Below are 72089 nucleotides of genomic sequence, written 5' to 3' on the forward strand. Positions count from 1 at the left end.
ATGATGCTGCATAGCACTCACAGGAATAATATCAAAAGGAGAAGAGGAGGGGGAGGGCAGGAGGGATGATGGGGAGGGCAGGAGGAAAGAAGAAGAAGAAGAATGAGAAAAACAGCAACAGGCATGGCACCACTCACTTGCAGGAGGCAGAAACCTCTGGATATCTTTGACTTGGTCCCTATTCCTCACTGTCCACAGCCAGCCAGTCACCAAATCCAATGCATTCCATTTCCTAAATGGCTCGGGAACCCATCACTTCTCTCTACTGCTTTTGCCATCACCTGTGTACCAGGTGGGCAATCAGAGGGGAGCCCATCTGAAGATGGTATTAAATGGACTCCATCCACGCAGATATAGAGAACACACTTATGGACAAGGGCAGGAGAGAGGAGAGAAAGGGTGAGGTAAATGGAGAGAGCAGCATGGATGCATCTGCACCACCGTATGTAAACAGTCAGCCAGTGGGAATTTGCTGCATGACTCAGGGAACTCACACTGGAGCCTGTAACAACCTAGAGGGGTGGGAATGAATGGGAGGTGGGAGGGAGACTCAAGAGGGAGAGGACATATGTACACCCATGGCTAATTCATGTTGATGTATGACAGAAATCAAACTGATATTATAAAACCATCATCAATCAATTAAAAATAAATAAATATCTTTTAAAAGTAAAGTTAAAAAATAGCATTAAAAAAAAAATAAATAAAAGGACTCCATCTGAAAAAGGGCTTTTGGCCAGAGACAGACTGTGGTCAGAAGACAAGGGGATGTACTTATTAGTTGTAGAAACTGAGGGGGAGAATTATAAATATTTAGCCAGAGGAGGGGGAACAACGGAGGCAGTGAAGGGGGGATAATGCACATTTTTTTTTCTTTTTGCATTTATTAGGTTTCTGTTCTTTCAATGCAACTGTGACACCTGTCTTAGAATGTAAGCTCTATGGGGACAACATCATACCTCCTATGCCCACCACAGTGCCAGACTCATCGCTGGTGTTCAGTAAGCGCTTGTTGCAAGAATAATTATCAGCATGAACAAAAAAATGCAGGGGTTTGAAATACATAGCACAGTGTATAGGGAAATTATAACTTATCCTTTATGTTCTAAAACTAGAACTTTAGGTACAAGGCAGAGAGTGATGGGTGATGAGGCTAAAGGTACAAGTGGGAAAAAGATGAAGAAGGCGTTTGTAAAGAGCTCGGATTTTATCTGAAGTGATCATAGGCCACTGACCAGTTTCAGATGGGAGAATGATACAGGCAGCTGCACATGGTAATTAGATTCTTCTGGAAACAGGCTTAAGGAGCAGCAGGCTGGTGGCAAAGGGACAGCAGGGAAGCCAGTTTAGTACGAGAGGCAAGAAATGACGAAAGGCTGATTCAGAGACAAATAGCAGGGAGCAATAATTTGGGGAAGATGGCAGCATCAGCAAATACCTTTGTCACCCTCTGACTCTCAAGAAAACAGATAATATGCAGGAGGTTTACTTGAAATTTCACATCCTGAGGACTCAGTAGAGAAGTAGAAAAGCATGGGCTAATTTCTGGACGAAATTACTTATGGCAATGTGTAGATCTAAGAATTAATAGATTAGATTCTATAAAATCTTAAAAAAGATTAGCTTACTGAGAGACTCTGGCCAGGTGATACCCGTGCATCCTGAAACACTAGGAATTACTTGAATCTCATCAGCCTTTCCTAAGTCAGCCTCCTGGTGAGAAAACACCTTTAAAAAAAAAAATTGTGCTATAATTGCTTGCCAATGTTGTGTTGGTTTCTGCTGTACAACAAAGGGAATCAGCCGTGTGTATACAGATATCCCCTCTCGCTTGAACCTCCCTTCCGACCTGGCCCGTTTCAGCCCTTCAGGTCAGCACAGAGCACCGAGCTGAGCTCCCTGAGCCATACAGCTGCCCTTTCATGCCCGCTTCCTGTGTGTCCACCATTGCCTAAGACGCCTCCAATAACCGATACACATGGGCCTCAGAAACTGAGAGAGGAGCCAGCCCAAGTAAACAAAAAAACTGCCTTGCAGAGTAGAGATGAATGCAAAAATGGTTGTAAGGAGAATTCTTAAAGAGACACAAGAAAGTGTTGCAAAAGATCAATCAGAGAGGGAGAAGAGACTTCTTAAAATAAAATTTGATTCTGAATTTAAAAATCCAACAAATGACCTGAAGAATAGAATTGAAACAGCTGAAAAATGAAAACAAAGACCTAGACGATCAAATGAAAGTACACATTCATGATGAGAAGTAAAAATAATACAAAAGAATATTACAAGTTAAATGATCATGAGATCATTACAAGCAATCATGAGAGATTCACCTGAGAGACCCAATATAGTGAAAATAGGATTTCCAAAGGGGAGGAAAGGAGAAATAATAATTACTTTCTGAGCAAAACTGAAGAGGGGAAAGATTCAGAAAACATTTAGGAGATAAATACAGTAAGGTTCTTCACTATCATTAATCCCATTTGATGATGTTTTCAGAAACAGCTACAATCCCTTTGATTAATTCTTGTATTTCCCAAAATTTTAGTTAAGAAGTCTAATACTTCAGATGATTTCATTTTAAGAATAAGTCTGAGATGATGTTAATTAGTTAAAAACCTATCAAACACAAACAACAAGTTCCCATTGCACAGCACAGGGAAATGTATTCAATATCCTGTGAGAAATCTTAATGGAAAAGAATATGAAAAAGAACAGATAGATAGATAGATAGATAGACAGATAGATAGATCTCAGTCACTTTGTTATAGAGAAGAAAGTAACACATTATAAATCAACTATACTTCAAAAAAAACTTGTTTTAAAAAGCCCTATCAAACACTTGCTTCCTAAAAAGCTGGAGGTAAAATTTCTATAGATAGTTCCAGCATTGTGCATCAAGTTGACACACCGCTGCAGGCAGGTATACTTCCTTCGTACACGATCAAGATTTCTTTTCACCTCCACTTTACCATTCAAAATTCCCTAGAGTCTCATAATTTACCATTAGAAATGTACTCGTGGACTTTCCTGGTGGCGCAGCCGATGGGAATTCATCTGCTGATGCAGGGGACACGGGTTTGATCCCTGGTCGGGGAAGATTCCACCCGCGGAGAGAAAACTAAGCCAAGTCAGCCACAGCTACTGAATGCTGCACACTCGAGAGCCCGTGCTCAGCAAACAGAGAAGCCACTGCAATGAGAAGCCTGTGCACCGCAAGCAGAGAGTAGGGCCGCTCCTCGCAGTTAGAGAAAGCCCTCGCACAGCAGCGATAGACCCAGTGCAGACAAAAAAAAAAGAAAAGAAATGCACTCCTTTAGGGATATAGCAGTAAATTTCATGACTGAATGCAAACATTAGAGCTTAATTCAACCGCCTTTCGACACAAATCAATGTTAACTTGTTACAGTTTATTAGTTCATTTGTTATCACAAGGGAACATGATGCGAACAGATTGCTTATAAAGGGTAATGGAAATGATAGGTTAGATTTTTAGGGAGGTCAGACCCAGACAGGGGATTTCAATGGGTCCTCAGAGAACCATTGAAACAGCTTGGACTTGAGATCAGAAGAGGCAGGGATGCTCAGGAGAGAAGAAGAGCTCGTCCAAAATAAAACTCACCATTTCTTTTTGCCCCAATCTACCTAACACCTAATTTTTCTCTTGTGTTCTCTTTCTTTAAGATTCACAATGACTTAGGAGTTCCCTGGTGGCCCAGCAGTTAAGATTCTGGACTTTTACTGCCTTGGCCCAGGTTCAATCCCTGGTCCGCACATTACAACAAAAAAAAGAGAAAAGATTCACAATGTTTGACTTCATCACTAAAACTTTTTATATTCTTTATATTCTGGGTTTAGGGCACATCCACCCTGCTACCCCAGCCAGTACTCCTGCAAGCCACCTTCCATGTTCAGTCATCAAGTTCTATTTTCTGTCTTACATATTTAAAAAATGTCTCCAAGACCTTTGATCAAGTGTTTGCCATATCTAACAGAACTAGGCTGTACTGTGTACAAAGTGCCAAGGTGTGCCTCCATCCAACAGATTAGTGGTTCTCTAAGTGTGGTCCTCAGATCTCTGAGGTCTCCGAGACCTTTTGAAGGGCTCCTCAAGATCTAAGCTATCTTTATAGTATTACTAAGATCATAATTTGCTTTTCTACTCTGTAGGCATTTGCATTGATGGGTAAGATGATGGCACCATAGCATAAATCAGTACAGTTGATGTGAAAGTGGGTTAGCAATCATGTGTTCTTCACTGCCACACACTTCAGAGTTGGTTTTTTTTTTTTTTTACTTAAGTTTCCCTTAAGAATATCCTTGATGGAGTAAAAACTATTATTTTTACTGTCTTAATACTTGAATACATACCCTTTTTATATTACATGGAACAAAATGAGATGTATGCCGTTAAGCACTTCTGCTACATAACTAAGTATGACTGTCATGAGAAAAAGCACTCAAGTGATTGGTTCGAGTTGCCAGATGAATTAGTGGCAAACATTACGCTTTTTGGACTTGAGTATCTGGCAGATATTGTCTGAAAAATGAACAAAGTGAGCCTGTCAATCTAAGAAAAGCAATTGGCAGTATTTTTTGCCAAGATAATGCAAGCTTTCAAGGACAAGTTAGAATTTCAAAAAACTCCTATTTGCCTCTCTGAACTTAACAGCTTCCCAATACTAAAGACTCTTCTGATAAAATCAGTGGTGATATTAGTGAATGCAGGTTTTTTTATATTGTATAATGAAATAGGTCAATAATTAGAAAATCTGTGGAACTCAGTGAATGAATATTTTCCAAATGACCAATGCCTGATGCTACAAAATCATTCCTGGGTAAAAGATTTATTCAAATAAAAATAGAAATAAAGATAGCCTTGAAACAGAGGAGGAAAATTTCACTGGTTTTAGTTTCCATAGTACAGATAATGGCCAAGAAGTGACCAGTTGTTGAATTTGGTGGTAGTAGAAAAGGAAAACACTTTGTATAATTGTATCAGGAAAAGCAACTAAAATCTTCCTCTTTTTTTGAACTATATGTTTGTGTGAGGCTGTATTTTCTTCATACACGTTGAGGAAAAAAACATGCCACATCAGAGTATAGAAGCACTTAAGAAAATACAGTTGTCTTCTATTAAAGAGATTTGCAAGCTAAACAATCCTATTCACCTTTATTTTTATTTTGAAAGTAATACATATTTCATAAATAATGCTATATATTGTTACCACAAATGAGTAGACACTTCTCTGAATTTTTAATATGGTAAATATTGATAGCTACAGCCCACAATAAAAAAAAAATGCTTTTAGAAGTTTCCATTGTAAGAAAGTAAACAAATTCTGAGACCAAAATGTTTGAAAGCTGCTACAGTATAGATAATTACATAAAACTGAAAGTCAACCAAGTTCAAATTTTCTTAAGCTCTACAAGCCTGATATTAAAATTTTACAAAATCAGCATTACAATTTCTATATGTATGCCTTATTGTCCAGGTATGATAGGCCCTTACATTTGCTGTGTGTTTCCCCAGTTAAATTAGGTTTTCCGTATAGAGAGTGACGTTATTTGGGCAGTTTCCTGTTTAACACTTAGTGTTCTCCCTAGTTCAGCCCTCCGTTATAGGAATGTCAGAAACATATTATGTTCTTTTATTTATTCATTCATTCCGCAAACCTTCATGAAGCACTGTGGGAAGGCAGAAGGAATACAAAGGTTGTGACTTCCCTCAGGCAGCCTGCAGTCTAGTGGGTGAGACAGAGACAGAGAAGAAAACGAAAGATCATAAAAAGAAGTTTCACAACTATGATAAACATTTTCACATTGTGTCATAAAGAATCAGAAGTAGCGCTCAGCCTGGGGGTGGGGGGCTAGCAGGAAAAGCTTCATAAGGACAAGGGGCCTTAACTGAACGCTTGAAAATAAGGCAATAATCAGGTGAAAAAGTCAGGCAGATCAATCCTGGCAGATGACTTTGAAAGAGCGAAAGGTATAAAGGTATGAGGGGCTTTCCACGTGGCTCAGTGGTACAGAATTCGCCTGCCAGTGCAGGAGATGCAGGTTGGATCCCTGGGTCGGGAAGATCCCCTGGAGGAGGAAATGGCAACCCATTCCAGTATTCTTGCCTGGAGAATCCCAAGGTCAGAGGAGCCTGGCGGGCTGCAGTCCATGGGGGTCGCAAAGAGTCAGGCTTGACTGAGTAACTGAGCACGCATAAAGGCAAGAACATGCGCGGGTGCAAGCAGTCCTGTGTTGCCGGGGCATAAAATGTGAGGCCGGAGGGGAAAACATGCAGCAGGAAGGAAGCAGGAACCAGAAGATGATCCGAGACACGGTAAGCAGGCTGAGAGTTCACTGATGGGCCAGTGGGGTTTAAGGGCGCTCCAAGAGGCCCTGGCAAGAACAGGAAACTGCAGGTCTGTGGCTATAACTTGGACAGGAGCATGATGCTTTAAGAAGGATTTGTACTGTACAGCGCAAAGAACTCTGCTTGATTCCCTGCAATAACCTAAGTGGGAAAGGAATTTGAAAAACAACTGAGACATGTGGATGTATAACTGAATCATTTTGCTGTACACCTAAAACTAACACAGCATTGTCAATCAACTATACTCCAATATAGAATTAATAAAAATAAATGGATCTGGATGCTTTTCTCCAGTTTGACACAATCTTTAGTATCCTCCGTGGTCTTGTTCAGGTCCCTCCTGTTCCTTTAGTCCCTTTCAGTTCCCCCCGCTACTGACTATTTTACTGACACTCAGGCCATTTTTGTTTCATGTCCTATAGATGCTTCTCATCTGTTTTTTTTTTTTTTTTAACCCGACTTTGTTTCTTAAACCCTTGGTATGTGAAGCCTCCCTCCCCCTGGAAAAAAGATGAGAACTCTTTGGAAAACAGAGAATTCCAAATCCCTTTATTGGAGATTTACAAAATGCATGTGTACATTAATGTCACCAATAAGATCTGTGTTAAACAAAAAGCAACTACTGTAATTTTGTTTAATGCAGAATTTTCCAAACGAAGCCAACCACGGGACTACCCCATTTATTAGGAGAATGTCAAATAATTAGGGAGTGGAATGTTGCCAAATGAACAAATAAATTAATAGGTCAGAAAGTTTCATTACCATTGAAGAAGCAACACGTGGACTGACAGTGGGGTTTCCAATCCAGCCTGTGGATGTGGGAACACCATGGGATGGCATCTTTGGGATAAGAAAGGAAAATAACTGCCATGTAGGTAAGAGTGTCACGTGAAGAATTCCGTAGGAATGTAATTTACGGGCCTGTGCATGAAGCTACTGGGTCAAGCATTTGTTGTTGCTCTTTAGTCGCTTGATCATGTCCAACTCTTTTGTGACCCCATGGACTGTAGCCCGCCAGACTCCTCTCTCCATGGGATTTCCCATGCAAGATTACCGGAGTGGGTTGCCATTTCCTCCTCCAGGGGATCTTGCCAACCCAGGGACTGAACCCGAGTCTCCTGCATTGGTAGGCAAATTCCTTACCGCTGAGCCACCAGGGAAGTTTGGGCCAAACGCGATTCAGAGAGCTGAGGGAACTCCTTGTAATCTGAAGAGTAAGATGCCAAGGAATAAAAGACTTGCATAAAGCATTGAAAAATGGGACTTCCCTGGTGCTCCAGTGGTTAAGAATCTGCCTTCCACTGCAGTGGACACAGGTTCCGTCCCCGGCCCGGAACCTAGGATCCCACACGCCCCAGGGCATCTAAGCCTGCACACCGTAACTACTGAGGCAGCACAGCAATGAAAAATCTCACATGCCCCAACTGACAGACCTGAGGCAGCCAAAAAGGAAGAAAGAAATATTTTAAAAAGCACTGAAAAAGAATGGATAGGGCTATATATGAAAACCACTGTGGGTTTAGTAGTTATCATACATTTAAAAAATCTTTGAACTCAATAAAGATTTGTAAAAAGGATGAAATATAGAATTGTCTCCCCAAAGAAGAAAAATAATGAAGAGGAAGAGAGGGAAAACAACCCTGATTTCCCAAAGTGAACAAACAAAAAGTAGGAAGAAACCCAGGACCTCGCGAAGGAGACCCATGTTTGCTGTTTCTCTACTGAAGTTGGAAAGCTCTTCTCCCGTTTCCCCCATCAAACTTGAGATGCATACACGTATGCATGCTAAACGCAATTTTTAAAATTTACTTATTTTTAATTGGAGGACAATTACTTTACAATATTGTGTTGGTCTCTGCCATACGTCAACATGAATAAGACATGGGTATATATACGTCCCCTCCCTCTTGAACCTCCCTCCCACCTCCCACCCCATCCCACCCCTCTAGGTTGTCACAGAGCCCTGGGTTTGATCTGAATCGGAACAGATCATTTCATTTGTTTGGGTCCTTTTTAACCCATCCTGGTTGCTCTTCTTCAAAGCATGATGAGCTCTAAGTGTTCAACCGAGAACACAAACTTCGGCGACTCAGAGATGTGCCATTGTGAAAACTCTCCCCTCTGGGAAGCATCCTTTCGAGAACTATGCAGAAGTGACACACACTGAAAACATACGGACACAAAGCGAAAACATCCGAACTTCTTAGCTGTGTTTTCATTGGCCGGCGCCTCCATTCTCTCCTACTGAAAAAGTATCAAATTCTGTGAGCAATGTTCCTATTTTCATTTTCTCGCCAAGGGTACAATTCTGAAGAGAGACTTTTGAAAAGCCCTAGAAAGTTTTCCTTAGCAAGGAAACCCAACATTTAAGGCCACCTCAGCTTTGTGTAGCATTCTCCTTTCCTGATTGGCAGCAGGATGGGCCCTCCTGGGTGGCCCACCTCCGAGTGTATACTCTTATTTTTAGGACAGAAAATAACTGCCAAGCGGTAGGAATGCCATATGACCCAACTCTTTTAACATCTATGGTCCTATATGTGACCTAACTGGATCCTCTCTCTGTACCATTTCTTTCTTCTTTCTTTCTTTCTTTTTTGTAAGTCTGACTTGGTTTCTATAAGCTTCCTGCTGCCACATTCAAAATCTGCCTCATTTAAAGCCACTTTGAGGGTGCAGAAACCAGGGTTTGGGGAAGAGGGTTCTGGTTTTCTAAGCTTGCCAAAATACATAATCAGAATCTATATTTGGAACCTGTATGCTAGAGGCTGCACCCTCAGTATTCCTGAGGATGCTTCCTGCAGAAAAAAATGGGGGGGGGGGGTCGTGGGAGGGAAGAGGAGGTGAGACAGACAAGAAGGGACTTCAGACATCACCAAGTCCGACTTTTTAAATCCTGTAGGGGAAACTGAGGCTCAGGGATGCCGACTGACTCAGGAACGCGTGTAACGTCACCTTCATCCTTGACCAAGGCATTGCCTCACCTCTCCCCCTACCCAGCTCTTGGACTTTCAGAAAGCCCATCTCCTCGAGCTTCAGATGGCGGGCAAGTGGTATCTGGGAACCGCTGGGCCAACCCACAGCCTCCACCCCCGAGGGCCCCGACGGGGAGGGAGGAGGCCTTTGAGTGAGAGAGGCAGGGAGGGAGGGCGAAAGGAAGGAAGGGGAGCCCGGGGTGGGAGTGGAAGAGGCAGTTTCGCCCGGGGCGGGTTGGCTCGCGGGGCCAGCCCTCCCGAGGCGGTTTATAAGAGTTGGGGCGGCCGGGAGCCCTCCCCGCTGGTCCGCGCGCCCTCGGAGCAGCGCCGGGTTCTGAGCGCCCCGCGTCGAGGCCCGCCTGGCCGCGCGCCGGCTCCGCGCCGCCTTCGGACTTGAGGGCGCGGCAGCCCAGCCCGGGAGGGAGGCGAGCGCCCGAGCCAGGGGGCCGAGCGCCATGCGCCGCGCCAGCCGAGACTACACCAAGTACCTGCGCGGCTCCGAGGAGATGGGCGGCGCGGGCGCCCCGCACGAGGGCCCGCTGCACGCCCCGCCGCCGCCCGCAGCCCCCGCGGCCGCCGCCGCCTCCCGCTCCACGTTCGTGGCCCTTCTGGGGCTGGGGCTGGGCCAGGTCGTGTGCAGCGTCGCCCTGTTCCTCTACTTCCGAGCGCAGGTGAGTGCTCGCCCCACAGGGGCGTGCGGGTGGGGCGCGCCCACCTCGACCCGCCGGCACTTGGCAGGCGGTGGCAGCACTTGGCAGCGGTAGGAATGTTTGGTCCCCGCAAGCCGGGCTTCCCCGGATCTTGCATATTCCGGAGGGGAAAGCGACTCAAAAGAGAGCGTGTGACTGCGGGGCAGCCGGGCGCGGGGCCCGGAGCGCTGGCCTCGGTCCCCGCGCGCACAGCCCGGCCCGGCTGATGCGCTGAGGCTGGGCTCGCCCGGCGTGGTGCGTTTGAATTTCCCCCGGCGAGACCGCATTGGTTGCTCACCTCTTTTGGAAACGATTACGCACTTTTCTCCCCTTCTGTATCCTCCTTGGAGCAAAGAATGAACTTATTGATGTTCACTTAGGAACAAAATGGAGCGTCTCCAGTTAGGCGTCACCGACCGTTTCCCTTCCCACCCACCCCCCGGAGATTGTGAGGTCCTGGGGCTGGTTGCTTTGCACCGTGCCGAGGTGCGCGCGGAGCCGAAGGTCGCAGTGCGTGCGCTGCCCGCAGCCTCTGGAGCATCGGGTGGCGATGCCCAAGGCACCAGATGGACCAAAAGACACAGCGCGGCCAGGGACGCCTAGTCTTAGAAGCCGGGCTCCTCTCGCTCGGGGTGAAAGAAGAGAGAAAGGCCCACGTGCCTACCCATGAAGGTGGGCGGAGGAAGGAAGCGAGACGTGTGTGGAGGTGGTGAAGTTCTCTGCCCTGGCACAGCCTGGCGACGATCTAGCAAATAACCAAGCTTTTCAAAGATAGGGAAACCGGCTAGGGACTGGGGAGAGATAGTAGAAAGGAAGGGGTAAATTTGTAACATTATGCTTTCTGGTGGTTTGTGTTTTCTTGGAAATTGCTGTGCAGTTGCTTGGGTTCATTCAAATATTCTTGTCTGGTGCTGTAAACTCTTTCTCAAAGGAAGTGGGGGGCTGACTGTGCATTTTTTTTTTAATGGGAAAAAAGAGTTGGGTTTGGACTTCATTGGTTTTCAGATTCAAAGGTGATTACTAAACTAAATTGGATTCGTGAGACATGGCAATGCCTGGGTTGTACAGGTTTTTGACATGTGCCTGAACTTGTCATCATAGACTTTTTGCTAAGTATTCAGTATCCACTAATTTGCATTTTGTAGAACTAGTTTGTGAACTGAGACAGAAGTAGACATACTATGCACAGTATTTTATATTTGTATTTGTGTATTAATAAAAATATTTTCCTATTGAGAAAGTTTTTCAGAAACTACAACTTTCAAGTAGTTTGGTGTTCAGTCTCTCAGTCCTGTCCCACTCTTTGCGACCCCATGGACTGCAGCAGGCCAGGCTCCCTGTCCTTCACTGTCTCCCTCCCGGAGTTAGCTCACACTCATGTCCATCGAGTCGGTGATGCCATCCAACCATCTCATTCTCTGTCACACCCCGCCCCCCTTCTCCTCATGCCCTCAATCTTTCCCAGCATCAGGGTCTCTTAGATTACATAAATCTATATGAAAGTGATGAAACATGTTTCTTTCATTGGACTGTGCTGCAGCCAAGAATGACTGATTTATCCATTTTCTCATCCAGTATATGGTCCTGCCCCCTCCCCCATTTAATACGTATATACTGAGTGCCTGCACTGCACATGGCACCATTCAATGGTGCGGAATACGAGTTAAGAATCATTTGGTCAACATACAGTGCCCACCTACCGTACTGCACGCATGATGCCAGGTAATGATGGGGACTATAACAAAAGACTCTAAATTCCTAGTCAAATAAGAGAGAAGCATTGAGAAAAGAGGCAGGAGATGCAGTCGTTCCCTCTTTTTAAATTTAACTAATTAATTGATTAATTTTTACTTCTTGGTCCTGGGGCCTGTGAGTTCTTAGTTCCCTCACCAGGAATCAAACCCACCTCCCCTGCATTGGAAGGGCGGTGCCTTAACCACTAGGCCACCAGGGAAGCCCCAGTACTTCTCCCTCTTTCATCTCTTCTAACACCTTAGCATTATGGCATTTTCTTAGCAGGAATTGTGAAGTGAGTATTCAGCACTGAAAGAGCTAGGGGATGAATGGATTGTAGGGACCAGGAACAGCTTACATTGACAGGAACCACGGAAATGTGACCATTTCAAAAAGAATGACTTGCTGGGCTGTTGAAGAAATTGTTTGACTTCTTTGTAGGGAGTCCCAGTATTAATGGTCTGGTGGGCTGAGAAGTCTAGCCTTCTCATGATCCTTTAGCAGTCTTGACGTCACATGGATAACAGTGAAAACTTTCAACTATGTTTTCCAAAGTCCACATGTAAGTTAGTAAGCCTGGCTAGAAAAATTTCATCTGGAGAATTTAATGTCATCGAATTTCTGCGTACAGTTTTCCTAGATGTCATGAAGATTGGGATTCTCCAAAATTATGCAAAATGTATTAGCCATTATGCTGAACCCAGCTTTGGGCTGCATTTTTTTTTTTTTTAAGTGGCCTTCTTCAGTAAAGAAGTAATATTTGGAGCAGTGTTTTCATAGGAATACCCCACTAGATGTGGTTAGGTTTTGCTGAGGATGATATCTAAAGGAGATACATTCAGAAGAAGTTCCAGATGAAATAGAATGTTTGGAATTTGTTTCAAAATAATAACATGGATGCTTGTAGATGAAACCAGATGCACCAGTAACTGTTGAAACCCCATGGTCAGTACCTGTAGGTTCAGTCTACAGTTCTTTACACTTTTGCATTTGCTGGAAGCCTTCTTTGAAAGTTCTAGCTGAGAGAATAGACCCAGTTTGACCTGACACCAGTTGAACATTTTCACTTACATCAGTTCCTTTGGATGAGAACTTGGTACCAAATAAGAGATAGATTTTTGATTTCCACTCAGTTTGTGGGTCACTTACTTGGAATTCCTGAATGCATTTGAGTTAGAATGAAATCATCTAATACCAGGTAACATATTTGCAGTTTATAGTAAAAAAGAAAAGAAAACAGAGCCAGTTTTATTGTTTTTGTTTAAAAGTGAGAGAGGGAAGTCCTGAAAATCCTCAAGAATCACAACATTGTTAATTGGCTATACCCCGTTAAAAAAGTTAAAAAAAAAAAAAAGTTCAATTTAGTTTTAAATGCATTTAGAAAAATATCCCCAAATAATGTAAAAAAAAAAATTATAGTGACTTAAAACAAGTTTCCCTTTCTTAACGCATGTTTGAATAGTTAAAAATGAATCTGCCTCCCGAATGTTTGCAGATTGCTTGTGCCTAAATTAAGAAAAAAAAAAAAAGAAAGTACTAGATCCAGCGTAGATTGGCTTTCCCCCCACCAACCTTGCCAAAGGAAAAACAGCATGTGGTTTATGCTATATATTTACTACATAGCATTCATACTTTGGTTTACAAAGAAAAAAATCCCTTCCAAAAAGTTGCTTTTAAATATTGGTGTGTATTTAAACACACATACACACAACATCCATATAACCATATTCAAGTTTAGAACTTAGCTGTAAGATAAGTGTTTCAGAAAACTCAGTCTCTCTTCCCTTTTAACTCTTTCCCCAAACCCCCAGCATGCACACCAACGTCCCTGGGCTGTTCTTTACCCAAGAAGGAGAGCTGTCACTACCAAAAGTCTGATGTGGAGGTGTGTGGGCTGTCGGCTTGAAAAAACAGAAAACGAAGTAGCACAGATGGCAAGCATCCTGCCTCGTTTAACCCTACAAGCGATGAAGTTTCAAGGAAGCTTTCAGACTGAGTTACTTTCATGTGAACCATACCATCTGATAAATGTGTTTATGGAGTCCAGTTTAAATCAGATATTCAAGATTCACTTAATATTTTCAGTCATTTCTAGGTACAGTGAATTCATTTGTAAGTCAGTTTACTGTGATTTGGGGATTCCCTGGTGGCTCAGACAGTGAAGCATCTGCAGGCTGTGCAGGAGACCTCGGTTCGATCCCTGGGTGGGCAAGACCCCCTGGAGGAGGGCATGACAACTCACTTCAGTATACTTGCGTGGAGAATGCTGTGGACAGGGGAGCCTGGTGGACCACTATCCATGGTGTGCAGAGTCAGACATGACTGAAGCAACTTAGCATGCACGCTCGTGGCTGGCCCTGCACCCCTGCACCTCTGCTCTGCCCTTTCTCCTGGTCTGCATTTGCAGGCACGGAGAGTCGCAAGGGCAGCGGACTAACAAAGACATTTGGTTGTAGATGAAAAATAAGTTCCTAAGACACTTGCACCACTGTGTTCACAGCGGCATGTTCACATCAGCCGAGACAGGGAAACACATGTCCACTGACAGATGACTAGATTAAGAAGATAGGGCACACATAGATAATGGAATAGTACTCAGCCATAAAAAGAACGAAACGATGGCGTTTACAGCAACATGGATGGATCATTCAAACTTAAATAAGATAAAGACAAACACCATATGGTATCACCTATATGTGGCATCTAAAATAGGACACAAAGGAACTTATCTATGGAACAGAAATAGACTCAGACATAGAGAACAGACTTCTGGTTGTCAAGACAGAAGGTGTAGGAGGGACAGATTGGGAGTTTGGGATTAGCAGATGCAAACTGCTATACACACACACACACATATATATATGTATAACTGAATCACTTTGCTCTACATTAGAAAATAATACAACATTGCAAATTCATTCAATAAAATAAAATTTAAAAATAAATTTCTAATGCATGACCCTCAAGTAAGCAAAATAAGTGAGTACAATATCAAATTTAATGATGTCACACTTTCATTTGGGAAAATAATCGGTAACATTTATATACGTTTAGCTCTAAATGTGCTTTCCAGATGACTCAGTAGTAAAGAATCCACCTGCCAATCCAGGAGACGCGGGTTTGATCCTTGGGTTGGGAAGATCCGCTGGAGAAGAAAATGGCAACCCACTCCAGCATTCTTGCCTGGAGAATCCCATGGACAGTAGACGGTGGGCTACAGTCCATGGGGCTGCAAAGAGTCAGATATGACTTAGCGACTAAACAAGAAAAAAGCCCTAACATGAGCATCTGGAGCAGTGGCTCTCACTTACACATTAGATACACTCGGGGAGAGAGATTCAGTTGACCTCAACTCTTAGGGATATTGAATAAATTGGCCCAGGGTGGGACCTGGGCAGGGCTGTTTTTTAAGAGGGAAGAGACTAAAATCTTTGCATCATATTTCTCTTCATTAAACCTTTAGCCATCATTGACCATATCAGTCTTTTTGTGCTGGCTGGTATTACTCGTGAAAAAACTTTACAAGTGGGTGTCCAAGGAAATTTGGAGACATTTTAATAGTAGACAATTGATGTTTGTACCTTTGGTATTTGAAAGCATCACTTCTCAAACCTGAACGTGCCTGAGAATCGCCTTGAATCTGAGTTAGAATGCAGATTCACAGGCACTGCCCAGGGTGGGGCCTGGGCATCTGCATTTCTAACAAAATCTGGCTGAGCTTGTTACCCTGAAGATGACAGGACTATACTTCCCATAGCAAGAGTCATGGGGACTAATGTTTCTGTTGATGGTGCTCAGCTTGTCAGCGGGGTTGGAGCTTAACCAATGTTAGGGTCCCCAGCCGTTTCCCCACTAATACCACACTGTCCCTTTAGCTCAGCGGCTTTCTGGTGGTGAGCCAACTGAGGCCTTCGCAGGAATCTTCTTTCTTGAGGTCTAAACCCAGTGACCCTTCATATCAGTTGCCCAAGCCTCTCTGGTTTTGTGGGAAACTTACTGGTGTAAGTGAGCTTTTTAACAGAACTGTGGCATGGAAAGCTTGCCTTATATGAAATCTCAGATATTATGATTGTCATTGTCTTAAAGACATAAAAGATAAATATGGGTTGCAAGTAGTTTTGAGTCCTGAGTGACACCTCTCCCGTGATTATAGATGTTACCAATCCTTTAATTTACGAGTGGAATGATAAAATTTGCATTGGTGGGTACACATTTGTTGAAAGGCTATCATTTTGAGAGTTTTGGATATGGGTAGGGTACTTAGTTTACTTCTAACAGCTGGTTAATAAATCTGCACATCTTCCACTGACTTTTAGAAAGATAATTAAACCAGGGATTGAGAGACCTGGTATTAATTGACTGTGCTTTGGTTATGGCAGATTTACGTAATTCCCCCCTCCTCCTTTTTTTTTTTTTTTAAATCTAGCCTGTACCTAAAAAACAAATGCACATGAAGTACCTTGAAGTTTTTGAAAGAAGAGAATGATAAATTAAGCCACTATTATTAAAGCAATTAGATAGCTAATTACCTCTCCTCTTTACTTGGCAGTTGAAACCACTACAAAGACTCGTCAGAGCCCCAGGAGGAGCTGGCAGCCAATTTTAAGAGTAATACATAAAGAAATGCTTGTGCTGGTACCTGTTGTAACTAGGCAACCAGCTGATAACTCTGTGGGGATATTTTGGGTGGGACTATCCCACGTACTTCAAGAATTTTAGCATTCCCTCAGCATGAATATGTATAGGTTGCTCATGAGCCCCCTTCACCCCAGCTGATATCAGGCATCACCAAACACATTTTCAGTCACCTTTTGACAGATGTAGCTCTCCCGTCTAAGAAAACTGGTGAGAGGTTCGACAAAAAGGGAAACTGCTTCTGGCTGCAGGTTTTCTTTGGGGCTAGGAAATGGATTTCTTCGGCTGATTAAAGCACACATTGATTAAGGGAAAAGGCTAGGCAAACATGGCAGCTGAACATGATGTTAATTTCACCTGATTTATGTAGGTTTCATGCTTTGAATATCCAAGTGGGCTTCATAATCCCACCTGGCGTGCTCCTTAGGACTTAAAAGGCCTGTTCTTCCTGTACTGAACACCGGTAATTTCATTGATGCCCTTCCCCTCAGTGAGGACTTGGATAACGTCAGACAATTTTGATAATTTCCCCATGAATTACATGTGTACGCATGTGTTGTGGATGATAGATACTCATAAAAACAAATTAGAAGTCAATGTTTGCACCAACTGGAGGGTAATTGTATTAACTGTTAGTTGTTGGGGACCTGCATTCATTCTTCCAAGAATGAATTCTGTTGTCTTAATCACACTTGACTCAACAGCAGAGTGATCAGTGATAACCACTCTTACGTCCTCACACTTTTTTCCCCTCTCAGATGGATCCTAACAGAATATCAGAAGATGACACTCACTGCATTAATAGAATTTTCAAGCTCCATGAAAACACGGATTTGCAAGACACAACCCTGGAGAGTCAAGACTCCAAATTAATACCTGATTCGTGTAAGAGAATTAAACAGGCTTTTCAAGCAGCTGTGCAGAAGGTGAGTCCACATTGAGATGATAAGTCAAGGGCCCTCACTGACTCTACTAATGCTGAAAATTAAAATTGGCTAAGTGCTGTTGACTTTATTCTTTTTTATTTTAACAATTTGTAAGAGAGCTAAAGAGAATTTTTTTTGAGGGATTAGCAGAATCCTTTTGAAGTTGGTAGTGGTTAATTGGGCTTCCCTGGTGGCTCAGATGGTAAAGAATCTGCCTATAATGCAGGAGACCTGGATTCCATCCCTGGGTCAGGCAGATCCTCTGGAGAAGGGAATGGCAACCCACTCTAGTATTCTTGCCTGGAGAATCCCACGGACAGAGGAGCCTGGAGGGCTACAGTCCATGGGGTTGCAAAGAATTGGACATGACCGTGTGGTTAATTACAGTGACCAGCGGTGTTCATGCAAATATTCTTTCCTTTCTCTCTTTCTCTCCCCTCCTCTCTCTCTCTCTTTCTCTTGTTTTGGAGGAGGCATTTAAATTCGCTCTGGAAAGAAGGACAGGGATGGTTTGTGGTAGTCAGTGAGTCAGTGTGCTAGTTTGAAATCCCTGCCTTAGAAACCATTCTCTCTGCTCAAGGATTCTCCACTGGCTACTTCCTTTAAGTTGGGTTTTGGGATGGGAAGACCCCCCAATCCCCATCTGTGTGTGGATCCAGGGTTCTGTGGAGAATACGTATTAGCTGGTCCTCTGTTGTCAACTGACTTGCGGGGGGGAAGCGATGTAGAGCAGGAGTTGATGTTGGGGGAGAGGAAATTCTCTGGTCCTTTTCTGATTTTCCAGGAGGGCTGAGTGAAAAGGGAGGGGATGGGGACACAGAAGACAAATGACTTCTCTACACTGACAGCCTCCGTGGAGAAACGCTGGAATGTGCCTGTTTTCTTTTCCTGGATACAGTCCCTTGAGAATTCTGCAGCCTTGGCATTATTTTACTTACTGACTCCAGCAAGAACTGGGTAGAGGCCCCTGACTCCAGGGCGTGTGCATGCGTCCATATTGCTGCCTCACATAACACATCTGATGGGTTCTTGCATCTGCTCGGGCATCCCAACCTCTAGTTTGCAGCTCCCCAGGCTATCTCTGATCATCTCACAGTAACTTCGAAATTTCTCAAATATCTCAAACCTAAGTTGAAATTTGAGTTTCTTTTTAAAAAATTCACAAGTAGTAATCGCATGTTTTAAAAAGAGGATATGTATTAGATATATAGGTAGGGAGAGATAAAACTGTTTTGTATCACCCTTCAGGCTGGTATTTGCTATATTTCAACAAATTTAAGATACCACGAATTTTCAGCTTACGTTATTATTTCATGCATCACAAAGAGAGAAAAAAAATTGACTAAACAATTAAACATAATCATTATAGATTCTAGTTGCATCCAGTTCAGAGATTCTGAAATATAAAAAAATATATATCATAGAATCAAGGAAGTATATATCATTCTAATATCTATAAGAAGGTTGTTTAAAAAGATTGCATTTTCATTATACTTAGGGTGTAGGTGCTTAGCCTTATGCAGTAGATGCCTATTTTAAAATGTAGGTTTAAATTTGATCTTTTGATCTTCTATTGTAATTTTTGAGCTGTTTAGTAACAGTAATTCCACTAGTCTAATTCATTTTTAAATGTTCTATAGCATTTTTCTTTTTCTGCTTTTGCAAAAAATTAAACTACTGAAAACAGGAGAAAAATGAATAACTTCTGATTTTTCACTATTGGAAGCAATGGGAAATTGCATGGCTACTATGCGGTATTTACCTCATCTGAGGTTAGGTGGCACAGCGATAGAGAATCCACCCGCCGATGCAGGAGACGTGGTTCAATCCATGGGATGGAAAGATCCCCTGGAGAAGGAAATGGCTGCCTATGCTGGTATTCTTGCCTGGAGAATTTCATGGACAGAGGAGCCTGGAGGGCTACAGTCCATGGGTTCACAAGAGGCAGACATGACTGAGCAACCAACATTTGCACTCTCACTTTTAGGTCTTTCCAAGTAGTGCTAGTGGTAAAGAACCCGCCTGCCAGTGCAGGGAATGTGAGAGAGATGGGTTCGATCCCTGGGTCAGAAAGATTCCCCTGGAGGAGGGCACAGCAACCCACTCCAGCATTCTTGCCTGGAGAGTCCCATGGACAGAGGAGCCTGGCGGGCTACAGACGATAAGTCTGCAAAGTGTCAGACACGACTGAAGCGACTTAGCACGCTCTCTTATCTTTTTAATCATGTATATTTGTGGGAGAAATTGTAGCATGTGAAATAAGACATGTGAAATTGTAGCATGTGAAGTCGGACTTATGTTTGAATAAATGTGATCTTGGGAAAATACTTTATATTTCTTCACTCTGGCTTCCTCATCTTTAAAACCTAGAGTTCACAATCCCTCTGTAAGAGGATTGTGGTTGATTTGAATAAAAGATGTAAAGGACCTAAGCACAGTCCTGGAAATAGAGGACATTTAATGCATTCATTAAATGTTTATATATTACTTTACCACCATTGTTACTAATTCATTGTTATTAATGATTTAATCAGACATATTTTTTAATGCTCTATCTTAGAGCACATTTGATCATTTTTCTGAAATTGCATTAAAACAATGTAAACACTGAAGCAGGTTGCAGAAATCCACTGTGATGTTTTTATTACTAGCAACACGAAATGTGTTAAGTACATATTATCCTTAGGAAACTTCCAGGTCTATTTAAGACTTAGACTTGATTTAAATAATGCAGTAATTTAGAATATAGAGAGCCTGTTCTTAAGACATTTATAAGCTGTGTTGTGAAGGACAGTATATTAGGGGAGGAAAGAAAGAACATTTGCAAGACCCTTAATTTAAAATTATCTTCAAAAATTCTGATCCACACTGGGAAAAGGGGACTTACTGAGCTGTACACTGTGAAATCTAACACTCAGTTTGCTGTTGTTGATTTAGAATATGATGTTAGTTTTGGATATACAGTGATGTGGTTTAGTTATTTTTCCCACGTTGTAGCCTGTTACAGATTATTACAAGATGTTCAATATCATTCCCTGTGTTCTTTTATGCATAGTAGTTTGCATCTGTTAATCCGATACTCCTGATTTGGTCCTCCTTTCTTTTATCCCTTTGGTAACTATGAGTGTATTTTCTGTCTGGGAGTTTATTTATATTTGTTTATAGATTTATTTGTATTATTTTCTAGAGTCCATGTATAAGTGATATAATATTAAGAGAGAAATGAAATACTGCCGTTTGTAGCAAGATGGATGGGCCTAGAGAATATATATAGTGAAGTAAGTCAGACAGAGAAAGACAAATTCTAATTCGTTTTTATTATTTTGTTCTATGTTTCATTTTTGTTAGTCTGCTTTTAATCCTGCCTCTGAGATATTGAGTAACCTATCTATAAACAACAATTACATGTACTAGAGGTAATGTGTTAGTTCAAAACTGAACCCCTAATTAAGGTAATTCTGGTTATGTAAGTGATTGCTTCCTAATTTTCTGCTTAGATCAACATATATTGAACCTCCTTACAATGGAAAGAAGACAAACTTTTAATTTCATTGGTACCCTGGTCCTTAAAAATTATACTTTGGGTTGCTTCTGGGAAAATGAGTATGCAAAATCAGCCAAGATAATTTAGAAAATAAGTAATATTAAGAACAGATACCATTAATGTTTACTTATGGGAATGCAAGGATGATTCATTTTAACAGGTCAAAGAAGAAAAACATTATCGTTTGCTAGATACTGAGAAGTGAGTGACAAAATTTTGCAGATATTTCTGATATTTAAAATCCATCAGAAAGTAGAACTAGTTGGATTCTTGATGTTATCCTAAATAGCTCAAACTAAAAGGTAGCTAATGATGAAAAATAGGAGCATTTCTCTCACTATCAGGAACACAACAAAGATATCCACTGTCCCCATGTTATTTAACATTGTTCAGAATGTGCTAGCAAACGCAATTACATATAGGAATGAAATAAAATATAGAGGAGGTAGAATTTGAATGTGATGTGCATGTACACTTGGGAAAATTCAAAGGAACTGAGAGGCTACAAGAAAAATAAATCAGTTTACAAAAGTAATAGGTAATAATCACTAGCTGTCCCCATTTCAAACAATAATTAGAAAACACGAATGAAAGATCTCCTTCATAATTTTTAAAAAGCCCTAAAAATTCATTTAACAAGGAATATACAAAGCTTATGAAAATAAAACTAGAAAACTCTACAGAGACATTTAAAATAGGATTGGATAATGTAAAGATGGAACTGTGCAAAGTCATAATCCATAAAAGAGAACACACGCCTTAAAGTAGACGTCATTGCGTGTGTGTGAATATGATTGTGTATATATATATATAATTTAATATAATATAAATTATTTTGTATAGTGGGTATAGTTTAGGTTATTAAAAAATGGAATTAGGACAGTTTGTTTCCTATTTTTAGAAAGTGATCGTGTTACCTCATGGCTTGCATGCACGCTAAGTCACTTCAGTGATGCTCAACTCTTTGTGACCCCATGGACTGTAACCCACCAGGCTCCTCTGTTCATGGGATTCTCCAGGCAAGAATACTGGAGTGGTTGCCATTCCCTTCTCCAGGGCATCTTCCCAACTCAGTGCTCAAGCCCAGGTCTCCTGCACTGCAGGCGGATTCTTTACCGTTTGAGCCATCGGGGAGGCCCATAGGATGAGTAGAGCTTTTTATTAATTTCACATTTATTTTTGTTGTGTTATAGTATTTTACATGTTATTCATGGGTAACAATGTTACACACAGGTAATCCTTTTTAAAGAATAAGAAGCTGTCATAATATACCATTGTGTGTTTGAAAACAAAAGATGCCATTTTTTCCCCCGACAAGAGACTCTTTAGGCAAAAGGTGCGTGCTGTTCGTATCTTATCATTAGAGCCCAGCAGTGTTCATGGAGGGTGCTGCTCCGCTAGGCACTTCGCTATAACTGCTCCAACAACAAGGATTTACCTTTCTCTTGAAGTGAAGCGGAAGCTGCTCAGTCATGCCCTACTCTTTGCGACCCTATGGACTCTACAGTCCGTGGAATTCTCCAGGCCAGAATACTGGAGTGGGTAGCCTTTCCCTTCTCCAGGGGATCTTCCCAACCCGGGGATGGAAGCCAGGTCTCCCGTAATGCAGGCAGATTCTTTACCGGCTGAGCCACATTACCTTGGCCAAATAGTGATTTGCCAAATGTGTTATCCTATAATAAGGGTTATTGGTTAATGTGACACATCTTGCCAGAATAATCAGACTTCTCATTGCTCTGGCTGATGCTAAAAATAGAACAGCAAGCACGCATAGGTAGGTGTGACTCTTAGTTTCAGTTCTAATGTAGATATTGGGTGAAACCGTGAGACCAAATGACATTGGCGGCTGCAGTCATTACTGAGAGCTCACCCCATCCAGTGGTAACAAATGCTAGACATAAGCACAGTATCACATTCTATGTGTGCAAAAACTGGTGTTTACCCAGCCCGTCTTTGGTCAGACTAGTAATGCTGTTTTTCTCCCTTTTTTTGTTCGTGGCTGGGTTTTCTTGGCTTTTTTTCCCCTTTAGCACAGAACTCTGAAAGCCTCTTAGTGATCCAGCTCTACCAACCACAATTTACGAAGTCTGTCATAACAGTCTATGACAATAAAGAAAACACGAGCACAAATACGGTGTCCAATTTATAAAGCGGTTCTTGTTCCGGCTTTGGTGGCCTCTCTGGCCTCTGCCAGGCTGAAGAGCGATGTGGGCGCTCAGGCCTGAGCAGGGGTGCGTGGCCCTCAGACCTCCCGGCCAGGCTCAGTTTATACACTATTTATACACCCTGAGACCTGGGAGGTAACTCTACTTGATGTTACTCTTAAGTTTAAGTGTTAGTCACTTAGTCGTGTCTGACTCTTTTCGACCCAATAGACTGTAGCTCCCCAGGCTCCTCTGTCCGTGGGATTCTTCAGGCAAGAATACTGGAGTGGGTTGCCATGCCCTCCTCCAGGGGGTCTTCCTGACCCAGGGATTGAACTCATATCTGTTACAACTCCTACATTGACAGGCTGGTTCTTTACCACTAGCGCCACCTGGGAAGCTCTGATGTTTCTATGGTTGCTTGCTAATTTCACGTTGGGTACCTGTTGGTGAAAAACTTCCGGAAACTTATTTTGAAGTGTATCTGAAAGGGTGATACGGGGCAGAGAATCCATATACAAATTATATCAGTCACCTTGTTCTCCAGTGTGAAGGGCTCAGTGCATTCAAGGTGACCCTCTAGGATGTGGGAAGGAAGGATGGTGGCTTACATGTATGCGTGCATGCATGCTAAGTGGCTTTGGTGGTGTCCCACTCTTTGTGACCCTGTGGACTGCAGCCCGCCAGGCTCCTCTGTCCATGGGATACTCTGGCAAGAATACTGGAGTGGGGTGCCATGCCCTTCTCCAGGGGATCTTTCTGACCCAGGAATTGAACTGGCATCTCTCACATCTACTTGCATTGGTAGGCGGGTTCTTTACTACTAGCTCCACCTGGGAAGCTCTTACATGTATATGTATTTTTTAATATTAGCTTTAGAATATTTTTGTGAATATTTTATAATGTGTCTAATATTCCACAATGTTTTAATATTCAAGTAAAAAATATGTAAATTTGGGAGCATTGAATTTTTTCCTTCTCTCAAGAAAATGCACAATCAGAAATGTTTAGAGGTCTGGGAACAAAACTGCAGCTCCATCAGGACAAGAGCTGTAGTCTTTTGCTCGCATTTGAATATATCACATCTGACTTAGACTCAAGCTGGAAGGAAAAAAAGGACTGATGACTTCTTAAATTCCGTAAACTAATTTTTAATTAAACATGGGTCATTGATCAATTCATGAAGCCATTCAAAAAGTTATGAGCCTGATTTTCATTTATTGGTTGTCTTACCAGTGGTATGGTTGGTAATTGTTACTATTATAGACTGAAGCAATAATGCCTCCATTGTTGCCGTTGTTCAGTTGCTAAGTCCAGCTCTTTGCGACCCCATGAACTGCAGCACACCAGGCTTCCCTGTCCTCCACTATCTCCCGGACTGTGCTCAGATACATGTCCATTGAGTTGATGATGCTATAACCGTCTCATCTTCTGCTGCCCTCTTTTCCTTTTGCCTCTATGCAATCATATTTTGTTGAAGGTTATCTTCAGCTGAACTTCTTGCTTTCATCATGGTTTTGGCCCCTTCATGGCTTGTAACCTATATAGAGGCAGGGCTATGATGGGAACTGAAAACATGGCTCTGGCTTCTTATATGCTCTTACAAAACTCTCTATTTCACCCCAGAGTATAAAAGCCAATGGTGATGGCTACCAATGAATTATGTTGTTAGCACATTCCTACCTAACCATTTCATGGAGTCAGTAGGTCACTGAGCCTCAAAAGATTTACCAAAAATGGGGAGTCAGACCAGAGTCATAATCACCGAACAATTGATTCTTACCTGGAATTCTTATTTTCTTCCCCAGGAATCAGCACATTAGTTGATCTTCAGGGTTCACAATGTGAAACTGTCTCCTGATACTGAGAACGATGTAGCCAGAGATTTGCCATCTTTTGATCCTTGGTCGTACGTTCACTGTTCTTTAGTACAGTCTGTGCTGCTATAACAGAGACCCATCACTCAGTGGAAGAAACAAGATAGAAGTTTTTTCCTCTTATGTGCAGAAATCTAAAGGTGCAAGTTCAGGGCTGGCAGGAAGGCACCTCCATCCTCAACAGGTACTTTCCTCTCTGGGTCCAAGTTGTTGTCTCCATATATTGTCACTCCCAGAAAGTGGAAAGGGAGAAAGACAGGGTCGAGGCGGTACTTGGAAGCTGAGACATCATCATTTCTAGTAGTGTCTTGTCTGGAACTTACTCATAAGCAGACACTTGGATGCGAGGCCAGCCGCACGTTGTCGTTTCTGGTTTAGCAGCTGTTGGCACCAAAGCTGGTCAGAAGAGGGTTGCCTGTCACTAGCTGCAAAGAGGAAAGGATGGATTCTAAGAGGACAATGACTGGTCTCCGATATTCACCAAATCCTATTTAGGCAGGAAAGTGGGCTCACTATGTGAACAAGAGTTAACTCTATGTATATGCTGCTGCTGCTGCTAAGTTGCTTCAGTCGTGTCCAACTCTGTGTGACCCCAGAGACAGCAGCCCACCAGGCTCCCCCGTCCCTGGGATTCTTCAGGCAAGAACACTGGAGTGAGTTGCCATTTCCTTCTCCAATGCATAAAAGGGAAAAGTGAAAGTGAAGACGCTCAGTCATGTCCGACCCCATGGACTGCAGCCCACCAGGCTCCTCTGTCCATAGGATTTGCCAGGCAAGAATACTGTGTATATTCAAATACACAAAAAATTGGAACAGTCAAGATTTTATTTGGTAAAAGTTAAAGTACTTTAGGATTACTTAGATTCCAAAAGGGAGAGAAATTTGAAAGTAGATTTAACGGCATGCATCCATCTGAGGAACTTTCAAAGGTTTGTTTAAACTTATGCATCTGAGATCTTTGAATAAATTTTGATTCTCACTTTCCCAGTTTTTGGTAGGTTTACCAGAAAGTTCATCAGACTGAGTGGTTCTTTTTTCCATCTGTAAAGCCGATTCCTTAGAATTCCAATGTCAATTATTACAGGAAACATATTTCTACTTTTAAAACTGAAGTCCATAAAAAAGCAAGTAAAACTGAGTAGATCCTAACTACTTATGAAATTATAAGCATTGCAGTTGTTGTATAGACATTATTTTTCATTTGCTTTTTAGTTAAATTCACATGACAAAAACAAGGGGAAAAATTAAACCCCATTCATTATCTCTTTGCCTTTGTATATAAGAGTATGTGTCCCAAGAAAGTTTCTTGTAAACCCACAAGGCAGCTTGGGGTTTGGGGGCACTGACGTTCCCAAGTCAAGATGTTAGTCACGTAGTGGTTTTCCAATGGGATTTCATCTCTGCCATAACAGTTTTGGGAACTGCAATTCAATCAACCCCAATCATATCTAGCATTTATAAAAGCTGCCTTTATGGGAAAGCCAAAGCACGACCCACAGAATTTTCCTACAAAACCAAGCCATCTACTGGTTTTTGTCCAACAACGACCCATTAGCTGTGATGGGCTCAGTCACAGGGGAGACCCAGGGCAAAAGGTAGGAGGGTTTGCGAAAGGGAAATAGCCAGGGAGTGGTGTTGTAGGAGTTGGGCTTATCTTCATGCCAGAACTACTCCAGGGTAGAAGAAAAGATATTCTGGCTTGACCTTAAAAAAGAAAACGGAAGACCAAAGGCATGCCTAGAAGAGGAGCATCATCTCATTGTGTGACACAGGCTCCTGGGCTGCAAGTCCAGAAGTCAGTATGACTGAGGGTCCTCAGTGGGAGGGAACCTGGTGAAGGAGGCTTGGATTGCTCCACCAGGAGTGACTCACCCTAGGAGAGGGCCAGCCTGCGGAGCTGGAGAGAGTGATGTGCCCTTGAGCAGCATTTCCCAAACCTGACTTGATCTTAAAAATCACCTGGGGAGCTTGTTTAAAACAGAAATGAAAAGTTCCCAGATCTGCTACAAAGATTCTGATTTGGTAGTTCAGGAGTAGACTATGATTTGGGAAATCTTTCTTAGAAGGGCTGGTCTGTTTTCGGGAAGGCTTCAGGGTAAATACTGACCAAAGAGGTGTTCTAAGCCTCTTATGGAGAAGGACACGGCAACCCACTCCAGTATTCTTGCCTGGAGAATCCCATGGAGAGGAGCCTGGCGGGCTGCAGTTCGTGGGGTCTCAAGAGTTGGGCATGACTTAGTGACTAAACTACCACCAGGTGTCTTAGGAAGAGGTGAGAGCTGCTAGGGGACAGGTAAGCCACTGGTAAATGACAGGACTATATTTGAGAAGCAGGGTTCAGCCTGTGTGGTACGGAGAAGACGGGTCTTGGAAGTCGCACAGAACTCTCTATGTCTGGCTCAGTCCTGTCCGACTCTTTGCGACCCCATGGACTGTAGCCCGCCAGGCTCCTCTGTCCACGGGTTTTTTCAGGCTTCTCATAACCTCCTCCGGTGATCTTCCCGACCCAGGGATCAAACCCCGGTCTCCTGCGGCTCCTGCATTGGCAGGTAGACCCTTGACCACTGCACTCCCTGGGAAGCCCATATCTGAGATGACCAGGCAGCAAATATTTGCTTGAACTTTTCAAGATTCAAGGTCTGAGAGCTCCATCCTCACATAGCCTCCTTATCCCTAGGGTGCTCCCTCAGTTCTCAGGTTTAGCTCTTTGAGAGCGCTGGGTGGTGGCGGTGGTGGTGATGGTGGTGGTACTGTAGCCGAAGCAGCAATAAAAATAATCATGATAGTTATAAACCGTAACGCTCATATTCGTCAGAAACTTGATGAACTCAGAACCTTTTCTCCTCCACGCATATAGCTGCTTCTCATCTGATCGACCCTTTGGTGGTGAAGGACAGAGCCGTCATCTCCATCACTCCAGACCAGAAGCCAGAAGATGGTCTTACAGGCTTCCTCTAACTTTCTTTCCTCACCCTCACCTTGTGGGTTCTACCTCCTTCCTAAACTTTCAAGCACTTTTCCCTGCACTGTGTCACGACCGTTGGCCCCTCAGTACAGGCGTCACCATCCCCATCATCACTGTTCACCTGGACCACTGCCAGGCGGCCGCCCTGCCCTCTCACACTGCCTCTAGCCAACCCTCTCTACAACTCAGCGATTTCTCAGATGCCAGTTGGAACATGTCACTTGCTTTCCCGCTTATGAAAATCCTTCAGTGGGCCCTTGTAGTCCTCAGGATAAAGTCTGAGCTGCTGAAGATGGAACACCAAGTCTTCTGTGTTCTGAGACCCTCCTTCCAACCTCCGCCTCTCCAGCCTCATTACCCTCTGGCTCCATCTCCTCACCCTCCTCGGGTGTGCTCAGCGGCCCCACCTCAGTAAAGGGTTAGAGTTCCCTAACCTGGCTGTGCCCGTCCCCATCTGCCGCTTCCTACCTCCTTGCTGTGACTGTAAGCACAGTGAGGGCAGAGAGGATGTTGGTTCTGGATGCACAGCGTCTTGGCCTCCTGCAGGACGCCTGGCCCTTGCAGCCATCAGCCTGCTCCGCGGAGTGGACGGCTGGGTGGATGGATGAAGTATAGGTCTTTGTGCGTGTTCCGTATGTGCCATTCCAGGCTTCTCTTTGTGTACAGTTTTCATTTGTCTTTCAAATTTAGCTCAGCCATTTCTTCACACACAAAAAAGTGAAAGTGTTCATCGCTCAGTTGTGGCCGACTCTTTGTGACTCCATGGACTGTAACCCACAAGGCTCCTCTGTCTATGGAATTCTCCAGACAAGAATACTGGAATGGGTTGCCATTTCCTTCTCCGGGGGATCTTCCCCATCCAGGAATCGAACCTGGGTCTCCTGCATTGACAGGCAGATTCTTTACCACCTGAGCCACCAGGGAAGCCCCCAGTGATGCCTGCCTGCCCACCTTTGGGGTAGGAACCCCTGTGATGCACACCTGGGGCTTCTTGTATTCACCCCAGCATAGCATCGACGCCAGGGGCCTGGTGCTGGCCTGACACACCCAAATGCAAGCTTTGCAAGGGCAGAGCCTCTGTGATATTTTGTTTCTCTACCCAATGGCAGGTACGCAGTTGGTGCTCAAGGAATGTTTAAAGAACCCGCTTAATGAATTTATGAGTGATCTGTGCTCAGCCCTGCTCTTGATGTCATCGAGCAGATGATGGTTTAATATTGCCGGAAGCTGGCCACATTATCAGTGCCTGGAAGATTCTCCTTCAGGGCTGGAGGGCGTTCCCAAGCGTGGTTCTTTAAGGCATGAGCATGACAGGGACTGTGAGGCTGGAGAACCCTCACGGCCAACCTCTCCCCTCCCTCCCTGGCCTCACTGGTCCACAGCGGCTGGCCTGGTACCTCTGTCCCACTTCGAGCTCCGTTCCTAGCAGTCAGAGATACTGTGGGGAGACTATGCAAATAACCTTCTTGTGGCGGGGGGGGGGGGGGGGGGAGTGGGGATGAGTCTTTGTGGATGTCAGAAACTCTGCCAGTGTGAGGTGGCATGATTATGTTGAAAAGTGGCAAAAGAGGACTTCTCTGGCGGTCTGGTGCTTGAGAACCCACCTGCCGATGCAAGGGACACAGGTTCGATCCCTGGTCCTGGAAGATTCCGCAAGGCATGGGGCAACTAAGCCACGCGCCACAGCTGTTGAACCTGTGCTCTAGGGCCCAGGAGGCAGCTACTGGAGCCTGTGTGCAGTAGAGCCCATGCTCTGTGACAAGAGAAGCCACCACAGCGAGAAGCCCTCACACCACAGTGAAGAGTAGCTCCTGCTCGCTGCAGCTGGAGAAGAGTCAGCACAGCAACAAAGGCCCAGGCTGGCCAGAAGGAAACAATGGCTTAATTAACCAAAAAAATAAAAGTGGCAAAAGAGAGCAGAGATGCAGTAAACAGCGCAGTTAGCCCAAGATGCTCCACTGCGGTTAGTCGGCTAAGCCCTTAGATGAAACTTTGTAACAAGTACCCGAGCGCAAGACATTTTAACATGGAGCTCTTTATGAAGACTAATATTGCTGTCATAAGGCTACTTTATGAAAACTCGAGGGGACCTTTAACTGCAGCAGAAACTTCCTCATTTAAACCATGAAGGTTAAACAATAAAAACTAATTTTCTATTCCCAGTATAGCCATCGCCCGGCCAGGAAGGCATCACTCTGCTTTAGGAAAACAAGGGCACTGTATTCTTCAGCCCTTCGGTGGGTAGAGTCCATTATCTGTGTGCAAAGACATGTCTTTTCCAATCAGCAGCCTCTTCTGGGAGAAATGAGCCCCCGCTCGCCAGCTGTACTTAGTGGGGGAGGAGGAGACTGGTCCACATCTTGGTAAAGCTCTTCCCTGAGAGTTTCCAGGGATGGTCATGGCTGAGGTGGGTGATTCAGTGAGGAGACAGAGATGAGGAGATTCAGAATGGGGTGCGTGAGGGCGGAGAGGTAGAACCCTTGTTTGGCTTTGAGGGATTTTTTTTTTTTTAATTGGAGGATAGTTGCTTTATAGTTGGAAGGACTGATGCTGAGGCTGAAACTCCAGTATTTTGGTCATCTTATGTCAACAGACAACTCATTGGAAAAGCCCCTGATGCTAGGAAGGATTGAGGGCAGAAGAAGAGGGTGTCAGAGGACGAGATGGCTGGATGGCATCACTGATGCAAGGGACATGAACTTGGGCAAGCTTCAGGAGATGGCGTGGGACAGGGAGGCCTGGCGTGCTGCAGTCCATGGGGTCTCAGAGTTGGACACGGCTGGGCAACTGAACAACAACAATTGCTTTATGAAGTCATGTTAGTTTCTGCTGTATTGCAAAGTGAATCAGTTATGTCTGTATGTAACATCCCTTCCCTGTTGAGCCTCCCTCCCACCCTTCACCCTAACCGTCTAGGAGAGAGAATTTTGTTTAAGCAATAGTGTTTGGTTAAAAATAAAGAATTTTAGGGAACAAAGGGTAAAACTACAAATTCAGGTCTGAGATGGCTCTTACCTTCAGGGTTAGTGGGGCGTCTGTGGTATCTCCTGCCCCCTCCCCACCCAGACACTCGCGAGGCTCTGGACCCCTCCCCCCTCCCATCCCCCCCCTCCCATCCCCCCCCACCCCAGGCGGATGGGTGGAGCTGCCCCACCCGCTTCCCAGTGCGCCTGCCTTCTCTGTCCTGGTACCCCTGTACCTCCAGGGGCTCTGGGCCTGAATAACAGATATTTAGGTGGTGGTGTGCCGTTACCCAAGTCGTGTCTGACTCTTTGCAACCCCATGGAGGGCAGCATGCCAGGCCTTGAGGTCCTTCACCATCTCCCAGAGTTTGCTCAAATTCATGTCCGTTGAGTCGCATCCTCTGCCGCCCTCTTCTTTTGCTGTCAATCTTTTCCAGCATCAGGGAACCCCTTAATGGCTCCTGCCCTTAAAGTTCTTTGCCTTGAGGTGTTTTCAGAGTGTTAACCATTGACTCTTCACAACAAGCCAGGAGGTCTCCGGCTCCATCCAGGGGCATACGAAGTGTCCCCTGACATCCTGTGGATTAGAAATTCCAAGCGAGCGTTAGCGGAGGGACAAAGAGGGGCTGAGACATCGATTCTAGATCAACCCTAACCTTGTCACTTGGACTTCCTTGGCAGTCCAGTGGTTAAGACTCTGCACTGTCAGTGTAGGGGCGTGGGTTCAATCCCTCATCAGGGAACTAGAGCCCACATACCAGGTGAAGTGAAGTAGCTCAGTCGTGTCCAACTCTTTGTGATCCCATGGAGTGTAGCCTGGCAGGCTCCTCCGTCCATGGGATTTTCCATGCAAGAATACTGCAGTGGGGTGCCACTTCCTTCTCCAGATTTTCCCAACCCAGGGATTGAACCCGGGTCTCCCGCATTGTAGGCAGATGCTTTACCATCTGAGCCACCACATGCCAGGTAGCTCAGCCTAAAACAAACCAATCCTGCCTCTTTTGTTGTTCCATAGCATCTGGTGGTTATTCTTTCTGTGCTTTGTGAGCCAAGAATGCCCTGGAAATGAAATCTTTGCAACGACAGATGAGCTCTTGATAAGACAGTAAGATCTCTCTCCAGGGGAGGAGCTGTGTGCCAAGTCTGCATGGCTGGAAGCACAGGAGACCTGCCGGAGATGACTCTGCAGTGGCGCCCTGTGGCTTGAACGCCCAGAGGTTCTCAGGGGTGATGGGCTTTGGGTGTGCAGGGGAAGAATGGCAGGAGAGCCTGGGGTGGTAACCAGCCCAGTCATGTGAGGCCTTATAAGCCCAGGTTAAGAATTAGACTTGTTCCTGAAGTCTGCAGGCAGCCCCTGGAGGGTTTTCAGAAGAGATGGGACTTCATCAATAGAGGAACAGACGAAGATGTGGTGCATATATGCAGGGGAATATTACTTTGGCCATAAATATTAATATTTATATTAATTGTCCATATATATATTTGTATATAATTAGGCAATGGCACCCCACTCCAGTACTCTTGCCCGGAAAATCCCGTGGATGGAGGAACCTGGTAGGCTGCAGTCCACGGGGTCGCTAGGAGTTGGACATGACTGAGCGACTTCACTTTCACTTTTCACTCTCATGCACTGGAGAAGGAAAAGGCAACCCACTCCAGTATTCTTGCCTGGAGAATCCCAGGGACGAGGGAAGCCTGGTGGGCTGCCATCTATGGGGTCACACAGAGTCAGACATGACTGAAGTGACTTAGCGGCAGGGGCGGGCAATATACATAATGTGGCCATAATATTAACTGGCCATAAAAAGAATGAAATAATGCCATTTGCAGCAACATGGATAGATAAACCCAGAGATTATCATACTAAATGAAATGTCAGACAGAGGAAGACAAATACCATATGATATTGCTTATATGTGGAATCTAAAAAAAAGATACAAATGAATTTATTTGCAAAACAGAAATAGACTCACAGACATAGGAAACTAACTTATGGCTACTGTCGTGGTCTGGGCACGGGTTGGTAAAGAATTTCCAGACATGAGGCAGAATGAGAGGGAAATAAAGTTTGTTAGAGCGGGAGACGCTGTTAGAACAGCGGGCCGGCTCAAGGGAGAGCCGATGTTGAACAGGGCTCCTTAGTCCACTTTTATACCCGGCATACAGGGAATGCGGTAGGGGTCTTGTGGGTCATTTGCTACAGATGAGGAGAAGGCAATGGCACCCTACTCCAGTACTCTTGCCTGGAAAATCCCATGGACGGAGGAGCCTGGTGGGCTGCCGTCTATGGGGTCGCACAGAGTCGGACACGACTGAAGCGACTTAGCAGCAGCAGCAGCAGAGGCGTGTATACTGGGTTGGGGGAAGAGTAAGGCAAATACCTTCTCCCTATGGGTAGGAGGGGAGACAGGTTATACCACTCAAGAGGACCTGAAACCCATTAATAGTTATAACACAAGGGAGGGAAGGATGATAAGGGTCCAGTTTATCCGTTCCTGCGTTCCAAGACCCTCCTTAGTTGTATCTGCTCTTTTGTCCTTGGGTCACCACAGTTACCAACCGGGAAAGAAGAGGGAGGGATAAGTTAGGAGTTTGGGATTAACATATACACACTACTATATATAAAACAGATGACCAGCAAGGACCTACTGTGTAGCATGGGGAACGTTACTCAGTATCTTGTAATAACCTATAATGGAAAAGAATCTGAAAAAGTTTATCCACACCTGATGCAAAGAGCCAACTCATTGGAAAAGACCCTGACGCTGGGAAAGGTTGAAGGCAAGAGGAGAAGGGGGCAGCAGAGGATGAGATGGGTGGATAGCATCAGTGACTCAATGGACATGAGTGTGAGCAAGCTCCGGGAGATAGTGGAGGACAGGGAAGCCTGTAGGATAGGACTTAGCGACTAAACACACACACATATATCTATGTATAGGTATATAGTATCTGAATTGCTTTGCTGCACACCTGAAACTAACACAACATTGTAAGTAAACTGTATTTCAATAAAATTAACAAAAATTTTTAAGAAAATAGAAGATAAGGGCCTTGCTCACTTTTGGACTTTCTGACGCGTGCTCTAGCAGCGTTGGGCTGGTTTGAGGAAAGCGGGAGCCCAGAAGAGGGGGTAGGAGGCTATTATTGTAACTCTGGAGAAGGCAATGGCACCCCACTGCAGTACTCTTGCCTGGTAGGCTGCAGTCCATGGGGTCTCGAAGAGTCCGACACGACTGAGCGACTTCACTTTCACTTTTCCCTTTCATGCATTGGAGAAGGAAATGGCAACCTACTCCAGTGTTCTTGCCTGGAGAATCCCAGGGACAGCGGAGCCTGGTGGGCTGCCGTCTATGGGGTCACACAGAGGCGGACACGGCTAACACGACTTAGCAGCAGCAGCAGCAATGAGAAATGATGACAGCTTGAAGGAAGGGAGTGGTCCTCTGGCTGGAGGGATGAGGATGGATTTCTGAGCTCTTTACAAGGTGGAAGTCTGCAGGATTTCTCTGCAGGAATAGGAAACTGGCTATTCATTTTCAGAAACAACCCTTGTGTGGCATTCATGTGCTAACTCGGCTGATGAATACACTATTCTCGTAACTAGGTTGGAGAAGAATTACAGGAAGGGTATCATTAAGATGTTAAAATGAATGCATTACATATGTTAACAAGTGTATGAACCCTGTATTATATCTGGCAAACGGGGTGTTAAATCCTTGTTCAACCAGCCAGATGTCCCTGCAGCTGCCTTTGGGATTGCAGAGGGAGGCAGCCACCTGAGACCCCAGCTAGGAGCTGGTGCCAGTGGCTTCGGGAAGCATCTGGCTAGACAAATTGCTCCTCCTGCGCTCTGACTGACAGGTACCGCATGGATGGCACAAGTCACAGCACAATGCACCGGTGGGCTCTTTAGTCTGACGAGACCAGACTCCAGCGACTTGAATTTTCTCAGGATTATCTTTTCAGTTGGGAGTATCCTCAGTGAAGATTTGTATCTGTTTATCCATATGATTTTATAAGACCAAATGAATAACGTTCACTTTTGAACTGGAAGGCTCTCAAAGTCTTGTTGGGGGCGGTTATCCAGCTGAGTTTGCAGAGGCTGGGTTAACCGTTTGCTGTCAATGTTTAAATAACCTGGAGCAAAATTCCCATGACTGCTCAAAAGGAGCTGAAAATGCTGACAGGTGTTTATATTTATTCTTATGGAGTACGATCTCTCCTAAGTGGCTCTGATAAATCAAGATTGAGCCAGTCCTGGGATGTCTCTCCCCTACTTTTCTTTGGCAAAATGATCCGAAAATATTGTAAGATGTTCAGGGGCACCTAGCACAACAGTCTCCCCATCACACTCCTGGGAATCATACTTAGATGTTGAGTTAAGGCGGAAGTTGAAGAGAAGCCATCCTAGAGACCACAGTTACACAATCCTATGGATCTCTTGTGTACTCTCTTTCTTGAAGGAGAAATTGTGAAATCCTATCATTTTTCTATGAGTGAAATAAAAAGTGGAAATTAAAGAAAAAGGAAAAATCATACCGGTTGTTTTCTTGTCTGTTCAAATGTACTGTGACGGCAAAGATGAAAAAGTCAGTGCAGTCTAAATAGGAAAATACCACAAGGAGGAGATTTTCAAAATATTTTGTAATTTCCTCCTCATCTCTTGTTTTTAGAACTTCGTGGAGTTGGGGCAGAAGGCAGTTTCAAACCTAAAGTCTGGCTTGTCAATGTTAGACAGTGTCCACTAGGGGGCAGCATGTCAGAGGATTTCTTTTATCCTTGAATCGGCAGTGATTTCTTTGGCTGTCTACCAGTAGTTCGGTTTTTCTTTTTTGTCCCGTTTTGAAGGGTTAAATGAAGCTCTCACAATTTAGACGCAAATTATGCTTATTTAAAAATGCATAAATTAGCTGAAAAGCCTGCTTGTTATAGTGTGACCATAAATAAGTTCATTCATACATGGGATTTTCCTAGGAACTTACAGGTAACGATCCTACTGGTCCTGAGTAGATTTTGGAAGCCAGTGGGTAGTTCTCTTTGTCCTTGAATGTGACAGACGCTAAGCATGCTCTCTTCTGAGAAGGCAGATCGCCAGTGTTCCTGGGGAACAGGACGCTGGGTTCTCTTTAGGAGTTCTCGGCCAACAGAAGATAGCAGAGGGCTATCTGCCCAGCTTTCTCACCCTGGAGACTGTTTCTGGCTTCTGCTGGAGGCTGTTTGCTGGGAGGCGTGTCAAAACTCTCTATACTTCTTTATGCAGAGCTGTGGGCATTCTGGATGACAGGAGGGAGACAACATATGATTATATTGTGTGTGTCAACTTAAAAACTATTCACAACCTAGAAGTTGAGAGTTATGTTTTATTCAGTGGGAATTTTTAGGACCTCAGGCCTGGAGACAGCATCTCACATGACCCTGAGAGAACTGCCCTGAGGAGGCGAAGGGAGGAGCCAGGTTACACAGAAGTTTTGTGACAAAGGGCAGGGAGTCTGAACGTCAAAAAAATCAATGCTAATTAAAGGAGACGGATAACTGAAGCTAAGGCATTTAGCGCTTTCCCGTGTATGAGAAGATGCGAGAGTCTCCGCTCACTCAAATCATTCTCTTGATATGCCCCTCAGCTATGGGGTTTCCCTGGTGGCTCAGATGCTAAAGAATCTGCCTGCAGTGCAGGAGACTCAGTTTCAACCCCTAGGTCCGGAAGATCCCCTGGAGAAGAGAATGGTATGCACTCCAGGATTCTTGCCTGGAGAATTCCATGGACAGAGGAGGCTGGTGGGCTACCGTCCATGGGGTCGCAAAGAGTGGGACACGATTGAGAGGCTCACGCTTTCACCTTTCACCCTGTCAGCTCTCTGAGGCCGCGCTCCTGTTTGCCCCGCCCCGAGTTTCTCACCACAGGGCGTGGCTGCCGCCTGGTGGCTGCCAGACGGCAGGCAGGTATTCTTTCCTTCCTGAGCTCCCTCGGGGCTCATCTGCTCACCAGCGGCGGTGGCTGCGATCGCCCGTGACTGTGAACATCCTTGTTTACCGAGCCAGCAGGAAATATTCCATTTCTCAATGTGTATCCAGGGAGATAACTTAAAAAAAAAATTTACAGCTGGATTTAAAATAAGATAAAACCCATATAACATTCTTTAAAAGATCTCTTTCATGTGAATAATTTGTTCAGAGGAAAGGAGTTTGGATGTGCTTTGTAGTGTCTTCCCCAAATTAGACAGATCAGATCTTTCTGAATTCAAAGAAACCAGAAGCGGTGTCGGAATGATAAGATTTAGGACTAAAGAACTCGGCGAATTTTAAAATACTCTAATTAATGTGACAAAAGGAGAGGACGACTGTGGATGAAAATAAATGTAAATGCAAAGCTTGGGAGATAAATAGAATCATACTCCTTCAGAAGAGTCTCCTATAATCTTGAAAATTAAGAATCTTAGGAGGCCATTCGAGAGAGAACTGCATGGTATGCACATAGTCAAGTGTCTGAGCTTTGAGAAAAGGGACCAGGGTGGCCCTGGTGTGTGGCGGGGCCTGCCTGGCTGAATCTGGGGGCTCCTGCACCCGACAGGCAAGCTCTGAACTCGTGGGGCAGGTTCTGAGCCTGCTGTTCTCTGAAGACTCCCTTCCTCCACCCCAGGAATTCTGAGTTCGTATTTCCTGATGTTGAGTTTCCTTTTTGTCAGATTCCCTGGTCCAGGTGGGCCTCCTTTCAGAATGACTACTTCAGGGAGGGAACCACCCTCTAAAGATTTCCTGACAGGTGGAAAGAGGGGAAAAAAACCTTTTCCCCTCTCCCCACTGAGGTTCACCAGCGGGGGTCCTATAAATTAGATTGACAAAAGATAAGTTAATAAGAGAAGCCATCCCAATTTATTTAATGTAAGTTTTATGCGACACAGGAGCCTTCATAAGGAAATGAAGACCCACAGGAATCGTTAAGCTGAGTGGGTTTTATACTCAGTTTGATGAAGAGTGGAAAGGTGTAGAAAAAAAATGGGACAGGGCAGGGTCTGAGTGAAGGATGGTACACTGGGGAAAACTCGGCAAGGCCTGTTCCTTCATGTTTTTGTTTTTTTCCATATTTAAGTAGATCTTGCAGCAATCACTTTTTCCCCCAAATAGAAAAAAATAGGATAATGTTTTCTTAATCAACCTCAGACACAGCTCTGTAATATGATTTTTCCAATATTTGTTACCCACATAGTCTTTGTTCCTTTATCCGAAAATTGCATAACCTTTTTTTTTCTTTGAACTTTTTATTTTATATTGGCATATAGTTGTTGATTAGTGAGGAGGGCGTGGCAACCCACTCCAGTGTTCTTGCCTGTAGAATCCCCTGGACAAAGGAGTCTGGTGGGCTACAGTCCATGGGGTTGCAAAAAGTCAGACCTGACCAAAGCAACGTAGCAGGCACGCACACATAGCCGACTGACAATGTTGTGATGGTTTCAGATCACCCGCAAAGTGACTCGACCATACATACACGTGTCCATTCTCCTTCAGTTTCCTCTGGGTGTCGTCCCATCTTAAGAGATGAAGAGGCTCCTTTCTTCCAGATAGGGAAGTTACCTCTCACCTGAGGGTCTATGACCTGCTTCAGGGGAGAAAAGGGAGGCCAGGTAGGTCTTCCTGCATCTGCCATTTCTCAAAATCATATGGTTTAAAATATTCCATTTGCTAAACCACTATATTTGGGGGCAGCGTGTCCAGAACTCCATCACAGGCCACTGATGCTTTCCTGCCAGCCTCCTAGACTATAGTCATCTAAAGAGGAGCATGTGTGTGCTCAGTCACTCTTTGTGACTCCACGGACTGTAGCCCAGCAGGCTCCTCTGTCTGTGGGATTTCCCAGATAAATTGTGAGAATATAATAAATACCTAAATAGAGCTCTCACCAAACCACCATTCACAGAAATGCTCAAATAGTAATGTTTCCCTGGAAAATCCCATGGGCGGAGGAGCCTGGTGGGCTGTAGTCCATGGGGTCGCTAGGAGTCAGACACGACTGAGCGACTTCACTTTCACTTTTCACTTTCATGCACTGGAGAAGGAAATGGCAACCCCCTCCAGTGTTCTTGCCTGGAGAATCCCAGGGACCGGGGAACCTCATGGGCTTCCATCTATGGGGTCGCACAGAGTCGGACACGATTGAAGCAACTTAGCAGCAGCAGCTACATATTAGAATCACCTGGGGGGAGATTATTGTAAAAAAAAAAACAAATCTAGCAAGTCAATATCAGACTAACTGAGTTAGACTGGCTGGAGTTGGGCCAGGGCACCTCAAAGCTGTAGCCTTTTTGTTATGTTCATGATTAATATGTGTACACATAAATAAGAATGATCTTAGAGTTCAAAAGATTGGAAGTGGGCTAAGAATATCAGAACAGACATTGAGTCTACATTTTTTGTCCTTTGCTTTTCATGTGGATGGTTTTTAAGAAGAAACTGCAATTCTTGGATACCCAAAATCGTATAACATGAAAGCAGCGTTACCTCATGGGTCTTCTGCTTGAGTTTTAGTTCATCCTGAGTCATGATGCTTTTTTTTTTTTTAAAGCAGACATTGAAAGTGCTTCTGAATGGCTCTGGTTATTGCATTTTCTTGTAATAAAGAGATTCTATGACAGCACTGACCTCACAGCTGCTGATTAAATGGACAGAAGTTCATTCCCAGGTGGGAGAGAACCAACTTTCCCCGCCCACTTAATCAGTGACTTCTGTCTGCTGCTTCTCTGGCCTGGTCTCAAGCTTTGAGAAACTCTCAGAGGTGCGCACCTCTGAAATCTTTGGGGATGGGAGTGGGGTTGCTCTTCTCAAATGGAGGCCCCAGGTCAGCCACGCCAGCTCACCTGCGAGAAATGCACATTCTCAGACGCCACCCCTGGGAAGTCAGGCTTCACGGTCAAGGCTGAGAACCACGTTCAAGGCTGAGAACCGCGGAGCTAGCACAACGGTTCTCTCCTTGTTTTTCTCAAGAACAAATGTGCTCTTCTCAGTAAAAAAGCAGCCAGCAGGCATCCTCAGGCCTGTGTCACGCTGGGCGCTGCCTCCTTCTTCCTTCCCCCACCGCCTTCTCAACAGCTGGCTGTGATTTGGGGGCTCCGGCAGGAGATGAGCGCGCGTCCTTCTACTCTGCCGTCTTGAACCCCGTTCCCACCTCTTCCTTCTGATGAGGTCGATCAGGGCTAGAGGGAGAAGGAGAGGCAGCTTGAAGTCTCTGAACTCCTGTCATCCAGGTTCCGACTCCTGTTCCATCTTCTCAGATGTTGTAATCAGATGAAGATAAGTTATAGACACCTACATAAATAGATAAGGAGATGCACAATGTATAAAGATATACTTGATCATAAGTATATAAAGCTATATACACTGTATAGTAAACATTTCATATATTGGGTTGGCCAAAATGTTCATCCATAAGATGGTACAGAAAAATCTGAACAAACCTTTAGGCCCACCCAATATGTATCTTCATTTTATATGTGTAAATATATATAATGAATAAAGAGACATTATTTATGCAATATATTACACATTTGTAAGAGATGTATACGATGTATCATTGTGTATATATAAATGCATAAATACACACGCACTGTAAAATAAGTAGGTTGTGCATATACAAATCTTTGTTGAGATTGCAGGCAAGGCTAAGAAATTCCAGAAATCACGGTCCCATTGGGAACCCAGAGATCATGAGAAGAGAGTCAAGGGATGGGCAGTCAACACAGGAGAGAAATAAATCTTGGATGAAGTGGGGAGAGGGAAAGGGCCTGGTGAGGACCACTGCACAACCCCAAAGGACCAGCCACTATTTGCCCCAGAAGTGTGCAGGGCAGTGCCCTGAGCAATAAGGGCAGCAGGTAGTCCTGGATGAGGCCAAAAAGTTTCCACTAAAAGAGAACAAATCTGTGGATACCAAAGGGGAAAGGGGAAGATGGGAGGAACTGGGAGACTGGAACTGACATATATACACTCTCAGTACTGTGTATAAAATAACTAATGAGGACCCACTGTACAGCGCACGGGACCCTACTTAATGCTCTGCGGTGGCCTGAAAGGGAGGATGTCCCAAAGGGAGGGGATATATGGATATGTGTTCATTTTGCCGTACAAGAGAAATTAACACAGCAGCGTAAAGCAGCTATACGCCAATAAAATGTTTAAAAACGATCCCGATGTGCAAAAAAAGAAAGTTAGTCACACTGTGTGTAACTTCTTTAGGCCATTAGAACAGGTCGTTGAAGACAGCTCTGCTGTGTCCTCCAAGGGCCTTTAAAAATAAGATTCTCCATGCCTCCATTGCTGCCCTGCAAATAGGTTTATGAGCACCGTCTTTCTAGATTCCACATGCATGCGTTAATATGTGATATTCGTCTTTCTCTCGGCGGGGCAAGCAGTGGGAAAAGTGAGTGGGGCGGATTGAGAGAATAGCACGGAAACAGATAGATGACCACATGTAAAATAGATCACAAGCAGGAATGTGCTGGGTGACACAGGGAGCTCCACCCAGACACATGCTCTGTGATGACCTAGAGGGGTGCGGTGGGGAGGGAGGAGGGAGGGGTGCTCAGGAGGGAGGGCACCTGTGGATGCCTGTGGCTGATTCATGTTAAGGTGTGGCAGAGGCCAACACACTATTGTAAAGCAATTATCCTCCAGTTTAAAAAAAAAAAATTAGAAAAAAAAATGTAGCATAAAGTCTCTTCTCTCTTGGGGGTCCTGAAGGCAGACAGAAGAATCAGTGTGATTTTATCACTTCTAACTATTAGCAGTTGAAACTGTATTTCTGCCTCTATCTACCCACCCATCATCTGTCTCAAAGCCCTTGTCTCCAGACACTCAAAGAACTTGAGCTATCTGGCTCATCTTTTAAACACTGTGGAGGGTGGGGTAGTTAGCGTGGATCACCACCCCAATAACACAGAAATTCAGATTCTCTCCAGAGTGTTTCTAGTGTTGATATTACTAATTATTTTTTGGAAAATATCTATTTATTTGTTTGTCTGCATCGGGTCTTAGTCATCGTGTCATGTGGGATCTTTCCTTGTGGCAACAGGCTGCATAGTTGTGGCACAAGGCCTTAGTTGCCTCTCAGCATGTGGGATCTTACTTCCCTGACTAGGGATCGAACCCATGTCCCCTGCATTGCAAGGCGGATTCTTAACCACCCAACCACCAGGCACGTCCCTCTGGTAGTATTTACATGTATGGCTTTACCAGACCCCTTGCTAAGTGCCTACATGTATGAGCTCATTGAATCTTCACAACCAGCTATGATAGAGGCCCTCTGTGATCGGGGTGCTGTTAATATGTATGTTAGTACATCCAGGGGACTGGGAAGGGACTTGACCTGAAGTCAAAGCCTGAAGTTTCATCCACATCACTTTACTATTTAACAGGAGCTAAGGTCTTGATATAGGTGGGCCTGCAGTTACCTGTTGGGCCCTTCACTGTTAGGGCTCAAATAGAGATGAGTAATTCCCTATACTCTTTGTGTGGGGTCTCCCCAGTAGCCAGCGGTAAGGAATCTGCCTGCCAGTGTAGGAGACGTGAGTTCGATCCCTGGGTTGAGAAGATCCCCTGGAGAAGGGAACTGGCAACCCGCTCTGCATTCTTGTCTGAGAAATCCCGTGGACAGACGAGCCTGGCGGGCTACAGTCCATGACATTGCCAGGAGTCAGACACGACTTGGCGACTGAAAGACAATGCTCTTTATGTACTTGAGCTCTTTTTGTTTCTGCCTTGAGCTTCTACACCTCGATTTGCGGCAATATTTTCAGTTAATTACTGGTAATCTAAAAGCTCCTGGACATCCACGTAGTACTTTAAATACACTGTGACTTTTTAAAATAAAAAATTAACCACTGGGAGCCAGGCATCTTTCTCTTTCTTATGGGCTGAGCTTCAACGTTATAGCAGGAATTCACTAATGAAATAGACATAAAAAGAGCCTCCCTAAAGATTTAAGAGGGTCATATATTCTGTGGTAATTGTTACTTTCCTAGTTAACTTCATCTTCGTTTGTGTACCTGCTACAAATGTTTAATTATGTTTGGTGATTCCATGTTTTATAATTTACACTGTCTTTTATTTCCTCTTACTGTCCGAAGTATTTTGTTGGATAGTATGTGTGTAATCTACTTTTTAAGCACATCCGATAATTCTTTGGAGATGAACTTCCCTGATGGCTACTTAGAAAATCAAGAAATTTTACTACTTATGTATTTTTGGTATATTTTGAGGGAAAGAGGATTAATTTATTGTATGTCTAACAGTCCTGAATTCTTAACTGCCTTATCAAAAGAGTGAGTGTATAAATAAGATTTTTTTCTTTTTATTGCAGGAAATGCAACATATTGTTAAATCACAGCACATTAGAGCAGAAAAAGGTAAGCGTGGACCTGTAAAAATATTTGAAAACCGCTAGGGTGACTCCTCCTTGGGCTAACATGGCTTCTCTTATCTCCAGCCATGGTGGAAGGTTCATGGTTAGATCTGGCCAGAAGGAACAAGCCTGAGATTCAGCCCTTTGCCCATCTCACGATTAACGCCACTGACATCCCATCAGGTAAGTTCCATTTGCATCCAGCTTAAACAATATTTCAAGAGTCATTTGTCAGCCCAAATGAATACTCAGACCTATTGTTAGCCTGTTATCAAAATTTTGAGAGCCTGTAACTTCTAGACCAGAAGAAAAGTCAATCTGGTCTTCAGTTCGTCATCCACACCATGGAAACAGGGATTCTCAATCATGCAGGAATGCACATCATCACTGTATTCAATTTCAGACCATCAGAGTGACTTTATGTTAAACAACTGCCAGGTGAGGTGGCATAGCTGAGAAGAATGGCCTCTTGGTATACTCATCTCTGTTTATCCAGGCCAAAGTTGACAAGTCCCCATGGCTGGCCTGTGAGGTGCGTGAATTCCTCCAGGTAGTCATATACTCGGGGCTTCCCAGGTGGCTCAGTGGGTAAAGAATCCACCTGTAACGCAGGAGAAGTAGGAGATGTGAGTTTGATCCCTGGGTCGGGGCAATCCCCTGGAGCAGAGCATGGCAACCCACTCCAGTATTCTTGCCTGGAGAATCCCATGACAGAGGAGCCTGGTGGGCTGCAGTCCAGAGGGTCGCAGAGAGCCGAACACGACTGAACTGACTGAGCACACACACAGTCATGTATTCAGCTGTCTCCTGCGGAGTGCCAGGTAGAAGCTTAGCAGAGTGATATTTCAGAGGAAGGAGCTCTCTAGAAAACGAGACACACTCCTTCTCCAGGGGGTTATCACTTTTTTTCAGGCTAGGTATTTAGCTCAGTGGACTGGAGACCTGATTTTCTTCTGGAAAGGAGACTCAGAGCTCTGCATCTCCATTTGCCCAATGTAGTCCATCATATAATCCCCAGTGGGCCCTTCACATCAGGCTAGGTGAGCATAAGAAAGATTACAGAGAACCTTATGACAGTTTCGGCTCCATATTGGCGCTTGCCATCTGCCTCTACAAGGATCAGAGCACGTGCTGTTACAGTTGTTGGCCTCCAACACCCCCTGAAGGGAGTTCAGGGTGGAGATCAGGAATGAGGCGCTCTGTCCTCTGGGGAAACTGGCGGAACAGGTCTTTAGATAGATAGATATTTTCAGGATCTGATTTTATGAGCTCGATCCTTGAATCTTCTCATATCTAGGAAAGCACTAAATCCCTTCATGGTGACCTCAGCTCCTCATGACTAACAGAAAACTTTTGCAAAGATACGTGCTTGATTGCACAAAACTCCCCCTTCACCAAAATCGTGTATATTGACCTTCCCCCTACCTCTTTGGAGCAGTTTTTCAAAGCTGTCTGGGGTGCTGTCTCCCAGGCTGCAGTCCTCATTTTGCCCCAAATAAAGCTTAACTTGCATGAAACTTAACTTGCAACTCTCACAATTGTGAAAATTTTAAAGTCAATAGTAGAGTTAACAAGGAACATTACTATCGTAATGTTATTATTGAGTACACACTATGTGTCAAGCATTTTGCTTTGTGTTCATTATCTTTACTGCTGCTGCTGCTGAGTCGCTTCAGTTGTGTCCGACTCTGTGCGACCCCATAGACGGCAGCCCACCAGGCTCCCCCATCCCTGGGATTCTCCAGGCAAGAACACTGCAGTGCGTTGCCATTTCCTTCTCCAATGCGTGAAAGTGAAAAGTGAAAGTGAAGTCGCTCAGTTGTGTCCAACTCTTAGCGACTCCATGGACTGCAGCCCACCAGGCTCCTCCATCCATGGGATTTTCCAAGCAAGAGTACTGGAGTGGGGTGCCATTGCCTTCTCCTAATTATCTCTAATTCTACAACCCTGCAAAATAGCAGTTATCATTCAGATTTTGCAAATAGGGAAACCAAGATGCACCTAGTATAAGCTACCTGATCCAGGCTACAACATGGCAGGCTTAGAGACTGAATTCCACTCTAGTTAATTACCAAGTCTGTGCTTTTCACTCTGTAGATTATCACATAAGTACCTTGTGGCCAGTTGGCTTTGTCAGAGGGAAATACATTCAGTGTTCTTATGTTCCTCTCTTCCTGTAAGAAGTAGATGAATGCAGTTTGAATAGCAGCTGTCTCAGGGCTGACTGCCTGGGTTTGAGGCCCCACTGCCCTACTTCCTGATTGGGTGACCTTGTGTATATCATCGAAATCCTTTGTGTGTCAGCTTCTTCATGGGGATGGTAATAGTATCCACTTCCTGTAGCAGCTATGAAGATTTAACCAGCTCACGTACTAACATGCTTATGTGGAAATGAGCATAGAGTAAGCACTCAGTGCATGTAATTTGTTATTTAATGTTTAATTAAATAATTATACATATTCTTTTTTTCCAGAAAAATTATTCAAGGCAGATTTTTCTTGTGCTGTGCTGTGCTCAGTCACTTCAGTCGTGTCCAACTCTTTGTGACCCCATGGACTGTAGCCTGCCAGGCTCCACTGTCCATGGGATTCTCCAGGCAAGAATACAGGAGTGGGTAGCCATTCCCTTCTCCAGAGCATCTTCCCAACCCAGGGATTAAACCTGAGTCTCCTGCATTGCAGGCAGATTCTTTACCCACTGAGCCACCTGGGAAGCAGGTGGTAACCTTCCCAAAAGGTTACCACTCCCATACCAGGAGTTGAACCTGGGCCGCCTGGATGAAAACCAGGAATCAAGACCACATGGGAAGTGCTAATTTTTTAAAAAATCCAAGTTTTAATAAGCAGTTTTGAAGCCACTATTACATTTAATAGTATGGACCACAAAGGAATTTTGCCTGACTGCAGACACAGAAAGTGAGCAACCAACTGTTTGATTTTCAGAAGATTTTCCTCAACTAACTCTCCTGTCCCAGATATTTGCTTCATAAACAAATTTACTCTCTCTCTCTCTCTCTCTCTCTCTGTGTGTATGTGCCTTATGGAACTGTTCTAATTTTCTGAGTGGAAAACTATTTTGCATGTTAGCAGAGGCAATCAAATTAATACTGATCTATCATCCGTGTGTGCTGTGAATGCACTCTGCATTTATCTTTTCAGTTCATTTTAAATGGCATATGATAAACATTGCATTAGACTGTGTGCCAAAGTCTATTTGGCAATAACAAGCATGTTTTAGTTATAAAGCTCTCCCTCCAGGCACCTAGCATCAAATCATTGCCAAAAACAAGGCAAAACTCCCGGACATTTTCTGATGGCTATTGAGCTTGAGACGGAGTGAAATGAACTAGTGTATGCTTCTGTTTAAGAAAATAGAATTTGATCTTCTGGCTTGGTCAGTGACTCCTTGAGTTCGTTTATCTCCTAGTTTGGACCAGGATTGGATACTCTGGAGAAAGATGGCTTTACATTTGCATGTTCATCTGGGGTCTCTTTTTCATACTTGTGATTAGTTGTTCAGTCGTGTCCTGCTCTTTGCAACCCCATGGGCTGTAGCCCGCCAGGGTCCTCTGTCCATGGGGATTCTCCAGCAAGAATTCTGTAGTGGGGTGCCATTTCTTTTTCCAGTGATCTTCCCAACCCAGAGATCAAGTCCTGGTTTCCCACCCTGCAGGTGGGTTCTTTACCATCTGAGCCATGGGCTTCCCTGGTGGCTCAGATGGTAAAGAATCTGCCTGTACTGCAGGAGGCCTGGAGAATTCTGTGGATAGAGGCACCGTTTCATACTTATTTGTACTTATTTACATATATGAAAGGAATCAGAATCTGCCTTATACTGATATATTTCAAAGCTGCTTGAATTTTCATTGGGGAGCATTTTGTGAGGTCGGGATTCATGGCTTTCTTAAGGGGAGCTGAGGCTAAATATCTGGAGAGGCTTCTCTAACAGCTAGTAGCAGTGACTCTAGGGGTTGGGGAGGCTGGGAAAGCTGAAGGTCTTCTAGTGATAGAAACTTAGGCTTGCATGTGAGGTCCTCCAACCTGATGGGGGCGCTCTTCTTGTCTTTTCGCCCACTGGCATCTATTCATGAACCCTCCAGTTCACACTGATGGTGTTTCTCCTTTCTCCTCTGCATACTGTGTGCGTTCCATTCTTTGCTTGAACAGTTTCTCTTGCTCACAATACTCTGCCTCTTCTCAGCCCATCCACATTTGATCCAAGTTCTCCCTGTTCTCTGTCACTGGGCTGAACTCACCTGATCGCCATTAATTTCTGCAGCTTCCACTTGCAAGTTGCTTTAACTGAAGTTCAACCATGTGTTATGTGACATGCAGAGATGAAAATGTCACATTTTTCATTTTGCGTGCCCGTTTCTTATTTTCTTCACTTCTAAGTTGTAAGTGCCTCGTGGGTATTCTGCTTGATATAATTCTTAATTATGGGTAGAATGAATGCCGATAGGAAGCACTAATCAAATATTTACTGAATGACTGAATCGATCAGGGAATGGATAAAAGTAAGTCTGTAAAGCAGGAAATTAGGATACTCCTTCCACTTGAGGTAACAGTGACAGTGGCAGGCGGTCAAGGTTTCTACATTCTTCCCTGCCTTCCCAGACCAGGCTCCCAGCCCTTGGTCTCAGGCTGGCTGATCCATCCCATTGAGAGGATAGACCTCACCTTAGACATTCCTTTGCTCTCTGTTAGGAAACGGCAATCCACTCCAGTACTATTGCCTGGAAAATCCCATGGACAGAGGAGCCTGGTAGGCTACAGTCCATGGGCTCCCAAGAGTTGCACACGACTGAGCGACTTCACTTTCTTTACTTTCTTTCTTTCTTAAGGACCATCATGGAAGGAAGATGAAGTATAAGGCCAATTATTGATTGGATAAAGGATTGAATACACGAATAGGGGAAGAAGGAGGTAACCATGTGTTGATCTGAGATAGGAAACACCTTTGAGTTTTATTAGCTTTGTCAATGGACTAGGTGGCTGTTTACGAGCCCGGAGAAGTAACTTTGCTAGTGTTTATGAGGATGTGATGAGTAGAGTCTGAGAGTCTCATTTCTGACTTAGTTGGGACCATGGAATGATACTTATATTTGGGGTGCTTTCATCTGGGATGATCTGAAGTAGGACGTTGGATGAAAAAGGGTGAGTGCTCTGCTGGTTCTGGAGGCTTCTCAGACTCACTCTAGCGCCCTCCTGTGGATAAGATGTGCAGTTCAGGAAGTCTGTCCTATTTCTGAACAGAGGGATTGGAAGCATTGACTTCTTTGCCTTTGAGGCCTAAGAATGAGTGGCCCTACTGTAGCTTGGATCCTCCTGCATTTTTTTTTTCTTCCTGGTGGAGGAAGAGCCTGGTGTTGAGGTCCCCAGACCATATTCCAGCTGCCCAGTGGCCCTCTGGAGGTGTTCTAGAAAAAGATGATGTAGGTGTTCAAGTTTCCCCAGGATTCAGGCCAGTCTTGAAAGGTAGCTAGTGTGGGTTTCTGATTCTACAGGGTTCACCCAAGGACCCACTCTAACCAAAGGGCTGTCAGCTCTGATGGATCCATGGAATTTACTTTGAGTGTAAATTCCATGGACTGATTTCTCTTGGCTGGCATGCAGCAAAGAACTTCTCCCTGGCTGCAGAAACTACTCCTAACCCCATTCTGAGACTCCTCGGCTCTGTTTTGCCTTGTTGGAATTCTAGCATAAGTATTTATAAAATCCTCTGGAGGAAAACTTTGGATTTTCCACAATATAACAGCTTTTTTCTCCACTAGATGAGACCTTTTCCAGTTGGGTAATGGGTATCCACATAAATATAAATATTTGATTAATGGGGTTTATCATGGATTTATCATGTCACAATTTTTAAAGGAGGGCTTCCTTGGTGGCTCAGTGGCAAAAAAATCAGCCTGCCAATGCAGGAGACATGGGTTTGATCCCTCTGTTTGGAAGATCCCATGGAGAAGAAAATATCAACCCACTTTAGAATTCTTGCCTGGGAAATTCCATGGACAGGAACTTGGTGGGCTACAGTTCTTGGGGCCATAAAGCAGTTGAACACAACTTAGCAATTAAACAGCAACAACAACAATTTCTAAAGACCTGGTAAAATACACTAAAAGACCTGAAATATTCAAAGCATTGGACACATTTAGACGACTTCTAGAAACTTCCACTACTCCAAAAACAGTGGCATGAAGATCAGTTGTCACATTTCAAGTGCGAGAAGAGGCTACAGGAGAATTCTGGTTTCTCAGAAGACATTTTAACCATCCTTTGGTCTTCACAAAAGACTGCATGAAGTTGTGAACCCGGGGAGGGCAATACCAAGGATGTTTTCTCTGTGAACTTCTCTAGGGGAAGCTTTTCATTTGTGTGAACTTGGGAGGCATTTGGGCTGTTGGAGGAGGGGACAATCAATGGTGATGAGAATATAGTTTAAGAGTTTGACTTTTTAGTCAAAGTTGCTGTGACCCAGATTTTCAGCTCCTTCTATATCCCTCTCTCCGTGAATTAAAAGAGAAGGTGGGGCTATGTGAAGTCTGGATATTCTCTTCCTATACTTGTTTTTTGCTTTCTTGATTCAGCCGCCTTTGGCTGATTCTCTTCCTTCGACCTTTATGCTCTGTAGGCTAAATCCTATTCCTTCTTTAGGTTATTAGGCTCAGTAGCTGGTGGCTCAGTGGTAAAGAATCTGTCTGCAATGCAGGAGGCTCGGGTTCGATCTGTGGGATCCCCCAGAGGAGGAAATGGCAACCCACTCCAGTATTCTTGCCAGGAAAATCCCATGGACAGAGGAGCCTGGGGGCTACAGTCCATGGGGTTGCAAAGAGCTGGACTTGACTGAAGCGTCTGAGCACACAAGCCCAGCAAAACCATTTTTGATCCTTCTGGAAGGAAGTAATCTCTTTCCTTTGAATTCCCTTTGCAAATCTGCACCTTTCTTATCAGGGCCCGTGCCTTGCTTCCTGTCTGAACATATACTACGCTTATCCTTTGTGTGCTGTAGGCTCCTTGAAAAAGTGAGATTGTGTCTTTGACCCCTCTCAGGTGCCCAGCAGACAACACAGGGACATATTAATGTACTTGTACTTTCCTTTTAGAAAATAAATTTTGAGAGGTCGTTCTCCCATTGGAACAATGGCTGTCTCAGTACGTCTTTCTGCAACCTCACAGAATTGTGAAGATATGCTTCTCGTTGCAGGAGTAAGTTTTAAATCACTTGCCTCTCCTTTCCTCAGGTTCCCACAAAGTGACTCTGTCCTGCTGGTACCATGACCGAGGTTGGGCCAAGATCTCCAACATGACCTTCAGCAATGGGAAACTGATAGTTAACCAAGACGGCTTCTACTACCTGTACGCCAACATCTGCTTTCGACATCATGAGACTTCCGGAAACCTCAGTGCGAATTATCTTCAGCTGATGGTATATGTCACCAAAACCAGCATCAAAATCCCCAGCTCTCACACTCTGATGAAAGGAGGAAGCACCAAGTACTGGCTGGGGAATTCTGAATTCCATTTTTACTCCATAAACGTGGGAGGATTTTTTAAACTACGGTCTGGTGAGAAAATAAGCATTGAGGTCTCCAACCCTTCACTACTGGATCCAGATCAAGACGCAACATACTTTGGGGCTTTTAAAGTTCGAGATATAGATTGAGCCCCATGTCGGGGAGAGTTTTCCCGTGTTTCCTAGGATGTATAGAAAATGTCCAAAACAAGCCAAGAAAGATGTATATAGGTATATGAAACTACTCAGAGCTATGACCCACAGGGTACAAGAAGACCCTACCCATGCCTTTGACTCTGTAGGGAGCAAATATATTTACAGCCAATAGGAGATGTTGGACTTAAGGTGTATAAAAATCTAAGGGTTTTCTTACATAATGGTTTATAAATTTTGTAATGAATTCCTAGAATTAAAGCAGATTGGAGCAGTTATGGCTGCCTTTATGAAAAACAGCCTTTGGGCAATGGGAGGGGTTAATTCTCTAGCTCTATAATCTGTTGGTTATATACCACCATGTAGTTGAAGTGGAGAGGGTGTCTTCTAATTGCAAACTGATGACCATCTGAAGGGTTAAATTCTTTTGAATTGTTACATCTTGCTGGAACCTGCAAATAAATACTTTTTCTAATGAGGAGAGAAGAATATATGTATTTTTATATAATATCTAAAGTTATATTTCAGATGTAATGTTTCCTGTGCAAAGTATTGTAAATTATATTTGTGCTATAGTATTTGATTCAAAATATTTAAAACTGTCTTGCTGTTGACATATTTAATGTTTTAAATGTACAGACATATTTAACTGGTGCACTTTGTAAATCCCCTGGGGGAAAACTTGCAGCTAAGGGGAAGAAATGTTGTTTGCTAATATCAACTGTATTATATTTCTCCATTCTTTTTAACTTAATAGATTTTTCAGACTTGTCAAGTCTGTGCAAAAAAATTAAAGTGGGTCCCTTGAATAATAAGCAGAATGTTGGCCACCAGGTGCCTTTCAAATTTAGAAGCTAATTGACTTTAGAAAGCTGACATTGCCAAAAAGACACATAATGGGCTACTGGGCTCTGTCAAGAGTATTTATATAATTATTAAACAGGTGTTTTTTTCCTACAAGTGCTGCAAAGTGTAAATTTTTTTAAGGAAAAAGTTATCAGTGGCTTATGGCAAAGAAATTCCATTTTTAATTTAGTGGAAGTTATTTTATACTATACAATAAAAACATTGCCTTTGAATGTTATTTTTTTGGTATGAAAATAAATTTATAGGAAAACCTGCCTTGTGATTTTGTGCTTCTCTTTTATGTCTGTCTTGCTCTGTGATCCTTTCTCTCCAGTATGGTAATGTGGCTTCTATCTTTCCAAAAGTTATTTCTCCCAGTAGGGAGAAATGCAGATTTAATTAAAATTAGGAAAAGAGTCAGTTAAATTAATGAACCTCAGAATTTGAAAAATAATTTACAAGGGATTTGTATGCAAGACTGTAGCCAGAACATAGAGACTTTACCACTCAGAAAAGAAAAAAAAAATTGTTATGCTTATATTGTGAGAAAAAAATAGTGCTTTGCACAAGTTCATAAGGCCCCACAGAACAATCATTTGACCTGGAGGAACCCCTGAACTAGGAAGGATACACTAACAGTCAAATGTAGTAGAAGCACTAACGGTACTTGTTAGCGCTGTGAACAGGACAGGATGTTAAACTAACAGGACAGATGCTTGTCCTCATGGAAATTTATGTGAGGGAGCCATCAATCCCATGTTGATTACTCCGCATGAGACAGAAGAAAATGAATGCTTGGGAAGACAAGGGAAGCTATAATTCAAGGCACTTGCCATTTGTGGATAAATGTGTCTTGATAGTTATAACAGGATAGAAGGAGAAAAGAAATATTAATAGCAGAGGGTACAAAGAAAAAAATTGTAATTTGTTTTTGATGGTGGGACATTGATAGTGGGACTTAACCACTGACCAAAATACACCTGTTGTTTTCCAACTGTCAGTAAGTCTGAAGTAGATTGGTACAGTCCCTTGGTCTGCAAGGAGATCAGTCAGTCCTAAAGGAAATCAATTCCTGAATATTCATTGGAAGGACTGATGCTGGAGCTGAAGCTCCACCACCTGCTGGAGCTTGGCCACCGGATGCAAAGAGCTGACTCACTAGAAAAGACCCTCAGCTGGGAAAGATTGAAGGCAGGAGGAGAAGGGGACGACAGAGAATGAGATGGTTGCATGGCATCACCAAATCAATGGACATGAGTTTGAGCAAGCTCCAGGAGATGGTGAAGAACAGAGAAGCCTGGCGTGCTGCGGTCCATAGGGTCACAAAGAGCTGGACACAACCGAACAACAACAAGATTGGCACAAAACACCACTTCAGTGTTACATATCCCAATTGCTGGTCCTAATTATTCTTCATTCGATCAAATATTAACTTTGAGGGGCAGTTGGAGAATTTCTTTTTTCTCCACTGACACAAAATCTTGTCATGTGAGAGCTTTATTAGCTCCCTGGCTTCTAGAATATGATTCTATCTTTTCCAAAGATGAATAACATTCATTCAATTGTTTGCAGCACCAACTATGTGCTAGGAATTTTACCAAGCACTGCGAGTACCATGGGCTTCCCAGGTGGCGCTAGTGGTAAAGAACCCGCCTGCCAACGCAGGAGATGTAGGAGACACAGGTTCTATCCCTGGATTGGGAAGGTCCCCTGGAGAAGGGCATGGCACTCCACTCCAGTATTCTTCCCTGGAGAATCACATGGACAGAGGAGCCTGGTGGGCTACAGTTCATATGGTTGCACAGAGCTGGACACGACTGAAGTGACTTAGCATGCATGCATGATCTTGGATATTCTTCTTGCCCTGAAGGAATCTTCATCCTAGTAAGAGTGTAGTGAGTTCCAGGGCTTGGACATCTACAGAATGCTGTAGGAATAGCAAGGAGGCCATTGGACCCAATCTTAGGGATCACAGAAGTTCTAGAAAGGAAATCAAACTGGATGGAGGGGAGCTACATGACTCCAGCAGTGGATATAGAGTATCCATCCGCACTTTTAACATAGAGGCAAGTAACTTGCAGTCTCTAAAAGGTGAATCTGGTAAGAAGATAGATGGTCGCACCTGCCAGACTGGAGAATTAACGTGGTGGTTGATATGCAATGCTAAGAGAGTCGAGAGATCCTCTGGAGAAGACCTTGGAAATTGAGCCTAACCATAATGTGAATTTCATGTATGCTGACAACCCGATAGGTCAAAGATTTTTAGAGCTTCACTGGAATAAATCTGTGACAATGAAATGTTGGTTTATTCCCTGAAGGAGGCAACTGATATGCTGGAAGCAAGTGGATATGCTAGGAGGTCAGGAAAAGGCTTGTTCTCTTCTCTAGTGATGCTCAAGGCTTTTCGGGATCTCAATGCGAAGTGAAAAGTGAAGGTTAGTCTCAATCGTGTCTGACTCTTTCTGACCCCAAGGACTGTAGCCCACCAGGCTCCTCTGTCCATGGAACACTCCAGGCAAGAATATTGGAGTGGGTTGCCATTCCCTTCTGCAGGGGATCTTCCCATCCCAGGGACTGAACCTGGGTCTCCCACATTGCAGGCAGATTCTTTACCATCCGAGCCACCAGGGAAGCCCCAGTTTTCCCGCTCACATGCTATGCCTTTTCTTCTCATCCACCCCCTTTTCCTCTTCCACTCTTCGCGTGTTAATCCTTTCCTTTCTTCTTGCCCCCTGATCCCTGGCTCTGGCCTCAGAGGACCATTTAATTCTCCCAGGGCCCTTGGGGAACTGAAGGCTGCTGCACTGGTTTGCGATGGACCATGTGGGCACTCGGCACCGCGCAGTGAATGTTGAGGAGTCACGGTATGTCAGGAAAGCAACACATACTGGATGCTATGGAACCACTTGCTCATTTAAACGACTCCATTTCAATCTTCTTCCCAACACCTGCCAAATGTGAAGCAAGGGAAGCACGCCAAATTTGAAGTCATCTGTCTTCTTGAGTCAGTTTTCACAGCTATCCCAGGTCCATGCATCCTTGTGTCTTCCCCAAAACACTGTATGTGAAGCCATTCTTATCTAGCAAATTTTCTTTCCTCCTGCTTCCTTTTGTCTCATTCATCTCCATCAGGCCATGCTAGAGAACTTTCCAGGGAAGATCCATTTCCCCAGGGACTCAGGGAGGGTGGGGGTGGGGGGTGGGGAGAAAAATCTAAGCCCCTCATGCTTCATCTTCTCTGTGTGTTTAATTATTGATGTGACTAGAGATGGTGCATGCTGTAGCCCACAAGGCTTCCCTGTCCGTGGGATTCTCCAGGCAAGAATACTGGAGTGGGTTGCCATTTCCTCCTTCAGAGGCTCTTTCCTGACCCAAGGATCGAACCTGAGTATCCTGCATTGGCAGGCATATTCTTTACCACTGAGCCACCTGGGAAGCCCGGCTGGAGATAGTGGCCTGGGGTTATACACACACATTTCAGGCTCTCAACTTTGACTCAACCTGCAGTTCCACGTTTGCCTGTGGAGTCACTGGGGGCTCTCCAAGAATGTGCTGACTTCCTATTTGGCTTTGTTGATAGATTCTCTAGCTTCCTTGCAATGAAATTGAAATATGTTCCCTAGTAGTTGCATTTATAAATGCTAATTAGTTATTGATTCACATTATTATGATTTAACCATGTGTCACTTTGTACAATAAAAAAATTTGTACACAGTATTAGATGTTAACTATAAAACAGAAATCTATCCTTTTGATTAATAATACTTTTATGATACTGCTAGTCTCCAAGTCTTATAATTTAAAAATTCTGTTTCCTAATCATCTACCTTCACCTTCCTTCACCTTTGATGACCGATTTTTTTCCCTGTTCTTACTGCACCTTGACCAGCTCTCTGGCTATTTGCAGTGACAAGCACTTTGATATGATCAGATGTGGACCATTTACATCATTATTCGTGTGCTACTGGCTTTCCATATCTATAGAAAAATCCTGTGGAATCTTCTGTTTTGAAACTTCAAAGAGGTCTCCCTTGCTGCTGGCAAAGGAACAAGCTGCTGCTGCTGCTAAGTCGCTTCAGTCGTGTCTGACTCTGTGCGACCCCATAGACGGCAGCCCACCAGGCTCCGCTGTCAATGGGACTCTCCAGGCAAGAACACTGAAGTGGGTTGCCATTTCCTTCTCCAATGCATGAAAGTGAAGTCATTCAGTCATGTCCGACTCTTCGTGACCCCATGGGCTGCAGCCTACCAGGCTCCTCTGCCCATGGGACTTTCCAGGCAAGAGTACTGGAGTGGGGTGCTATTGCCTTCTCCGAGGAACAAGCTAGAAGTTACTTACTCCACTGGCAGCACCCAGAGCTAAGATATTGGGAATCATAACCGATTTCAGAGACAATAAGTTCTCCTGATATAAAATAATAGATACTTCCGTCTCCCTTCTCAGGGTCTTAAAATCATGAGATATCATTCTGTTGGGCAAAATCCATTTTCTTCCTTTTCCTATGGATTCTGAAGAAGCTTCATTTCCTCAGAAGACTGATCTCAACAATCCCAAGTTGGAATGAAAGCACCTCGCAAGACCTGAAGATATTTTGGAAGAAGAATCGCAGATGTGGGCATCAGCCAGACTCAGGTTTGGAATCTGAGCTCTGTTGCCTAGTAGCTAGCTCTGGACAGGCTGGCCACAATTTGAATTTCAGTTTCCTTCCTTGTAAAGCAGGAATCTCCCTGTGTTGAAGAGCTGTCAGGATTAGCAATGTATGCTGCTGTGTGCTCAGCTGCTTAGTCATGTCTGACTCTCTGCAACCCCACTGTCAACCACCAGGCTCCTCTATCTGTGGAATTTTCCAGATAAGAATACTGGAGTGGGCTGCCATTTCCTACTCTAGGAGCAAGGGAGGAGCTCAGGTAGGAGCCACCACTTTTATCCTCTCATCCCCCTTACTATATCTTGAGTCCCAGGTCAGGACACAGTCGTCTTTCTCTCTAGCTGCCCAGGCATGGCCTGTCTTGAGCAAAGCACTGTGCTCTGCACCCTGGGAGACAGCAGGGGAGAGCTGGTGTTAATCTCCAGGGCAGCAGGGTGGTCACGCGGCTGATGGCAGGAAGGGCAGGAGGGGTGAGAGCTCGGAACCATACCCTGTGGTCACCCTTCGGTAAGTTACCCGTGAATCTCTGGTAAGTTTCCAGCATCCTCAAGAGTTCGGTTTTATTGCGTTTCCGGTGGGAACCAGTGGAAGGATGGCGTTTGCCCGAACACCGTGAGATACAGAACGGAGCAGCCTGCAGAAGCAGGAGAGGCGGGGACTGCAGGCCACAGCTGGAACCACAGGGTGGAAGTGCTGGTACTTTGAGGCAGGGCCCTTGAACCTTCTCCGGGTGGGGAAAGCTGTCCTGAGGACATCTGATCAGGTTGAAGAAAGAGTATTCAGATTTAGAAGGAAGGCATCCTGACCCTAATAAGTAAAAGGAGAAAAGTTCACACACAAGTCTAGAGGAAGCACGAACACTAAATAAATGCGTCTTACCAAAAATGTCCGAATGAGACAGTACACCATGAAATAGGCAAGGGCCAACTAGAGGGGTTTATTCAAATCCCAGGGCTTCCCAGGGGGCGCAGTGGTAAAGAATCTGCCTGCCAATGCGGGAGACGCAGGAGACGTGAGCTTGATCCCTGGGTCAGGAAGACGCCCCTGGAGGAGGAAATAGCAACCCACTCCAGTATTCTCGTCTGGGAAATCCCATGGACAGAGGAGCCTGGTGGGCTACAGTCCAGGGGGTCACAAAGAGTCCGGCAAGCACTGAGCATGCACGTATTCAACCTACTAAATATTTCAAATCCCCGATCCCAACCATCAACTGGACCAGACGCTCTGGTATCCTCCCTTCAAGGGCAATGGTGTCCGGGACAGGACTGGGGAGACTGTGACTATAGGAGTGATCCAAATTCCCCAGATCTGTGACTTGCGTGGAGGCAGATCCCCAAGTGGACAGGCAAACATGAGACTGTTGCTGTGTTATGAAGATGGGGTTATGGATGTTTTCATCTTTTCAAAACTTCTCTGACTGCCCTTACACTACACTGAGTCAAATAATAAAGAGCATTGAAGCTGATCTTTTCAATAGAGAAACAAGACTGAAGCTTTTGGCACTAAATGAGTCTAGAGCCCCATGATGTAGCCCTGTGTGCTCTTTTGGTTTTTTAATTGAAGAATAGTTAATTTGCAATGTTGCGTTAGTTTCAAGTGTACAGCAAAGTACATTTATTCCTTTTCAGCTTCTTTTCTGTTATAGGTCATGACAAGATATTGAGTATATACAGTAGGTATACTATACTATATAGTAAGCCCTTGTTTACCTGTTTTATATAAAACAGTGTGTATATGTTAATCCCAAGCTCTTAATTTATACCATCCTCACCCTGCTCTCTCCTTTGGAAACTGTAGGTTTGTTTGCTATGTCTGTGAGTATATTTCTTTTTGTAAATAAGCTCATTTGTATCACTTTTTAAGATTCTATGTATAAGTGATATGATATGATACTTATCTATTTCTGCCTGATTTAGTTCACTTCATATGATAGTCTCTAGGTCCATGGGCTGTGATTTTGAAATAGCCTAGAAACTTGGGGAGCTGTTTTAGAATGAGAAGAAGTGACTTCTTCATAGTGTGTTGTCTCTGTTTACAGCCTTCCACTCAGGCTGTGTTTGAAATTAGGGGCCAACATGCCGTGCAGGAACCAGGCTTAGCATCCAACAATCATTCCCTCCTGACACTCGTCTTTTAACCATCATCCTGATTTTAGAAGACAAGATAGGGGAGCAGGACAGTTTAAGGAAGAATCCTTCCCTAAAGGTGTTAAACCCAAGAGGCTTGAGTTAATTTTTTAAAGATGACTTGACAACTCATTCATCTTGTTTTCTGCCCTCAACAAGGGCCTAAGCTTGACAGACAGGGACAAGTTAATTGTAATGTTCCCTTAGTAGGCAAGCTCCTTGGGGAAAGATGGAAAGATGCCATCCTTGTGGCATGGCTGTTTAATAAAGTGTGTGGTTTTTGTTGTGTTTTTTTTTAAACTAGATTGTTAAGAGGAACTCAGCAAGTCAGCTGAACACTTTTGTTCATGATATAATAAGGATTGATGACAAAGGCTTTTGTTATAAACAGAAACTTCAGGGACTTTCCCAGCAGTCCAGGGGTTAAGACTCTGTGTTCCCAATGCAAGGGGGCACAACTGTGATTCCTGGCCAGAGAAGTGTGATCCCGCATGCTGCATGGCGCGGCACGGCCAAACAAACAAACGAACACCAGAAACTTCAATGTTTTAAAATCTAGGAATTTTTATTTAAATCTGAAAAATTGGCCATAAGTCCAACCCTGCGACCTGTAGTGTCTATAGAACCTCTACTGGCCCGAGAAGAGGGTTAAGCTTCTAACCCAAGCACAGTGAATGAGTGAGTGAAATTCTTTAATTGTGTCTGACTCTTTGTGACCCCATGGACTGCAGCCTTTTGTCTCCTGTGTCCATGGAATTCTCCAGGCAAGAATACTGGGGTGGGTTGCATTCCCTTCTCCAGGAGATCTTCCCAACCCCTGGATCAAACCCAGATCTCCTATATTGCAGGCAGATTCTTTACCATCTGAGCCACCAGTGAAACTCTCTGACCCAAAACCATTGCAAAATTTCTGCTTTTTCTATCAGTAAAAGCTGGCTAACAGGAGGAAAACAGGCATACAAGGTAGAAAATCTTTCTTATCTGTGCTTTATTGGGTTCCTTGGCAGCTCAGATGGTAAAGAATCCACCTGCAGTGCAGGAGACCTGGGATTCAATCCCTGGGTTGAAAAGTTCCTCTGGAAAAGGGAATGGTTACCCTCTCTAGTATTTTGCCTGGAGAATTCCATGGACAAAGGAGGCTAGCAGGCTATATAGTCCATGGGGTCACAAAGAGACACGACTGAGCAACTCTCTTTTTAGGTTTTTGAGAGCCTCCTATATATTGAACATTCAGTTCAGTTCAGTCACTCAGTTGTGTCCGACTTTTTGTGACTTCATGAACCGCAGCATGCCAGGCCGCCCTGTCCATCACCAACTCCCAGAATCCACCCAAACCCATGTCCATAGAGTCGGTGATGCCATCCAACCATCTCATCCTCTGTCGTCCCCTTCTCCTCCTGCCCCCAGTCCCTCCCAGCATCAGAGTCTTTTCCAATGAGTCAACTCTTCTCATGAGGTGGCCAAAGTACTGGAGTTTCAGCTTCAACATCAGTCCTTCCGATGAACACCCAGGACTGATCTCCTTTAGGATGGACTGGTTGGATCTCCTTGCAGTCCAAGGGACTCTCAAGAGTCTTCTCCAACACCACAGTTCAAAACCATCAATTCTTCACACTCAGCTTTCTTCACAGTCCAACTCTTGCATCCATACATGACCACTGGAAAAACCATAGCCTTGACTAGATGGACCTTTGTTGGCAAAGTAATAGCTCCGCTTTTCAATATGCTGTCTAGGTTGGTCATAACTTTTCTTCCAAAGAGTAAGCGTCTTTTAATTTCATTGCTGCAATTGCTATCTGCAGTGATTTTGGAGCCTCAAAAAATAAAGTCTGACACTGTTTCCCCATCTATTTGCCATGAAGTGATGGGACCGGATGCCATGATCTTCATTTTCTGAATGTTGAGCTTTAAGCCAACTTTTTCATTCTCCTCTTTCACTTTCATCAAGAGGCTCTTTAGTTCTTGTTCACTTTCTGCCATAAGGGTGGTGTCATCTGCATATCTGAGGTTATAGATATTTCTCCCGGCAATCTTGATTCCAGCTTGTGCTTCATCCAGTCCAGTGTTTTTCATGTACTCTGCATATAAGTTAAATAAGCAGGGTGACAATATACAGCCTTGATGTGTTCCTTTTCCTATTTGGAATCAGTCTGTTGTTCCATGCCCAGTTCTAACTGTTGCTTCCTGACCTGCATACAGGTTTCTCAAGAGGCAGGTCAGGTGGTCTGGTATCCCCATCTCTTTCAGAATTTTCTAGTTTCTTGTGTCAAAGTTTCTACAGTCAAAGCCTTTGACATAGTCAATAAAGCAGAAATAGATGTTTTTCTGGAACTCTCTCACTTTTTCGATGATCCAGCAGATGATGGTAATTTGATCTCTGGTTCCTCTGCCTTTCTAAAACCAGCTTGAACATCTGGAAGTTCACAGTTCATGTATTGCTGAAGCCTGGCTTGGAGAATTTTGAGCATTACTTTACTAGTGTGTGAGATGAGTGCAGTTGTGCGGTAATTTGAGCATTCTTTGGCATTGCCTTTCTTTGAGATTGGAATGAAAACTGACCTTTTCCAGTCCTGTGGCCACTGCTGAGTTTTCCAAACTTGCTGGCATATTGAGTGCAAGCACTTTCACAGCATCATCTTTCAGGATTTGAAACAGCTCAACTGGAATTCCATCACCTTCACTAGCTTTGTTTGTAGTGATGTTTCCTAAAGCCCACTTGACTTCACATTCCAGAATGTCCAGCTCTAGGTAAGTGACCACACCATCATGATTATCTTGGCCGTGAAGATCTTTTTTGTACAGTTCTTCTGTGTATTCTTGCCACCTCTTCTTAATATCTTCTGCTTCTGTTAGGTCCCTACCATTTCTGTCCTTTATTGAGCCCATCTTTGCATGAAATGTTCCCTTGGTATCTAATTTTCTTGAAGAGATCTTTGTCTTTCCCATTCTATTGTTTTCCTCTAATTCTTTGCATTATGCTAGGGTTATTTTTACATAATCTATTTCAATCCTCACTTCAATTCTATGTAGTGACTTTTATGATCCCAATTTAGAGATTCATAAATAATAAATGATATATGTGTGTGTGTGTGTGTCTGCCTGGCTGTGTGTGTGTGATTGGGATTTGAGTATAACAATGTACAGGCTTTCTTCAGCACTCCTGCAGTCATAGACACTGATGTCAGTCCTTCTACCTGAAATGGCCCCTCCCTTTTTCCCTGGCCACATTTTCACCACCCTTCAGATCGTCGTGTGAGCCCCACTGCCCCCATGGACCCACCAGTCATCTTTCCCTTGAGAATTGAATTTCCATTGTTTGTTGTGGTTGTGTGTGTGTGTGTGTGTGTGCGTGTGTCTATCCTAGTGACTCCTCTTCTCTCCTTTAACCTTGACTGATATATACTGTCCAAGTCAACTAACGTGAGTATTCAGTCTAATAATTCATTCACTTAACCAAGAATCATTCAGCACTGCTCTTTTTGTGTTTCAGCCAAATCTAAGTGTCAGGCATCTCTTGTCTCATCACCTTTAAAATGCACATGTCTTGGCTCCTCTGGGTCTCTGTTGTTTGGGGCAGGCTTTCTCTGGTTGCAGAGAGTGGAGGCTGCTCTCCAGTTGTGCAGTGTGGCTCTAGTTCACGTGGGCTCAGTAGCTGATTGAGGCATGTGGAATCTTCCCAGATGAAGGACTGAACCCATGTCCTCTGCTTTGGCAGGCAGATTCTTAACCACTGGACCACCGGGGAAGTCCTCTTATCAACTCTTGATTGTCTCCTAAGTTTTGGTCTTGCCTTCCAAAAGGGCTGTGAGCTGCTTTACTACAGGAGAGTCATTCTCTATGCCTCTCTTGTATTCCCAAACATGTGGAGCAGAGAATGGGGGAAGGGTGAAAAGAATTCTATATAGGATTGTGGAGTAAGTGATTTATGACGTCACTTGGGTCCTTGGTCAGTCGTGAGCAGCCACAGCCCAACTTGTGCATGTGGTTCTTAAAAGCTCTCTGAATTTTGGCCCCAACTTCTTGCTGAGGCTCCGCAGGGTTGGGTGAGTGGTGGGAAGGGGAATGAAACCAATGGGGCCATGTCCACATTAGGAGCTTGTCCAGGTGTGATGCCTTCACTTCAAATCCCACGGCAGGGGGGAGATAGGACCAAACGGAAAGGAGAACAAATTTGTTGTTTCGAGATCAGAGAGACAAGTCTTGCCTCTGCAATAACTGTCTCAAACTTTGGATCAGACACTTAACCTTTCTGTAGCTCCCCTACTGTTTTCACAAAGTTAAAATAGTAATTCCACTTCACCTCCCTTGTATGTTTGAGAGTTCAAGTCAAATGAATGCACAAACCTGTCAGAGGGAATAAATTGTACTATGGTGTGGAATGTGTCATAATGCTTGAAGGCAGCTAGACCAGTTACGCACTGGACCTGATGGGCATCTAGCAGCTGTCCTGAAGGCCAGTTCATTCTCACCCTCTTTAGCACCATCTCCCGACTAGGAATCACTTCCGGGGAAGATTTTAGGGGTTCGTGTGGTTGGTTCCTGTGTTGGTCTCTATGTTGACTCAGATCTTCAAAGGAGTTCCACCTCTGTTTGATACTTGAAGTGGTTTTTCTTTTGTTGAGCTCTGGTTTCATATCTCAGAAGCTGAGCTCATCTCTTCCCAACTATCCCTTTTTAAAGTGGAAGAGAAAGGAGGCAAGGCAGAAAGAGAGTGCATTTTCACCACAGTGGCAATGGATCACTTTCTTTATCCTGCAGGCAAAGTAAAAATGTCCTCGAGGTAGCAGTGAATTAGAGTCTCAGGACCAAATCCATCTCCTTCTCCCCTCCCACTAAGCCCTTCTTAACTTCCTTCTCTCAGCCTGGGGGAGCTGATCAGCCTTCTGGTAAAAATGAGGGGAGTCCATGGAGATGGCAGCCGAGATAATTCTTCTTCATTTAAAAAAAAAAATGTGTCTTTAAAAACCATCCCCATCTAAAATCCTCATACGCTTACAGTGTCTAGCATTTCATAAGGACTCAATAAAATATTGAACAAAATTTAAAACAATTTTTAGAGAAATAAAAAGTCTTAGGATTCCTGGAGATATGTGTATTACAGTAGAAAGAAAATTCCCCAATAAAAAGAATAGCTCATAAAGATAAGCATTTCAGAAAGCAAAAGTTGGTTAGAAAAGAAGTATTTTGTGTTGTGTTGCTGTGTATTTGGGAGGTATAACTCAGGATGCTTATATCTGCAAGTAACAAAAGACCCCCACCTCAAAGACCCCCTCAATGTGACTTAAACATTGAGGGGACTAGGAAATTTGCTTTTTTTGCGTCATATGACTTCCAAGAGATGATCACCCTACAGGTACAGTATGTCGAGGCTCCGGATTTGCTTCTTACTTTTCCCTCTGATCCGCTCTCCTTCCTGTGTTGGCATTGAAGGAAATGGCAACCCACTCCAATGTTCTTGCCTGGAGAATCCCAGGGATGGCGGAGCCTGGTGGGCTGCCATCTCTAGGGTCGCACAGAGTTGGACACGACTGAAGCGACTTAGCAGCAGCAGCAGCTAGGTATCAGAAGATACAGCCATTCTGGGCATCCAATCCAGATACAATGTTCAGAAGGAAAAATAATAAGCACGACTGGCCCAGGTTCGGCCGGTGCCCATGAGGGGCTCCCAGTGTGAAGGGAGTAAGTTTTGCAGGTCCCACAAATGGGCTTCTACTCAGAAGCCAGATGAGGGCAGAGGGAGCTCTATGCCTAGTTTCTGGAAAACCATATTTATAAGGGTTATGTATGCCACTGTTGTGCACAGAAGGCAAACTGGAAGATTTCTCTGCAGCAAAGCCCTGTAGAGCACTCATCCACCCACAGCTGTGTGGCCTTCACCTGAACCTTTCCCTCCCTGCTTAGTCGGCTTAAAAGTAATGCTTTGGGGCCGGATTTGCAGCCTGCACACATTTTTCTGAAATCTGAAATTCTCCTTCAATTTTCCACTCTAGCCAATACATTTGAGGCTCTGGTACAAAAACTTCCTGTTCTTTGAATAGGCACCCTTGCTGGCTTGCCAGAGGCTTGTTCTTTCAAACCTGTTTGGCTGCTCAGAATGCGAACCCAGTAGTCATTTCAATGCTGAGATGACTTAGCAATTGCTTTGGATCAACTGCGCGACTGGCCCAAAGGACTGCAAAAATCGGTCGTTAAGATGATGGAGGAGAAACATGCTTCAGCTGACTACCAGTCGGATTCATGTCAGTGAGTTGATGTGGCCAAACCCCCATCTGTTCTTCCCTTCCCAGCCCCCACCTCTGCCGCCTTCCATTCCCCCTTCACATCCTCAGGGGACAGGACAATTTTCTAAAACATGGTCACAGTCGTGTCACTCACTGAAGCCATACCTCATTTCTCAGTGACAGCGGATAAAGTGCAAAACAGCTCCTGGCGTCAATCTCTTCTTCTGCAAGCCTTTCTCCTGAACTCTGTGTCCCCTGGCCTGTACAGGCTATACTCCCATCACACCAAAATGCCACCCGTGGGGAATTCCCTGAAGGTTCAGTGGTGAGGATTTTGCGTCCTGCTTGGGGAACTAAAATCCCATAAGCCATGCTGCGTGGCCAAAAAAAAAAAAAAAACCACCTTCACGCTTCTACAATTGTGCCTGCTACCCTGGGGGAACTTCCCCTTCACCATCTCATATCTGCACCTCATCCTCAGACATGCAGCTCCAACATCACCTTCTGCATCAAGCTTTCTTTATTCTTGTGACCAGTGGCCAGTTGGTCCCTCCTATGGGCCCCTGGGGCACTTTGCTTTAATGCTCAGAAGTTAAACTGTATTCCTGTTTGCTCTCGCTAGAGCAAGGACTGTTTTTTATCCACCTTTGTGGCCATGGTACCCAGCGTGGTGACCAGCAACTAGGGGCTATCCAAGGAATATTTAATGAGAGAGGGAAGGAAGGAAGGAGGGAGGGAAGGAAGGTGGAAGGAAGCAGGAATGAGGGAAGCTGGTCAACTGCTGCTGCTGCTGCTGCTGAGTTGCTTCAGTCGTGTCCGACTCTGCGCGACCCCATAGACGGCAGCCCACCAGGCTCCCCCGTCCCTGGGATTCTCCAGGCAAGAACACTGGAGTGGGTTGCCATTTCCTTCCCTAGTCCTAAATGCCAGCTCTCCTCATCTCCCTCTCGAGTCTTATCTCTAGCCAAGAGTGTAATGAAGACTGCGGGTAATGCAAAGGTCTGAAAGGTAGCATCTGGAGGGTGTCTGTGTGCCCCAGGCAGCTCTTTAATAGCCAGCCTAAACAGCCCATGCCACAGCCTTCTCTCTGTAGAACAGATGCTTCTCCCTTGCAAATGTTACACTGAGAATCTTTTCTGTGCTAAGCATGTGCCAAGTACCGTTAAGAAAAAAAAGAAGAACTAGACATGGCCTTTGGTGGCCTGTTTCAATTTAGTTAGCTCAGTCTTCTCTTCTGGATTCTTCAGATTCCATCCCCTTTTCTCACATCATAAACTTCCCCTTCTCTTTAGTTCTATGTCATTTCTGAACCCTGGATGTCACAACACAAAGTCCAGAAAAATGCCCCTATTTTCACATCTTACTGAGCCTGAATGCAGAAGTCTGAGGGTCCAGCTCTTTTTTTTGCTTCTCTTGGCTCTCCTTCCCAAATCGGCTTTTCACAGTATTCTCTCTCTCCTCTATTCACAGGACTCCAATTACATGTACATTAGGCCGTTTACTATTTCCATGTGTATCCCACACTCCCTTCTGCATTTTCCATCATTTTTGATCTCCATGCTCCACTCTGGGTATTTTCTACTGATCTGTTTTCCAGCTGTTTCACCCTAGCTGGCGCTGTGTCTTATTGCTGCTAACCTCTTTCGAGGAGTAAATTTCAGTTATGGTGCTTTTTAGTTCTAGAATTTCAGTTTGATTTTTTTCATAAATAGTTTTCTGATGAGCTTCTCTCCCTTGTAATCTATTTTTGAACTGATTAATCTGTGTTTCATATGTTCAGTACCTTCAATATTTGTGTCACAGCTCTGATTATTATTGCTACACACACACACAACCCACCCCAAAACTTCACTGTGGAAAGCAACCATTTAGCTGGAATCATTTAGAGATGTCTTCACTCATGGCTGGCCATTGATGCTGTTGGCTTGAGGGGCTTTCTGATAGCATGGCTGCCTCAAGGTGGCTGAACTTCCTACATGGTATCACTTTAGAAGCTAAATGGAGATTATGGGGACCGGAGGGTGGGAAAGTAAGAGTGTGGGGAGAACAGTCAGATGGTTCTGGCTGCAGGGTCAGATTTCAGCATCCAAAATACTGATGTTTAAACAGTAAGTAGTAAGGGCACATGAGCACATGTCTCATCCCCCACCCCAACCTTATGCCAAGCTGCAAGAAAGTGAGAGACTGCATTGTAACAATAATTTATATACTATTACATAAAGATAATTAACATTTACCAAGTGATTACCAGGTACCATCAAGCCTAACATCCTTGCAAAATAATTGCTATTATTATCCTCACTTTAAAGATTTGGAAACTGAGGCAAGAGAGTCAGAAACTTGGCTAAGGGCACACAGTAAGCGGCAGAGCCTGATTTCAAATCCAGGCAATTGCAGTCCAGAGGTTGCTAGGCAACACAGTATTAGATACAATACGATGGGCCAAGTACACACTGTCTTCCATTTTCTATCCACATTCTAACACCAGGCAGCAGGAGTTACTGGGAGCTAAATGCAGGCATTACCTTTAGGCAGGAGAAGTCAGACTTCACCATCCCTTATGGTTATCTAATCAAGGCCCCCAGTGACTCCCAGCGGGGGAAGGCTGGATTTGGAATCTGGATTTAGTCACAAGACCTGGCTCAAGTCTGTGCTCTGGCATTTGCTAGTTCTGTGACCCTGAAGAAGCCATGTAAAATGAAGATACTAATCCTGTAAATGATAACTGGGGCTTCCCAGGTGGCCCTAGTGGTAAAGAACCCACCTGCCAATGCAGGAGACGCAAGAGGCGCAGGTTTGATTCCTGGGTCCGGAAGATCCCCTGGAGGAGGGCATGGCAGCCCACTCCAGTATTCCTGCCTGGAGAATCCCATGGAGAGAGGAGCCTGGCGGGCTACAGTCCATAGCGTCACAAAGGGTTGGACACACAAGCGACTTAGCACGCATGCATCTTCATGACTATGGAATTGTAGGGGAGAGAAAGAGTGAGCAGGCTCACTCCCCACCCCCGCCGCAGCTGGGACAGGCAGGGAGAGGGGCAGCCACCAGCCAGAGGAGGACAGCATTCAGATAGAGATCCGTCTGACCACACAGCCATGAAGCAGTGAATGATGTGGTGAAGTGTGTTGAGAAGACGGCGCATAGGAACTTCTTGCACAAAATGAAAATGAGGAAGTTGAAATCTTCTCTCTCCCCTGCCTATGCCTGTGGGGGGCAGAGGTCAAGGGCCGAAGGTGGGCTTCTCCTCCCTCCCAATCCCCCCACAACCCCGTCACCATCAGGGTGTGTGTGTGGCGGGGAGGAGGAGGTGTACAGTGTCTCCCGGGAGGATGGGGCAGGGATGGGGGAGGCAGCGCCAGGTGGGACCGCGGGCGAGCTGACACTCCAAGCTCCCAGCTCACATTCCACTGTCCTATCAAATATTAGTTGTAAAGCAAAGCAATCCAAATATAAAATTACTAAGAAGGGTAAGCCGATGCCTGCAAAGCCTTAAAACCCTCAGTGGCAGGACCACACAGACCTGACCTGGCTTAGGCCCTGGGCAGTTGCGGTTGGCTGGGAGACTCTGCAGCAAAGCCCGGCGGGCCTGGCAGAGGACATGGGGCTGCATATCTGTCTGGAAGTCTTCCAAAGGCAACATTACAGATTGAAAACACAAAGGACTGTTTTATTAGGTTCCCTGCCTTGGATCTACAGGCTCAGCCACCTCTGCTCTCTCCTGACCAAGAATGGTCTTTGTATTAGCTTTTGCTGACCACTCTCTGTTGGGAAGGGGGCTTCCCTGGTACCTCAGTGGTAAGGAATTTGCCTTCCAGCACAGGAGCCACGGGTTCAATTCCTGATCCAGGAAGATCCCCTAGAGGAAGAAATGGCAACCCACTCCAGTATGCTTGCCTGGAGAATCCCATAGACAGAGGAGCCTGGCAGGCAATAGTCATGGGGTCACGAAGAGTCGGACATGACTGAGCGACTAAATAACAACCACCTATTTTGAGGAGGTTTGGATACTGATGTTCTAGCACTGAAGTGGTTATGCTAAGTGAAAATAAACATTAATAAATCCTGCCTTCCACACCGGGATCACATGTTGGCTTTAGGGAGCCATTTACATCCCTCTGTGTTTTGCAGCGAGGCTTACGGTGGAGAAGTAACACTATTCCCATGTCAGTGTTTGACACGCATGTTATTAGATGAAGGCCCGCTGAAAGACGCCACCCTCCGGCCACTTTTAACTCTTCTGCTGCCGTACAATTGTTGCTAGTGTCACCTTCAGGGAGCGCCTTGTCTAGACAGGGCCACTTTTTGTTTTGTTGGATCTGATTCATTTTTTAAAAATGGCTCCTCAAAATAAATTGCTATAGAAATGGGTTCCAGATATATTCCAGATAGAAGGATCAACTTTAATCTGATTATAAGATGCAGTCAGTGACATATAATATAAAAACACAGATATATTGCATCTGGAATAAAATCCCATGGCTGTCTGTAATAGAGTAGTCCTCAGATAGTTTAAATTTTATCAACATTGCCTAAGAATGTCTAGTCAAGGCTATGGTTTTTCCAGTGGTCATGTATGGTTGTGAGAGTTGGACTGTGACGGAAGCTGGGTGCCGAATAGTTGATGCTTTTGAACTGTGGTGTTGGAGAAGACTCTTGAGAGTCCCTTGGACTGCAAGGAGGTCCAACCACTCCATTCTGAAAGAGATCATTCCTGGATGTTCATTGGAAAGATTGATGCTGAAGCTGAAACTCCAATACTTTGGCCACCTCATGCGAAGAGTTGACTCATTGGAAAAGACCCTGATGCTGGGAGGGATTGGGTACAGGAGGAGAAGGGGACGACAGAGGATGAGATGGCTGGATGGCATCACCAGCTCGATGAATGTGAGTCTGAGTGAACTCCGGGAGATGGTGATGGACAGGGAGGCCTGGTGTGCTGTGATTCATGGGGTCTCAAAGAGTCGGACATGACTGAGCGACTGAACTGAACTGACTGAAGAATGCCTTCCTTATGAATTGTATATCTTACTAAAATTGTAATATTGGCTCTGGGACATGTTAAATTCTTAATTAATTATTAGAATTGGAGGGGGCTGAATTTCATTTTTTCCAGCTTTATTGAGATATTGACATAACATATGTAAGCTCAAAGTATACAAGATGATGATTTCATACCTGTATACATTGCAAAATTATTACTAGAATTTTAAAAATTAATATTATTCTTTGGATGATTCATATTCTTTAAAAATGTGCAGTCAAAATGTATCAAGTTCCCTAAAAAGTCAGCATCTTTCAACAGAGAAATTCTATCACAGAAGTATGAGAGAGAAACATATACGTAAAAAGATGTTTACCAAAGAATCATTAGTTAACAACTGCAAAATACAGAGCAGTACTTAGTTATCCAACAAAGAGTTGGGTTTCAAGCTCAGACAAATCCAGTCATCTTTGGCTGCCTCCAAAGTTCATCCTTAATCTTGAGACTATACTGTTTTCCTAATACCATCACTTATCTAATAATTCCTTTGTTGGATATATGTAAGATATGTAAGGATCTTCCTACTCTGCTACCTTAATCATGCACCTCTGGGGGAAGATTTTAAATATAAAAATATTAAGTATTGGAGACTGATAATATGGGAAGGCAGATTTACATACTTAAACTGAAGTTACAACCCACCACACTCTTTCCATAAGGCAAGTAGTCAATTCTTTAAAGTGTTTGTATGTGGCATTCTCTTTCCAAGTATACCTCTCTTAAGTAAGTCAGCCAGAGATGTACACAAAAACCGTTAAATAAAGATCAGGAAAGTATTACATATTACAGCCTGCAGATCAGTAAAGTATTACATATTATAGCCCACAATGGGAAGCAGTGATTCGTTGGTGTGGAAGAGCTCTATTTGCAAGCTTGTATACATCTTGTGTTGAGTATCAGACTCCCACCCCCACCAAGTTTTAACAGGACACAGTAGTCTCCCACCAGCCTCACCGTGGAGTAGTGAATAGAAATGATGTGAGTGACTTGAAAGTCACACCCATAAAAGGAAAGGAATCACTTCCCTCCACTAGCCCCGAGCTGGGGTGCAGGCATGGTGCTCATGAGCAAACAGACCATTTGTCTATAGCAGGAGTCTAGCAGATGAAGGAACAAAAACCAGAAGAGACCTGGGTCCCTGGATGATGTCATGAGCAGAGACGCTTTCATGTCCAGACTCCATATTTTATGAGAGAAAATTTCAATCTATTTTGCAATATTGTATTTTGGGGTCTTCTGTAACCGTAGCTTAGTCTTGAATCATTAAAAAAAAAAAAGATTGGGACCAGAAATACTATCCTGCAGGGGTAAAAAAAAGCACACTATATCACTTTAACAATTGTGTGATCCTTTAACAATTGTGTTAAGATGGGTCCTTTAATGATTGTGGGACAGGCAGTGAGGAGATGATATCATGGGCAGAAAGGCTGATGACCTTTGGCAAACCATAGCAAAACACTGGTCAGACTGGTTCCTGTGATGACCTGGAAGATAGGTTACATGCTTACCACTTCTGCTGCTCTGGGGTAAACAGTGAGACAAAACTAGAATGCTGGTTTCTGGCGGCTGATTCTTGCTGCTTTTAGCAGAGGGCGACACAGTTTGGCAAGAATTTGTCAGTTTCCAGCTGAGACAGGAGGAAATACAACCCCGGTAGGGATGTCCCCTGTGCTTGGGGCTGCCATCTGAATTGACTAGAAGTCTTGTAATTTAGGCCTCATGGAGCTGGAAAATTGAACTGCTTCAGAACCATAAACAGAAAGAGATAAACTGTGTCTCGGAGCCTTTCTCCAGGGCCTGTTGTTAATGGAACCAGAGGAGCCAATATGATGGCAAATATAGAATTAAGCATGTTGTTGTCTCACCCTAGCCTGTTATTTTCCATGACCTCAAAGTTGCTACTGAATTAGAGACAGAATGGTCCAAGTTTAGAGATGAGTAAACAAATGCATTCATAAACTTAAGACTGATGCAGACGAGATCGTGGGCTATCCTTACATGTTCATGGAAATGACTGGGAGCAGACAGTCTAGGAAACTGCTAAGAACTTTGAAAGAATTATGGGATCAAAGAAACCACAAACCTGGCCTGCTGAAGCTGTAATTTTCTGGTCCCTAAAGCAACCCCCGGGAGAGTTGTGTGTCCCCAAGTAAGGCATGCTCCCCCACACTCACTGTAGCTGTGGCCACAGAAGTTAATGGACAAGCAGAGTCTCTGAGAGGTCAGTGGACAGAGGGCTGTCTCCCAGAGAAGAGAGGCAGTGTCTACAGACCAAGGAATTTTCTTCCTTGGCCGTGGTGGAGACTTGTCGTAGCTCCTTCCCAGTAAGATTTCATCACT

General features: G+C 44.3%; 1 protein-coding gene across 1 annotated transcript; it reads left to right on the top strand.

Moving 5' to 3' along the window:
- The first annotated feature begins 9791 nt into the window (after positions 1-9791).
- Positions 9792-50863, top strand: TNFSF11 (TNF superfamily member 11). Its single transcript, XM_068984744.1, has 5 exons — positions 9792-10007; positions 17153-17320; positions 43160-43205; positions 43286-43384; positions 50442-50863. Exons 1-5 carry the CDS (start codon positions 9792-9794, stop codon positions 50861-50863), a joined length of 951 nt encoding a protein of 316 aa, XP_068840845.1.
- The last annotated feature ends 21226 nt before the right edge of the window (positions 50864-72089 follow it).

Source organism: Capricornis sumatraensis, chromosome 12 (genome assembly GCF_032405125.1).
Source record: "Capricornis sumatraensis isolate serow.1 chromosome 12, serow.2, whole genome shotgun sequence".
Lineage (NCBI taxonomy): Eukaryota > Metazoa > Chordata > Mammalia > Artiodactyla > Bovidae > Capricornis > Capricornis sumatraensis.

Coding starts and splice junctions, on each gene's coding strand:
- TNFSF11 (XM_068984744.1), top strand. CDS start 9,792: ATGCGCCGCGCCAGCCGAGACTACACCAAGTACCTGCGCGGCTCCGAG. Junction 43,206..43,285: donor GCACATTAGAGCAGAAAAAG/GTAAGCGTGGAC, acceptor TCTTATCTCCAG/CCATGGTGGAAGGTTCATGG. Junction 43,385..50,441: donor CGCCACTGACATCCCATCAG/GTAAGTTCCATT, acceptor TCCTTTCCTCAG/GTTCCCACAAAGTGACTCTG.